The sequence below is a fragment of the Nuphar pumila genome, chromosome 6 (genome assembly GCF_984573655.1).
Source record: "Nuphar pumila chromosome 6, dmNupPumi1.hap1.1, whole genome shotgun sequence".
NCBI classification, from domain to species: domain Eukaryota; kingdom Viridiplantae; phylum Streptophyta; class Magnoliopsida; order Nymphaeales; family Nymphaeaceae; genus Nuphar; species Nuphar pumila.
Genome location: NC_143254.1, coordinates 36,472,917 through 36,545,005, shown reverse-complemented (window position 1 = coordinate 36,545,005; position 72,089 = coordinate 36,472,917). Strand labels below are relative to the sequence as shown.

The 72,089-nt window shown below is 38.6% G+C and overlaps 1 protein-coding gene and 1 pseudogene across 1 annotated transcript; both read left to right on the top strand.

Annotated features, from left to right (window-relative positions):
* Window positions 1–42,051: 42,051 nt before the first annotated feature.
* LOC149834640 (uncharacterized) lies at window positions 42,052–44,985 on the top strand. Its single transcript, XM_090010228.1, has one exon. The coding sequence runs from the start codon at window positions 43,858–43,860 to the stop codon at window positions 44,716–44,718; it is 861 nt and encodes a 286-aa protein (XP_089866354.1). The 5' UTR covers window positions 42,052–43,857; the 3' UTR covers window positions 44,719–44,985.
* Window positions 44,986–54,000: 9,015 nt separating this feature from the next.
* LOC149834639 (lipoyl synthase, mitochondrial-like) lies at window positions 54,001–62,475 on the top strand (annotated as a pseudogene).
* Window positions 62,476–72,089: the final 9,614 nt, after the last annotated feature.

Here is a 72,089-nt window from a genome sequence, read left to right as displayed (position 1 = left end):
GATTGTTATTAGTCTATTTATTGGAAACATGAACATTTTTCTTTGGAAACATTCTTATTAGGGAATATTCATCTTATCCTTGTAGGAAGATGGCAAAACTTGTAGTATGTTGCATTTATTTTTTAGTGTCTATTGTTGTAAACATGACCTTCTTCTTCGTGTCTTTCTTCTCTAGTGTTGATCCTCAGTCTAGATTTTTCCAGTGAAAAATGAGGGAAACTAAGAGAAAATTTCCACTATATGAGAGGTGATTGTTCAAAGACAAGGCTGTCTTCAAAAATTTTCTTGTTGAATTCTCAAAGGAAAAACTAGCTCTTCTTGATGGAATTTTGGTAAAATAAACACTATTAATTATATGAATTTTGGTAATGTCTACTAACTTTTAGTATCCTTGCATTCTCATTCCAGCACGTCCCCTTGTATAGCTTCAGATTATAAAAGGAGATAAAGGCAAATCAATTCAGTGTCACATTTTGACCTATATAGTTCTCTTGCAAATAGTGGACGTTATTAATCTGAACTAATATATCATATTCTCAATTTCATTGGTTGGCTAGAATTTCCTGATTGTATTTTATGCTTTATCTGTAGGTTCAACATTGTTGGACAAGTAATTCCTACTTTGCTCTCTCTCTCTCTCATTAATTGGTTCTCATGAGTAATGGCATTTCTAATTCATGTTTCTGGTTGTAGTGGGCAGTCACGGCCGGTGTTGATTTTTCACTTGCATAATTGGTTCAAGTGATCATCTTAAAAATATCTGTAATGGGTCAAATCAATTTAAGGCATGAACTAAAATCTTTGGAATAACAATTTTTTATAAACACAATTCAGAAATTTCCATTGAAATTTACAACAATCAAATAGTAGTTAGTTAACCAACTGAATTTTTAAATATATATATATATATATATATATATATATATATATATATATATATATATATATATATATATAATAAGACTCAATCAAAGTTGTGCCCATTAAGGGACACATGATGAGTTGTGGAGCCTGATTCAGAGTTTTTTTCGTTACAGGAGGGGGTCCGGGGGTTCTCCCCGGCGTGGGTCCCGCTGCGCGGTCAACGGGCGAGGGTCCAGGGGGGGCCGCCCCTGGCAAGGGGTTCGGGGGCCAGCGCCCCCCGGACCAAATTTTTTCTTGGGCTTATGTTTGAGATCCGATTTCTTATTGATCATACCCAATTTTCTGCTTAAAAAAACTCTAATTTTTTGTCAAATTAGGACTTTGACCCTCATTTGATTAAAAAATTTAAGGCGTGTATGCCTTGGCTTGAGGTGCGTCTCGCCTCGAGGCGTGCGCCTCAAGGCGTATAAGGCGCATGCCTCAGAGTTCTTTTTTTTATTTTAAATTTTGTGACAGATTAGCGACAGATATAATCTGTCGCTAATATTAATTTTGGATGGTTTGTGACGAATTATATTTCGTTGCTAAAATAATGACAGAATTAGCAACGAAATATAATCTGTTGCAAACCCAAATTAGTGCTTATTTAGCGATGGACTCGCGACAGATCATGTTCGTCACTAATTGCGACAAAAGTAGCGATAGATAAATTCTATCGCTAATTAGCGACCAGGATTATGCGACATATGCTATCCATCGCCAATCTGTCGCTAAAATGTTTAGCGATGAATTTTATGACAGATTAACGACGGATAGCGTCCATCGCTAATACGCATTTTTCTTGTAGTGTAATTTCAGAAAGTTAGTGCACATGATTATAAAAAAAATTATATATGAAACACATTAGCTATGAGAAACAATTGTATACCATGAATGAGGACCATAATCTTTCCAACACCTCCTTTGAGTACTCTTTTCATTGAGCGACCAATTTTGGTAGATGTTGAAGTAGTGACTTTCTAATTTCTCATATTACTTCTTATGGCTCGAACCTCACACTGTACATGAATTAGTACACGTTAACAATTGACTATCGATATGGACTATTTATAAGATAAGTGACAATGTAATACTTACGATCGACTATCGATATATACTATTTGAATGAGTCATTGTGTGTCAGATTAAGAAGACCCTGCATCCAGCGTTGTCTCGTGATGTGTATGAGTAGCTGGTGTAGGTGGGTCATGTGCAAGTGAAATATCATCTACAAAACAATGAGTTAGAAATTTACATAATGCACATATAAACTAATCAACTGTACATTTATTTAAATGATATACCTATTGAAGGATTACGTGAAGATAAAGGCTAATACTGACTATCACTGAGATAATATCCCATAAAGATAATTAACAAGTAACAATTTTTATATTAATATATAAGAAAAAATATAATGAATTCCTATATTTAAATATAACACAAAGACATCTACCTAATGATGTCCCACGACCTCCACTTGGTCCTCGACCACTGGGTGCTCCACCACTGTGTCCTCCACGAATCATATTCTAACAAATAAAAATGTTATTTGAATCGGTTACATAACTCTTGATCTTAGCATGGACATGACATATGCATGAAATGTAAAGATTTAAAGGTTCTACATGAATCAGTTTTATAACTATGCATGTATATGCTAAGTATGTATGGAATGTAACATGATATGCAATTCCATAAACATGGATACATAATCAAACAAAAATAACTTCATACAAGCATGAATACAGTCACGTCAAACATGTACCTGCAACAAATACACTCTAATATCCCGCTAACTACAACCATGACTAGCATGGACTCTGAACTAGCTAAGTATACATGTAATGTAACATGATATGCAATTCCATAAACATGGATACATAATCAAACGAAAATAACTTCATGCAAGTATGAATACAGTTATGTCAAACATGTACCTGCAACAAACACACTCCAATATCTCGCTAACCAGGGGCGTAGCTAGGATTCATGTGAGGGGGGGGGGCAAACAGGGGTGTAGCAAAAAAAAATGTTATTTGTGCGATAGTCGGGGGTTCGGGGGCAGCGCCGCCGATTTTTTTTTTTGAGATAAAATTCAAAATGGCTACAATTATTAATAAAAATCTATTTCATATGGACAAATCAAACTATTTGCTGCAGTCAGGGCTGAGCTAGGACTGGGCTGGGCTACAAAAATGGATAAAAAGCTATTTCATATGGAATCAGGGCTGGGCTAGGACTGGGCTTTAAAAAAAAATGTAACTGTTTTGGGAGGCAGGACTGAGCTACAGCCCAGTCCTGCCCCCCTAGCTACGCCTTTGCCGCTAACTACAACCATGACTAGCATGGACTCCGAACTACAAAAATAAGAGCATATGAGAAACTAATGTGATATGTATTACAAGATGAACTTCACTAGCTCGAGTATGCTTCCTCATCACTTGTTTGACTTTCATATTCTTCTTCTTCCTCCTCCTCCTCTTCGCTGTCTCATTGGGCATCCATCCACTTGGTATATCATTTGGATTACATTCTTCCATACGTGTGCCATCGGACAATGAAGATGTGACATGCAAACCATGTGTGACATCGTGACCATAAGAGAAGTCATACATATCATCTAATTGATAGTAATCACCCTCTTTAACAATATTGTCTTCCTGTAACTAATCATACTTGGGGTATAGTTTAGACTTCACCTTGCAAACCGCCCACCATTCATTTCTATCTGGCTTCCTTATATTCGGATATGAAGTATAGTAAACTTGTTGAGCTTGCTTTTGCATTTTTTTTTGTTTTTTTTGCATTGCATTTTTAGCCGCATGCGATGCTTAGCACTAAGCATCATGCAATTAGCTCAACTATATACCTGCAAAGCATAAATATACAAAACAATATAATACCAAACGATCTACTCATCCCTCTCACAAGGAGAGAACGCTATAGCTGCACACACACCCAACGACCAGCTTTTTGTCACCCTAAACAGACCTTCACGATTGGCGGATACATGTCAGAGGCTCGGCAAGATGGGTGGAGCTCGATTGATACACGATCGCTCGCCGCTATTCTCGCATGAACAAGGGCAAAAAAGAAAAAGAAGAAGAAAAAAAACACAAAGAAGGACTAATGGGGAATCTGATACCGATCGATGAGAACCACGATAGTGGAGGGCCTCCGAGTCGACACTTGTCAGGGAGACGAAGTGCGTCCTGACGACAGCAGTGGTGCAGGGTGGACAAAAGAAAATAGAGGAAGAAAAGTGGGGATGGGAGGTCGGCGATGGCGGCGGTGATGGTCGGCCTACGACGGCTTGGGCAGGACTCGAGGAGGGGGGAGGAAGAAGAGAAGGTCGACGATGGCGCCGCTCAGGCGGCCTACGGATGGGGAAGGAAGGAGGTGAGGAGAGGACTTAGGGAGGGGGAGGAAGAAGAGGAGGTCGTCCCACGACGGTGGTCGGGCGAGTTGCGATGGACGACGATGGCACATGGCGATGAGAGAAAAGGAGTGAGGGAAGAAGGAGGAGGTGACGAGCGACAGGCGGTGGGCTACGGGCGACAGGCCACGGGCAGCGATGGCACACGACGATGAGAGAGAAGAAGTGAGGGAAGAAGGAGGAGGCGATGGGCAACGAGCGACAGACGACGGGTGATGGGCGATGGGTGGCGGGTGACGTGCGAGGGATGAAACAGAAAGAGAAAGAAAGCAGCTCACATTAGGGTTTTATGGGTTAAATTAGTAATGGCTTAGCGACGGAAAAATTCTGTCTCAAAATTCATCGCCAATTAGAACAAAGTAGCGACATAAAAATTTTGTCGCTCATTCATCATGAATTTACAATGGAGTTTGAGCCAGATTGCATTCCGTTGCTAATTAGCGACGGATTTTGAGACATAAAATTTTCATCATAAATTCCGCAACTAATTCTAATTTTAGGGACAACTAATTTTCTCTCGCTAATCCATTGCAAAATTGCGATGAATTATTTTTGTCACAAATGTCTGTCGCTAATTAACGTTTTTCTTATAGTGAATGTTAAATATAAGAGTCCTACAATTATTATGCCCATCAAGCAACTTTTGACAAAATGTGGCTATCATGGTGTAGACACACCATTTTGAACCAAGATATTTTTTTACATCAATTCCTAAATTTTATTACCAAGGCTGACTACAATATGATTTTTTATGATAAAAATGACCTATTTAAGGTTTTGGATAAAAAGAAAAGTTAAAAATCAAGTCAATGAGCTTTTCATTGATGGGCTAAGGTCTTAGTCTTTCCAACAAGTTAAAAATCAAGTGAAACCGACATTAGAATAAAAGTTTTTGATCAAAACAAGTTCTTAGGTGATAGTAACACCTTGAATTGTTGTTGCCATACCTTGAATTGTCGTCACTATACCTTGAATTATCATCAACCCTTTAAAAGTGTCATCATCAGTTGCCTCCCGGGTCGTGACATGAACATCCTTTAATGATACATTAAATTATCATTACGAGTTCACTCCCCATAAATTGTCATTCACAGTTTCATTTACCCATGATTTGTCATCACAAGATGGGTTAACAACACATTTATTTGTCATTAATGCAAAACGTATTGTCATCCACCTTTGTAACAATAAAACAATTTATTGTTATCAGATTATGAGCATTTTTCTGAAAGTGCATCCAACCCTCATTCACACCTGTTCAAAATTAAATCGAAATATCCGTCTTTCTAAATCTCATTTATAAAAACAAAACCTTTATTCAAGCCAACATGCTTGCCTTCGATAAATAATATCCTTTTATTTGAATCAATCATATCCCTTCAACTATTTGGATTCCAAATATGCAGAAAAAATATCCGGATTCAATAGAAAAACTATAAAAATGAGGGCTACCCCCTAGATAGTGTAACACTTCAAATATTTAACTTAAAAAATTTGGAATAAATTTTTGTATGTACATGCTGTCGTTAAGAGAAATTCAAGCATCTCTCAACAGTCTTTGGAAATATGATTAATAACGTCAAAAATGCAGAACCAACACCATAAGTCTATATATTTATTTCTTTTTTTTCACCTTATGATACGTATCCATTGACCTAATCCAACTATCCGAGGTTTGCCTATGATCACTTCAATTAGGGCAGATTGACTCCCCATGACATTAGTTCTAATTGTCATATATGCAAATTTATTATTCGCATAATAAAGACCGACTAGATCTCACATCCGCCATGGCTAAAACATGTGATGAGATATATGTATTTTCGTACATATATACAGATAGCATGCCAGATACGTGTGCTCCATGTCAATGGGCATACATATAAAGATTGAATGCCCTTACCTCTTGATAAATAAAAAATTTGAATAAAACCGATAAGTTGGTCTTGACGTATCGTCTGTCACAATGCTTCTTTCAATTCCGGTTGAAGCCTCTCCTAACGTGAGATATACGAATGGAGGAAAAATGGAGGTTTTGAGAGGGACGAGTGAGATGAGAGAGAGGGAAAAAAATTGTGTATCACGATTTTTGCCACTTACGAGATCCTCTTCTTATCTCTTTCAATTACATGCTAAAAAAAAATTGAAATCCTAAACGGTCCCTTCTTAAACAAAATTTGGGCTTATCTTTTGGATAGGCTTATATAAAAACTATAGACCAATATGCCTTTCCTCGTTCACGCCTATTTGATTTCTCAAAACTATTTTTTTTTAACTTTTTTCCCTTCACTCATCATGTGCAGAAGCCTTCCCAACATTCGTGGCGAATAGGAGAAAAATTAGCTAACTTAATTTTTTTTTCACCTTTTGATTCTTTTCTAGCTATGCAAGTGAACCACCCCTCAAATCGGGGAGAATGGGAGTAAAAATAGTAACTTCAACCTCCCATTCACTTTTTACTTTTTTTTTCTTATCTTGAAGTGAATAAAGGAACTGTATGGCAGTTTTCTAAGTTACTACTTATCTCTAGAGTAAATAAAAACATGTAGTTCCAATAAATTTTCAACATTTTTTGTAAAAAGCGATAAAAACCCATGTGCACGGGGGGATTTGAACCTAAGTATTTCCCCAAAAAGGCAACGGACCTCTCTATTGCACTATGTTTTGTTTCATTGCAAATAGAGTCTCTTTTATTTCATTTATACACGTGTAAGTTTTTACGCATTTTTGTCAAAAAGCATAACACGTTTCTTCCTTATGAAAAATGCATGGACACGGTGGGATTTAAACTTTCGTTAAACCCCTTAGAAGCAACAAACCTTCCTTAATTTAAATAAATGCTTATTCAAATTTCAGCTAACGGGCTTCAATTTTACTTTTTGATTTTCTCAATTTTTTTTCTTCTCTCACATCTATGGAATCCGTTAATTGGTTTTCAGATCTCGATTGGGTTATACGATATTTAGATTCCAATAAGATCCAAATTGAATTTCAATTGGGTTTCAGATTTTGATTGGGTTATATGATATTTGGATTCTAGTAGGATCCAAATCAAATTCCAATTGGGTTTTAGTTCTTGATTGGGTCATACGATATTTGGATTCTAGTAGAATCCAAATTGAATTCCAATTGGGTTTAAGATCTTGATTGAATTATACAATATTTGGATTCCAGTAGGATCCAAATCGAATTCCAATTGGGTTTTAGATCTTGATTGAATTATACAATATTTGGATTCCTGTAGGATCCAACTTAAATTCCAATTGTGTTTCAGATCCATCTAGAATCTGAATCCATTTGGTATATCTGAATCCAAATACTGGATCTATATGATGTTCAGTTCTAAGATCCATTTGGACAAAATCCATTCAAATAACATCACATTATCGTATTTATTTTAGAGAAATTTCTCCTTTATTTATTTCGATAATTCTCAAAAATTTTTGAATTCTACATCCTTCCCCCCTAAAAATAGAATTTCATCCTCAAAATTTGTTACAAAAACTAAACAAATAGATTGGGGTATCTTTCCTGAATTCCAGATCTAGGATTTTCCTCGTATGTTCTTCAATGAAAATCTCCCAAGTAATTTCAAAGATGCAATCTATGTCCTTTATTCTATATTATTATTATTTGTTTTTCATCATTAGTTATAACACTATAAGAAGAAAAGCTTGTCCTTTTTTAATAAATAATGTTTTCATTTATACCTTATGCAAAATCTTATAATGCTCATCCATGTAGTATCATCCTCTCTATACAGAGGACCATAGCATGTGTGCTATTCCAAATGGAAACTTTAAAACAAATTAAAATTTAAATCTCATGTCTTGTTTAGAGTATGTGGAGTCCTATTCAGGATATCTAAAATCCCTTTTTGTATCCATAGTGCCATTGTCTTTATTTAATAGGAAGTGATATATGACCTAAAGATATCAATTTGATCAAATATTATTCAGTGTTCAACGCGTATCTAATCTCAATTCGTTAGATCCTATATTCCTGATAGGATGCAATTAAATTCTAGTGTTGGATTAAGGATCCATTTTTTTTAATGAGTGAAGTCTACATCCGACAAAACTTAGATATCAATGCATAAGACTATAAGAATTTAAATTAATCAGATCCAAGTACTAAGACTTATAACCATTCAATTGAAATTTAAATCCAAAATATTCATTTTTATTCCCAAAGAACATAAATAACAAAATCCTCAAGTTATATATTTATTCTAGTTCACTCTCTAAAGATTCTTCGACATTCATTCTGACTTAGCACTGTGGTTGCTGCTGCAACTACAAAGCTGACCTTTTGTGTTTGCCTGTTCTCTGCCATTTGTTTGACTTCTTCGTCTTCTAGTGCATTCATACATATTTCATTTGGGTAACCCATGAACTGCTTGAGGTACTCCCTCCTATTGCCCGTGCGCCTTGGCTTTGGCAGAGCATCCTTTACTTCCATTATTGTGTTACTTATAAGGAGTGGTTCGTCTCTCACTTGCACGTTTTATGAATCCATGGAGTTCGAGGCTTTAGTGGTAAGGTTATCCATCACGTCAACTTCTTCAGATCGGCCCACTTCTTGCGACACTCATGAATGAAGTGACCCATCTTGTTGTAGTAAAAACAAGCAATTCTGTCTCGAGAACACGCTTGTCCCCTATGGACACGATAGTACTTCGAACAAAGTTCATAATATGCCCCAGTTTCCCATATTTGAAATATTTGCTTGTATAAAGAGGAAAAACTCCAAAGAGATGATCTTTTTTGCAACATCGACACATTTGTTGAACGTTTGGGTGTTGCAATTTTCTTTGTTGCTGGCGGTTCTGGTAGCCTCCTTGACGTTGTTGCTTTTGAGCAGATTGTATGAACCCCTTCCCGTTGAAGGCCATCTCATACTTTCTCCTTGGATCACCAAACTTCATCGTGTGGACATCCCCCTGCAACAATTGTTGCACTTCGCTCCTTGAGTCTCGTATTGTAGTCACTTGTTGTGTCACAACCTTAATTAGGTTATTTAGTGAACTGAGGAGATCGTCACACCTAGCTTACCAAGGCATCTACTCAAACAAACAAAATAAAATAAGTCTCTTGCCTATCTTGATCACAACATATATCAAATGATGTTCCTAGCAATATATCTAGGTTCTCGATCTTCACACAATAAATTATTTTTTTCAAGCAATAAAAACTTAATTCAAATACTATATACTTACAGAGCTCTTGCAGGGTCGCTGGAAGGGCCATGAACCATATATTCTTGTCCTACTCTGATACTATAACGGTAATGCCCCAAATATTTAACTCAAAAATTTTGAAATATTTGTTTTTGTATGTACATGCTACCGTTGAGAAAAATCTAGGTATCTCTCAATGGTCTTTGGAAATATGATTAATAACAACAAAATGCAGAACCAGCATCATAAGTCTATATATTTATTTCTTTTTTTTTCACCTTATGATACATATCCATTAATATGATCCAGCTATTGAGGGTTTGCCTATGATCACTTCAATTAGGGCACATCGACTCCCCATGACATGAGTTCTAATGGTCATATATGCAAATTTATTATTCGCATACTAAAGACCGACTAGATCTCACATCCACCATGGCTAAAACATGCATTGGGATATATGTATTTTTGTATATATATATATATATATATATATATATATATATATATATATATATATATATATATATATATATATATATACAAATAGCATACCAGATACGTGTGCTCCATGTCACATGGCATACACACAAAAATAGAATGCCCTTACCTCTTGATAAACCAAAAATTTGAATAAAACCGATAGGCTGGTCTTGAGGTATCGTCCGTCCCGGTGCTTCTTTCAATCCCGATTGGAGCCTCTTCTAACGTGAGATATACAAATGGAGAAAAAATAGAGGTTTTGAGAGGGACGAGTGAGATGAGAGAGAACAAAAAAAATTATGTATCACAATTTTTGCCACTTACGAGATCCCCTTTTTATCTCTTTTGGTTACATGCTAAAAAAAATTTGAAATCCTAAATCATCCCTTCTTAAACAAAATATGGGCTTATCATTTTGATAGGCTTATATAAAAACTATAGACCAATATGCCCTTCCTCCTTCACGCCTATTTGATTTCTCAAAACTATTTTTTTTAACTTTTGCCCCTTCACTCATCATGCGCAGAAGCCTTCCTTACATTTATGGAGGATAAGAGAAAAATTAGCTAACTTAATTTTTTTTCTTTCACCTTTTGATTCTCTTCCAGCTATGCACGTGAACCATCCCTCAAATCATGAAGAATGGGAGGAAAAATAGCAACTTGAACCTCCCATTCACTTTATACTTTTTTTTCCTCTTATCTTGAAGTGAATAAAGGAAACGTATGGTAGTTTCCTAAGTTACTACTTATCTCTAGAGTAAATAAAAATGTGTAGTTCCAATAATTTTCCAACATTTTTTGTAAAAAGTGATAAAAATCCATGTGCGTGGGGGGATTTGAACCTGAGTCTTTCCCCAAAAAGGCAATGAACCTTTTCATTGCACTACACTTTGTTTCATTGCAAATAGAATATCTTTTAATTCATTTATACACGTGTAAGCTTTTAGGTATTTTTGTCAGAAAGCATAACATGTTTCTTCATTATGAAAAAGGCATGGGCATGGTGGGATTTGAACTAGCGTCAAACCCCTTAGAGGCAACAAACCTCCCCATAACACCACACTTCATTTCATTATATATTTTGTCCAATTTAATTTGAATAAACAATTATTCAAGTTTCAGCTAACGGGCTTCAATTTCACTTTTTGATTTTCTCAATTTTTTTCTTTTCTCTCACATCTATGGAATCCGTTAATTGGTTTTCGGATCTCGATTGGGTTATACGATATTTGGATTCTAATAGGATCCAAATTAAATTCCAATTGAGTTTCAGATCTTGATTGGGTTATACGATATTTGGATTTCAGTAGGATCAAAATTGAATTCTAATTGGGTTTCGGATATTGATTGGGTCATATGATATTTGGATTCCAGTAGGATCCAAATCGAATTTCAATTGGGTTTCGGATCTTGATTGAATTATACAATATTTGGATTTATCCATCTAAGATTTGAATCTATTTGCTATATCCGAATCCAAATACTAGATCTATATGATCTCGTTTAGTTCTAAGATCCATTTGGACCAAATCCATTCAAATAACATCACATTATCATATTTATTTTGAAGAAATTTCTTCTTTATTTATTTCGATAATTCTTGAAGATTTTTGGATTTTACAGAGAGGATCTAGTCTTTGTCTCTCCTAACGCCTTTACTTTGTCGATGTCTATGCAAAACCAAACCTTGTATAGGCAACCTAGCCTAGTTCTAGCCAATATCAAGCCCAGTATTGGGCCTAGATCCCCATCTCACCTTTATTTTGAGCTTGTGTCAAGCTGAAGTGTCGTCGGTGCTCTCGTGCTTGTCTATCCTAAAAAGAGCTACCTATGCTCGATATGAGAATTTGTGTAATTTAACTTGTATTTTTGTTTATTTTATGATAAGCTGAAATGATAAGTTAGGATGAGATTTATCTTTATCTCCTATGAGATCTAGACCAAATGGTAGCAAAACCCTGCTAACAATATTTTATTAACAACCATTCATGCTAACAACATGATGATAACGATGATTGAAATCTTAATGACAAGATGGAAATCTCTACCGATAAGTGAACATCTAGGGTTAATGATAATGATAATTAGATCCAAACAACAAGTGATTTGTTGAAAACAGACTCTAACTACACTGATATTTGTTATTGCCATATCTTCCTATTTGGATTCCAGTTAGGGGTGATTTTTGAAGCGTTGGAAAGATAATATCTTGGACAAAAAATATAATTAAACTAAGGCTTTCCCCAAAAAAGATTTGAAGTACCTTGCATTAAAAAAGAAACCTTTTTTTAAAGGCAAAATGAGGGTTAGGCAGACCCCACAGTTATTATTCAATGTACCACTAGGGTTTGAACCTACAATGTCCCACCGCAAGGAGACGTGCACTGGCATCTCCTACCAAGCATGTGGAGCCTCGTTGATTAAAAAAAAATTACAAAGAAACTTTTGCCAAAACTATTTTTGGTCAAAATTGTGGTGTCTACGGCCAATTGGGAATCAGGTGATGTTGGTTAAATGGATTAAAATTTAAATTTGGATGGTGAAAAGCTTATCTCAATCTCAAATCTGACTTTTTACGTATATTCCCATCCGGCTATATGTTAAATTTCAAATATCCATTGGATTCAATAGCAAAAAAATAAAATATTAAATAAAATAAATCTGCACCCGATTATAATCAGATATAATTTTAGCTTTTACCAAATCTGACTAGCACATTAGGATTTAGTTGGATGTCAGATAAAATTGGATACGTTGACATCCCTAATGAGATTTGTCCAGTTAAATAGAAAAATATCAATGTGGTTAATTGAATCAATTAGGTTAAGCTTCGAGATAGGCCACAGTTGGCATCAAACTAAATGTGATCAAGTTCATCAATTCTCGGCATTCCCAACATTACCAAAGTTGTTGAACTTCATTTGGTTTTATAGGTAGTTATATAGGAACTCCATGCTCTTGCTCATATCCAGCACCATGCCGAAGGCTGCTCAGAAAATCTGAGCATTCTATTTTCCAAGTTTGTATCTTATGTTTGAATCAATAATTAGATTTTTCAGATCATATCAAGTCAGAGGCAGTTCTAATGGTGATCCGTCAGAGCTTATCTTGTAGACAAACAACCTTCATAAAAAATTTCAGAGCAATTGATGCACTAGATGAAGGATATTTAGAGCATACCAAATGGATGGCTAAAAATAATCCCACAGCTTTGTAGTTGGGAGCAGTTTCTGATGGATTACCATACGAAAAGAGATAGGAAGTGTTCTTTAATGTACCAAAAGAGATGAAACACACTATAAATGTTCTTTTCTTTTTCTTTTTATAATAAAGCTATGGGAAGCCTCCAATGGGATTCAACCCCAAGATCCTCAGTTGACAGTGCCAATCAATCCAGTATACAGACTCTACACGTTGAAAGCTTGATAATGCAAAGCAAGCTGACGAAGGTGCGATCACTCATTTATTTAGGGAGCGAAGCGACCGAGCAACTATTGATCTTAAAGAACTGATAGTCTACAATCACTTGTATTGTTACCTGTTTGTCCTAAGAAATGTTTTCTACTGGTCAAGTTTGATGTTGCTATGAGATTCCAAGGAACACAAACATGAGTAACATGCAATAAATTGCCTTCATCACTAACATCTCTTGGTGGGATCTGGCCAATAAGTGTGTGTATAGTAACCCGCAACACAGTTGGCCAGCAAATTGTCCACTGTTGATAGCATGCTGACGAGCGGCGGACAATTTTTAAGTGAAAACGACAATTAGCAGTGGTTGTGACTGCGCTAATTGTCGCAGATCAACGCTAGATGTGTGTCTATTCTTACGGGCTTTCATATATATATATATATATATATATATATATATATACCTTTACTGGTGCACTAAAAGTGTCATCCTGTTTCCAACTACCAGCGTCAATTTTAAGAAAAAAAACTGTTCATGATCGATCATATAAAAATAGATTGCTTTCGTTTTCCAAAAGCTCTAAATGGGACTTGAAAACTTGAACGATCAAAGCAACCAACATTACAGAATGGCCGAATGGAAGTCCCTGTTAATGACTTTGGGGACTCTCTGCTTGGCTCTTGTATTAGCACTTGCATGCCTAACTGAACCAACCTATTGTGCCTCTCCTCCTGTGTCCTTGGACCCCTGTACCTGGCCCAGAGCTCGCCTTGTAAGCAACTTTTACAGGAATGTACCAGCAGTCGGACCTCCGGCGAACAGGTATGTCCGGGGTTGCTCAGAGATAACTTGCTGCACAAGATATAATGTTCTAGATTAAGACTTAATAACAGAGAGAAGACAATGTCAGTAGTACAGATTAGAAGAATAAACAGAAGCATTACATGGGGTTGAAGAACCTTGGTTTGTCAAGAACCATATGGATCACACCCATCTGTATTCTACTAGAACAGGTATGTCCGGGGTTGCTCAGAGATAACTCGCTGCACAAGATATAATGTTCGAGATTAAGACTTAATAGCAGAGAGAAGACAATGTAAGTAGTACAGATTAGAAGAATAAACAGAAGCATTACATGGGGTTGAAGAACCTTGGTTTGTCAAGAACCATATGGATCACACCCATCTGTATTCTACTAATGTATTCTTTGGTTGGTTTATCTGTTTTAGTAACAAAGCTAAGGCTTTGTCTTGATTGAAATAAAATGTTGGTTGTCTCTAAGTGCTGATAATTACATTCGGCGAGATATTAGCTGGATATATAATATATGCTTAGCTTGGCAATATCTAACCAACATCCAGATAATCTTGAATTTTTCCTGGTTTTATAGCATGTGCATTGGGTTGTCCAAGTCTCAGCCTAGTTCTGGCATAAGATTGGCCAGGCCCATTCTATCCATTACACAAAAAGAGCCAAAATATGGTTGTCTAGGCTCAGTTGCATAATCTATTTTAGTGGCTAACTCATGAACAATAGTAGCTAGATTAGAACTTGGAATATGCATGTTGCTCGGCAATGCAAACATTGTGTCACCTATGGTTTTTTTTGTTTTGTTTTTTATAGCCAAGCTAGGAGATAACCTTGGTGGGATTCAAACCCGAGACCCCTAGGTTATGATAGTGTGACCTAACGATCCAGCTATCCTGTTTGACCCATGTCGCCTATGGCCTTGTCACAAACACGCATAAGGACCCATTTTCTTCGACCAACTAGGGATGGCAGTGGATCAGGGGGAATGGGCCTCGCCCCATTTGAACCGGGGATGGAGGACATGAAACCGGGACGGAGGCGGGGAATGGATGTTAAAATCAAAACCCGTACGAGGATAGAGGCGGGGATGGAGGACAGAATTTTGAGACGGGGCAGGGGTGGAGACCTTGTCCCCCACCCCGGTCCACTGCCATCCCTAGGACCAAAGCAGGTTATATGTTCCCCCCCGAACAGGGCAGTTAGCTACATCTCATGCTCGGGGGTTCCAAAGAGCACCACGTATGTAAGCATGTGTCTCGTATCCCCATGTTTGTCAACATTAATTAGCGTTGGAGTTTGATGCGATTGCAAAGACTTAAGTACCCTCTCCTCCATTGGTGCAAAAAAAATGATGATTCTTGAAAAGGAGTGGTTGTAAAGACTTAAGTGCCCCGAAGATGATTATTTAAGACCCAATCTCTGCACTGCAGGATTATCTGAGAAAGAAATCTCCCCTGGAGGAGGCCATGAACATCAACCCTCTCACACTCTCTCTCCCTTCTATTTCTGCTTCTATGCACATCCAACAGAAGATCTTACATTGCTCCATCAAGCACCGGCTGACCTGCACATTGACTGTTATGGAGCCTGATTCAGAGTTTTTACCCTTACAGGAGGAGGGTTTGGGGGTTCATCCCAGCGTGGGTAGCATCATTCAACTAAATGAGTTGTAGATCCTGATTCAGAGTTTTTACCCTTATAGGAGAGGGGTCTGGGGGCTCCTCCCAACGTGGGTAGCATCATTCAACTTGAAGAGTTGTGGAGTCTGATTCAAAGTTTTTACCCTTACAGAAAAGGGGGGTCTGAGGGCTCCTCCTAGCGTGGGTAGCATCATTTAACTTGATGAGTTGCTTTCATCATGTTCAGTTGCTTTCTAGATTATACTTTAAATTCTAGTGCATTTTAGATCTATCGATTTGTATGTAACCAGAGCTCATTTTAATCTGAAATTTTTATTGCAACTTCATGCATATGTCTTCATGCTCTCCACCAAAAATCAGATCATTTTGAGTTTGTTTGACCTACTTTAAAAATCGAGATTCAAAACCTGTTATTTTGCACCGTCAGGATTTTAGCAGAATCAGGACCAACTTGCGGGAGTGATTTCTCCCTAACCAGAGATGCTCTTTCCGATCCGTAAAAAGGGTTGTTTTCTAAATTGAATCTAGTTTGTTCATACCAAATTTCAGCGATTTCTATGGTGTTTTCATACCGGTTTTGGGTCGAAAATCATAACCCTGTCACCCTGTGTCATTTTAACGACTCAGATTTTGATCCATTTTGTTTGAATTTTATTTCCCTAATGGAAGATCATTTTTCAATTCTGTAAAACGGGTTCTCTTTGTTTATGTGTCTAATTCATCCCTGTAAATTTTCAGAATTTTTCATGGTCAATTACTATTTTATTTTGATTAAATACCAGAACCTTATATCCAAATTTTATAAATGTTCTGATTTTGGCCTCCATATCATGACTGTTGTAGCACTTCTTCAACAAATCGTTATTTGATTGACAATATTATTCAGCAAATTGTTGTTATGATTTTTTTGGGTCTCTAATGAGTCCCTACTATGATTTGTAGTATTTTTGGGTCTCCAACGAGCCTTACAATGATTTATAGTGTTGTTCGGTCTTTTAAGTATGATTTATAGTGCTTTGGGGTCTTCAACGAGCCCCACAGCGATTTGTAGTGTTTTTCGATCTTTTAACTATGATTTATAGTGTTTTCGGGTCTCTAACGAGACCCACAATGATTTATAGTATTGCTGGACCTCGCTATAGCGATTTGTAGTGTTTCTCGCTAAACACTACAGCGATTTGTGATACAAATCGCTATCCGAATCAGGACCAACTTGTCAGGACCATATCTCCATAACTAAAGATCAGATTTCAAATCCGTAAAAAGTGGTGTCTTCGTTATAAAGTCTAGTTTATTCTTGTAAATTTTCAGCGATTTCTATGGTCATTTGATACCCAGTTTAGATCTAAAACCAGACCCCTATCAGTCTGCCTTATTTGAGTGACATAGGTTTTTATTTCATTTTGTAAGAGTTATATCTCCCCAACGGAAGATCATTTTCCAAATCCGTAAAAAGCGTTTTCTTACTCTATGTGTCTAGTTTATATCTGAAAAGTTTTATAACTTTTTATGCTCATTTGATATTTCAAACCTATTAAAAACCGAGAAGAGTTATAATTAACTTTCATCCACTCACTTAAAATGAAATAATAACATGTCTCGGTTTTTAACAGGTTTGAAATATCAAATGAGCATAAAAAGTTATAAAACTTTCCAGATATAAACTAGACACATAGAGTAAGAAAACCTTTTTTACGGATTTGGAAAATGATCTTCCGTTGGGGAGATATGACTCTTACAAAATAAAATAAAAACCTATGTCACTCAAATAAGGCAGACTGATAGGGGTCTGGTTTTAGATACAAATGGGGTATCAAATGACCTTAGAAATTGCTGAAAATTTGCAGGAATAAACTAGACTCTATAACAAAGACACCACTTTTTACGGATTTTAAATCTGAACTCTGGTTAGAGAGATATGACCCTGACAAGTTGGTCCTGATTCGGATAACGATTTGTATCACAAATCGCTGTAGTGTTTAGCGAGAAACACTACAAATCGCTATAGCGAGGTCCAGCAATACTATAAATCGCTGTGGGTCTCGTTAGAGACCCGAAAACACTATAAATCATAGTTAAAAGACCGAAAAACACTACAAATCGCTGTGGGGCTCGTTGGAGACCCCAAAGCACTATAAATCATACTTAAAAGACCGAACAACACTATAAATCATTGTAAGGCTCGTTGGAGACCCAAAAATACTACAAATCATAGTAGGGACTCATTAGAGACCCAAAAAAATCATAACAACAATTTGCTGAATAATATTGTCAATCAAATAACGATTTGTTGAAGAAGTGCTACAACAGTCATGATATGGAGGCCAAAATCAGAACATTTATAAAATCTGGATACAAGGTTCTGGTATTTAATCAAAATAAAATAGTAATTGACCATGAAAAATTCTGAAACTTTACAGAGATGAACTAGACACATAAACAAAGAGAACTCGTTTTACAGAATTGAAAAATGATCTCTCATTAGGGAAATAAAATTCAAACAAAATGGATCAAAATCTTAGCCATTAAAATGACACAGGGTGACAAGGTTATGGTTTTTTATCCAAAACTGGTATGAAAATACCATAGAAATCGCTGAAATTTGGTATGAACAAACTAGATTCAATTTAAAAAACAACCATTTTTACGGATCGAAAAGATCATCTCTGGTTAGGGAGAAAGCACTCCCGCAAGTTGGTCCTGATTCTGCTAAAATCCTGACGGTGCAAAATAACAGGTTTTGAATCTCGATTTTTAAAGTGGGTCAAACGAACTCAGAATGATCTGATTTTTGGTGGAGAGCATGAAGACATATGCATGAAGTTGCAGTAAAAAATTCAGATTAAAATGAGCTCTGGTTACATACAAATTGATAGATCTAAAATGCACCAGAATTCAAAGTATAATCTAGAATGCAACTGAACATGATGAAAGCAAACTGCACATCCGTGGATGTTCAAACATGAGATCTAATGCCTTAAAATATGAATGGGTAAAAACTTTGAATCAGACTCCACAACTCTTCAAGTTGAATGATGCTACCCACGCTGGGATGTGCCCCCAAACCCCCCTCCTGTAAGGGCAAAAACTCTAAATCAGGCTCCACAACTCATCAAGTTGAATGATGCTACAGTTAGTGTGCAGGTCAGTCGGTGTTTGATGGAGAAATGTTGGATCATTTGTTGGATGTGCATAGAAGTAGAGAGAGAAGGGAGAGAGAGTGAGATGAGGTTTTACCCCTCTCTTGTAAGGGTAAAAACTCTGAATCAGGATCTACAACTCATTTAGTTGAATGATGATACCCACACTGGGAGGAGCCCCCAAACCCTCCTCCTGTAAGGCTAAAAACTCTGAATCAGGCTCCACATGAGTCAATGTGCAAGTCAGTGTTTGATGGAGCAATGTAGAATCTTCTGTTGGATGTGCACAGAAGCAGAAAGAGAAGGGAGCCAGAGGATTGATGTTCATGGCCTCCTCCAGGAGAGATTTCTTTCTCGGATAATCCTGCAGTGCAAAGACTGAGTCTTAAATAATCATCTTTGGGGCACTTAAGTCTTTTCAAGAATCCTCCCTTGATTTCTTCTCTAGAGAAAGAGAGGGTTTTACAATGTTTTACGGAGAAAGAAGAAGAAGTCTTTGAAGAGTCAACATCATCTTCGACTTTCTGGATGGAGGACATGTTTGTCCTTTTTTTGAACTGTTTGTTTTTTCTTTTTTGAATGAAAGACATTTTTGTCATTTTCTCAAACCATCACTTTATGAGAAGAATAGCAAGAAAGGGTACTTAAGTCTTTGCAACAACACCAGAGTCCGATGCAAAGTTATGTCAACATACACGGGAATACGAGCCCCATGTGCTTGTATACGTGATGCTCATTCAAAGCCCCGAACACAGACGTGGGATTCAGTGAATCATCGGGGGAGAACATACACCACCCTCTCCCCTAGGACCAACTTTGAATTCATTACGCTCCTATAATGGTCAGAAAATAAGGCAGACATCAAGCTGTAAAACCCGGCCTGTTTTGCCCGAGCTTAGGTCTCCTTTTGGAGACCCAGCCTGATCTGAACTGGGTTTAGGCATGCCCTATTATGAGCGATGTCAAACAGCCTATCACCCTCCAACGGCTGACTGACCCCATCAAAAATAGTCATGGGCCGAGTTGGGCCAGCTTGGCTTGTCTCTTTTTCTTCTAAAAAGCAAAAAGGCCTACGAGTGACCTGTGAAGGTTTGGCCCTTGGCTTGGCTTGGACTAGGCTTAGGCCCGATCCGACCTGTTGATGGGCTAGCCGGCATATCCACAAAACTGGATAGGGCCAGCCTGATGTCCAGCCCATGACAATGACGAGGAGGTCTAGTACATGATGAACAAATCAATACAAGCTTAATTTTTAATATTGATTTAGGAATATTTCATATTATGATCCATTAAAATCAATGAGCAAGAAGAATGTAAGCAGCAGTCTTAACTCAAAATGAAAACGGATCTGATGATATGCCAAATCACCAGTCATAGGTGATATAGCATCATGGCCTATGTTGTCAGTATTCTTGTGAATCGTCCGATTCACATCGAATCGACCTAAAATCGATTCCGATTCAGTCCCCTTATAGAGTTGGAAGATTAAACCCTCATTCACCTCGAATTGGGCAAAATCAGCCCGATTCGGCATTTATGTTAATATTTAATATTTGAATTATTTTTTAAATTAAAAAGTAAAATGGACAGATTTAGATGCATTTTGTACCTGGAAAACACTTTTTTTCAATCTTTTTTAACTGGATGTGCTATTATCACATGTATTACACATCCGAATCCAACCATGACTAATCGGATTTGATATGAATTTGGCTCTACTGTTTGTATTTCTAGTTCGGATTTAAGTATGACATAATCCAGCTCGTACCAGCTGATCCGTTTGCATCTCCTGTCTAAGGCTGGTAAGCAGCTGAAGGAACCAAACTGAGAGGGTATTCAAGCTCAGTTCATTCTTGTATCAATCTGAGCTAGGTTATAGTAGGCTGCTCAAATACATTTTTTAAAAATTAAAATAACAGAAACTGGACTCTAAACCAAGTGACTCAAACTTAGAAGGGGTCATTTACAAAAATAAATTGTTTGAAAGCTACAAGTGAGGATTTTTGAACTCTGAACTTATTGCTTGCAAGCCAAATACTTCAACCATCTCACTCAGAGAATCACTAGATTATGAGAACTAATATGTGAACCCCGATTTTTGTGGATTTTTTTGTTCTTTTCTCTTGAATCTAACGGTATAGATGTGACCTGCATGCTTGGTTTTATAAGAACCCACTCTTGAATCATCCTATTTTGATGCATAAATGAGATCTTTTTAAGGCTTTAAAATCAATGGCTCATAATCTTCATAAATATTCAAGCATTCAAAAATTGCATACACCGATCCAATCCTTGATTCTTAGCAAATTCACAATGCCAAGCACATCTACATGGCTGGATTTGCAAAAAAAGTTTTGGAAATGCCCATATTTCTAGTTGTCATATTCCAGTGACTCCTCATTCCGATATAAACTCTATGCAAAATGTGGCATTGATGAAGAAGTTGCCAAAAACATTCTTTTGTAGCTGGCATTGAAATGTGGTGTTGGCATAGTGACAAACGTTACAAATGGCAAAATCATGTTTTTCAAAAAATCATAAAAAAATGAATTTTTTTCATAAATCTTGCATTTTTGGCAATAATAAATAAATTATAAATTATAAAAATTGTTTTTATAAAAAATATTAATAAAAATTATTTAAAAATAAAATTACATGTTTTTTTTTATGATAAATAGCCATTTAAAACATAAATAACGCATTTAAATCACGATATTTACGTTTTTTCATAAATCTCACAATATTTTGAAAATCTCGCGAGAAATTATCATTTTAAACTTTCAAGCAATTTCTCACGATATTATCATGAGATTTTCATAAATCTCGCGATATTTGTCACTATGGGTGTTAGGGATGCCAACTCCATTCCCGCTGCATTGTTTTGGCAAAGCCATTTTCCCCAAACAGTCAGAGTATGAGGGAAGCAGATCAGGTCATGCTGAACATGAGCGTTTTTGCTCATGCCGACATCGTGGCCATCTAATTTGCATTTTAAAAAGCTCAAAAGTCAACAAAACCATGTGGCATTCATCCAAAATGCAAACGGACTACCACGATGTCGGCACGAGCAAAAACACTCATGTTCACCATGACCTGATTTGATTTTGAGTATGAGAGCACCGGATAAATGGGGAGGGTGGTGTGTGTTCTCCTCCAAAGACGATTGTTAGCCACAGTGCATGTTCAGGGGTCCCAATGAGCGCCACATATATAAGCACATGGGGATCGTATTCTCGTGTGTGTTGGTATCACTTAACATCAGAGTTCGGTGTGGTTGCAAAGACTTAAGTACCCTTTCTTGCTATTCTCGCCATGAAACGATGGTTTGAGAAAATGATAAAAATGTCCTTTATTGAAAAAAAGAAAACGATGGTTTGAGAAAAGGACAAAAATGACCTCCATCCAAAAAGTCGAGGATGATGTTAACTCTTCAAAGTCCAAACGTTCCATTTTCTCCCTAAGCAGTAAACTTTTGCACCATCTGCTGTAATAGTAGCTTCCTTTGACGGCGCAAACTTTGCCATCGGAGTAGCAGCCTTTGCCATCGTCTCGAGTCAAGGTTCCCGCCTTGGTTTTTAGCTTGTGTTACAATACATTTCCATTGGGTTCGCGATCGACTGGTTCGATCATTGGTGGGCATCATAGGGCATTTGTCAACCATCTCTTTTTACAGTCTTCTCTTCTTTTTCGTTGTCATTAGGCATTATGGAAGAAAGCAATGATGCACAAACATTCCAACAAGTTCCATTAAGGCATCGTGAGTACCTTTCCATGTCATCATGCTATCGTTGAAGAACGTATGTCGTCGTGAGTGTCATTAAAGCATTGTTTTGTTATTGCAGGTGGATCTTGTCCTTTCGTTGGTTGGAAACTTAACAATATTTATAAGACGCTGGGACCTGTTGACAAGAATGCTTGTTTACAAATGTGAGGAAGGGCCTCTACCCCATCCGGTATCCTTCATTCACTTAGTATATGCAATGTATCCCAAATCACGGTTGTAGTAACATACTATCGATTTGTGAGATATTGTTTTGTTTGTTAATATCGATTTGTAAGATATTATGCTGAATTTATGTATTGATTTGTAATATATTTTGTGATATGTATATCAATTTGTAAGCTGTTATGTTAAATTGTTGTATCGATTTATAATATATTATGCGATATGTATATCGATTTGTAAGATATTATGTGTTTTCTAGTATCGATTTGTAAGATATTTGAAGAAAGACTTTTAAAACGTGTGCGTACAGAAATACATTGTTGCGCGCTTGCGGTGGCAATTTTCGTATTGAAATCGCTGCTCATTTAACGATTTTTATTAAAATTGCTTCACAGCATCGTAAATATAATTAAATCGCTATCATCAACACATATATACGACAAATGATTTTTTTTATTGGCATTGTAAGTAACAACTTGATGCATAGTATAAGCAAATAACAAATCACCGTTGCTTTTATACTGTGATTCATTCAATCATTTTTTGACTTGTTTAACCTTATCGGTATCCGTTGTTATATGCATCTTGAATAAATTGTAGTAAACGTATGCGCTTGCTAACACAAATTGATATCTTGCTTATAATAGTGGTGAGCTTATCATCTGGTTGTAATGAAGATGATCTATCTCAATCATTTGAAAGATATGGAGAAGTGAATATATGTACTAATGGCGTACCTCAAGAAGTGAACATGTGCACTAATAATGCACATCACTCTTGACTTGAATGTTCCAGCAGAGGAAATGCAATTCGATAATGAGGTAGACGATCGTGACAGTACACTTGATAAAGGTGCAGGCACTGGAAATGTATATGATAGTACACCTGACTCTGTTCCCGTAGAAGGAATGCAGTTTAATAATGAGGATGCTGCATATAAATTTTATCATGCGATGCAAAAATATCTGTATAGTCTTTGATGATGATTATAGTGGTTATCTTCTGTGGATACATCGATATATTTATGACACATACGACTGTGGTGTATTTGTCATGAAGTATATCGAAGCTTACGCAGAATAAAATGACAATAATCATCCACAATCTTTGCCGCCATACTGAAGCAAGCACAAATATTCTGCATGATAGATAGGTGGGTGCTGATGACAATCTATTTGATCTATTCCTATTATCGGACTCTCAATCGTTCATAAATCATACTTTTCAGTTGAAAAAATATCTGTCTAATCTTTGATATACTTCATGACAAATATGCTAATCATGCAGGATGCATCTTCTCTACCTGTTAGGATCCTGAACTTTATCTACTACCAATATATATCGTGACAAAAAACTTACAAATAGATAAGGACCTCTATTGGTAGATAGATTTGCCTTTAATTGTTTCCAGTGACTAGCGAAGGCCACTGAGTAAACTGAAAGTGCTGATGTTGTTGATGATATTGATGATGTTTGTTTCGAAGCACATCACTATTTGAACGTGGGTTGATGCTGATGATGATGTTTGTTTTCTTTGATGCTGATGATGGTCATGTATTGTATCTAAGTCAAATAATTGGTCATGATGTATTGTAACTAAATACTCATGTAAATGAATGTGGTTGTAATGTATCGTTAAAATTATTTATAATAACGAGTGTTAAATATCTTATGATTGTTACTAAGAATGCTAACGATTATAACAATGTACATTAATGAAAGTTAAATGCTAAAGCGATAACGATTTGTACTAAGGAATACAAATTTCTGCAATGATCATTACTTATGAATGCAAACGATTATAATGATTTACAACACTGAAAGTTGAATGCTAAAGCCATAACGATATGTACTAATGAATACAAAATCCTGCAAAGATCATTACTTAAGAAGGCAAATGACTATTACGATTTACAGTACTGAAAGTTAAATGCGTAAGCGATAACGATTTGTACTAAGGAATACAAAATCCTGCAACGATTATTACTTAAGAATGAAAACGATTACAACGATTTACAGTATTGAAAGATAAATGCTAAAGAGATAACGATTTGTACTAACGAAGACAAAATCTTGCGGCGATGATTACTTAAGAATGCTAAACATTTTAACGATTTATACTACTGAATGATAAATGTTGAAACGATTGTAAACAATTTTAAACTATTTACCTTATTTAATTGTAGACCATCTAAAATGAACTTAGCATTATCTTGCTTTACATTAACTCTAAACCACCAGTCGATCTTTAGGAAAACCATAAATTGTAGGGCAACACTAAGGCCGCAACGCCATAATATGCTCTCACGCCCAGGTCTACAACATAAATATATTAGTAAGACTATAACCTTCAACAATTTTTTCTTTCTACTTTCTGATTTTTATCAGTCATTGTGTAATTCGTGATAAGACAAATTGTTGTACATGTATTGTATCTGAATCATTATACCAGATATTATCCCAGATCGATATACATAATGGCATCTGTATCGGTCAAGTTAACTTAATTTGTTCTTTACTAAGTCTAAACATCATGTTGATTTGTTTATTGTTTATTGTCTGTCATTTTTTAATGTCATTGTGTAAATCACGATGGAATGTATCGTTCCCTAAGACAAAGCTCATGAAGGAAAATCGCAATAGAATATTCAAACAGATTTGGATCAATTATTTGATGGGTTTAGGTGGGATTGCTTTACAGATCGTTATAGAACACCTTCTATAAAAAACAAATTGCCATCTCTTATATACAACTGATTGCAAGCCAATTGTGATCTCTTATGAAAAACAAATGCGATCACTTTTATTTATGAAGGCCAAACATTATAATGATTTGTTCAGTGGCACTTGTGTGTTATAATTATTAAAAAAAAAATAAACAATTAAAGAATGTTACATTACAAAAAATAATTATAGAATTACAATAAAGAATTATAGAATTACAATAAATAATTATCAGGATAAAAAGAATCACTATCGTTTATTCAGTGGCACTTGATGACTCATATGGACTATGACATACAAATCATCTCTTTCTTTTTCTTGGTGGACTCTCTATCCTCGGTGGCCTCTTTGTTCCTTCGATCTTATTATAAACACTGATCATCATCTTTACCAGTGACCACATTTGTCTCCCTAAATTGCTCACCTCTTTCCGTAAGTCCTTATTCTCTCTCTCTAACATCTTGAACCTTGTGCTAGAGACTACATTCTCTTTTGTGAGCTGTATCCACTCCTCATCATGTACTGTTATTGAGATAATCGTTGTTGTAGTCGGAGGGAGACGATTGACGTTATTTCTATACTGGGATGCGACATGATGGGGGACAGGAGAGAGGCATGGGTTTCCAATATTTTCAATCTCCAGATTTCGATGTATGGGTTTCCAATATTTTCGGAAATAGTTGGGATCATACTGTCGTTCTTTATAATTATACGCTATGGCACAAACACATCCTTTGTTTCAGCTATCAAATTGTTCCCGATAGCATTTGTGACAACACGTTTCTAGCCCCACCACTATTCATCTTCCTTCTGATATCCACAGGCTTCTTTGGGATAGACTGTCCCAAGCCAGATTGTAGGAGAACTCGACTACCATGCTGCAACTTGGCTTCATAATTGCTAAACAACCAAATATCGCGGTCAGGCACTCTCTCACCCTCAACAACAAGCTCTTGGTCCTCATCATCTCCATTGCCATACGGTCTCCACACAACCTGTACATTGGAGATTATGGTTTAGGTATAGACGATTATTCATGCTAATGAATGCTAAATATTAAAATTATTTATAATAACGAGTGCTAAATATATTACAACGACTGTTACTAAGAATACAAACGATTACTACGATTTATAGTACTAAAAGATAAATGCTAAAGCGATAACGATTTGTACTAACAAAGACAAATTCTTGCATCGATGATTACTTAAGAATGCTAAACATTTCAACGATTTATACTATTGAATGATAAATGCTGAGCCGATTGTAAATGATTTTAAACCATTTACCTCATTTAGTTGCAGACCATCTAAAATAAACTTAGCATTATCCTCCTTGACATTTATTCTAGCCTACCGACCGATCTTTGGAAAATCACAAATTGCATGGTCACACTAAAGACGCAATGCGACAATATGCTCCCACGCTTAGGCCTAAAAAAATAATATATTAGTAAGAATATAACCTTCAACGAGCTTATTGCACAAGTACTAAATATATAATAAACAAATACCTGAACAAATGGCCAAAACCCTCCAAATGATTTTTGTACCCTTACTCATACGGTAAAGTTGAGTGTACAAGTGTGCGAGTATAGCAGCACCCCATGCATAGTTGTTGATTTCATCTAAGTCTTCCAAGAACTGCAGCCACAAGTAACTTATTCTCGAACCAGAACAATAAAAAAATAAAGTAAGACCAAAAAAATAAAGAAGAAAGCCGCACAACTCTTGGTCAGCTCTTTCAAATGCACATGTAGCAGACCGGCCTTCCCATTTATTACAGAAAGAAGAAACTTTCATCGATGTGGAATTGCTTCTATCAGAAATATATTGACTCCAATCATTTATCAACATTCCTAGAAGAGTTGTGCACTTTTCCCTTGCGTTATAGTTTGAATCCAGTAATAGGACAGCACTGCCATGGTACTTAAGGCCAGTAATTCGCGCCATATCTTCTAGGGTCATGGTGATCTCAAAAGCATCAAACTGGAATGTGTTTGTCTGATGATTCCACTTATTTACTAGGTGGATCATGGTGTTCTAGTACGTTTCAAAATAATGTTGGTTCAGAAGGCTGCCGAGGTGCATATTTCATAATTGATCCTTCTGATATTCACTCAACTGTCCATACTACGACAGAACTATAGACCACTGACATCGCCCTCCGAGCTTTTCACCTGGTGCTCTATTTTTCTTCTGACCTTCCTGTAATACAAAATAGCATATTATTCGTATCAATTATAAATTAGTCTAATTTATACTTCTACACCTCACTGTAGACAATAATAATCACTATAAATAATCATCGTTGCACACACACTATCATAGTAATCACTATAAATAATAATCGTTGCACACACACTATCACAGTAATTGCTATACATAGTAATCGATATCACAGTAATCACTATACATAGTAATACCTATCACAGTAAATCGTTCACAGTAATCGCTATCACAGTAATCACTATACATTAATCGCTATACATGGTAATCGCTATCACAGTAATACCTATCACAGTAAATCGTGATAGACATGATCGATTTACATACCTTTGTCACAATTTTCTCCTCTTCATCCCCATCTTTCCTTCCTCTGCCTTTCTTGTTGCTCTGCCACCTCCCACTGCTTTTCTACTTCTTCCATCCTTCGCTCCATCTTCTCCCTCCTCTGCTTTTCAATTTCTTTCTTCCTTTCCCTTTCATTCTTTTCCTTCTCCTGCTTTTTTCTTTTCCTTTCCTTCTCTTCCTCCTCCTGCTTCTTCCTTTCTCTTTCCTTATCTTCCTCGTCCTCATTCTCTTTCCTTTGCCTTTCATTCTCTTCCTCATCCTCCTTCTCCTTCCTTTGCCTTTCCTTATCTTCCTCGTCCTTCTTCTTCCTTTGTCTCTTCTTCATCCTAATGCTTCTTTATTTGCCTTTCCTCTTTTATCTTCATCATTTTCCTTTTCTTCTCTTCCTCTTCCTTCTTCAATTGTCTTTCCCTCTCCTTTTCCTCCTCCTTATTCTTTTTTTGACTTTCTCTCTCCTCCTCCTCCGCCTCCTTCATTTGCCTTATCTGCCTTTGCTTTACAAAATATTCCTGCTTCATCAGTTGCCTTTCCTTCTCTTCCTCCTCCTTCCTCTTCTTCAATTGCCTTTTCCCTCTCCTCCTCATCCTCCTTATTTTTTTTTTTGCCTTTCCCTCTCCTCCTCCTCCTCATTCTTTTTTTGCCTTTCATTCTCCTTCTCCTTCTTCTTCCTTTGCCTTTCCCTCTCCTCTGACTTCTTCCTTTGCCTTTGCTTTTCGTTCTCCTCCTCCTTCTTCCTTTGCTTTTCCTTCTCTTCGCCATCCTTCTTCTTCTTCTTTATCTTTAGTTCTTCCTCAATCTTCCTTTGGTCTTCAACCTCAATATCTGATGGATAATCCTCCGCATAATACAATTTCAACGCTTTGTCTATGTCTTTATCATTCTCAATCTTCATTATATTTTGGTACCTTTCATAACGCTCATATAGATAGGACTGACGAATAACTTCTCTAATATTCATCCCATAGAACGCTGGGGGATTTCTTGTCTGATGAGCTTTAGACATTGCTAACCTGCACAACACATAAATTTAACCGCATCATTATATGTTACAACTGCCTCCCCAAGTATATAATAATACAAATTATCTCATTCGTTACACAATCACTAACATTACAAATCATCATAATATTTGGCTTCATAAGTAAACATCGTTGTAAGATTTAACAAACTTAAGTACAAATCAAGGTAACTTCATAAATACACATCTTTAGTGCTTTAAATGTATAAATCATTGCTGCTTCAAACTTACAAATCGTTGTATAAATCAAAACCTTCATAAGTACATATCATTGTAACGTTTGGCTTCATACATATACATTGTTGTATGATTTATCAAACTTAAATACAAATCATGGTAGTTTCATTAAATCGTTAATGTTTCAAACATATAAATCGTTCCTGCATCGAACGTACAAATTATTGTAGAAATATATCCTTTATAAGTACACATCGTTGAAATGTTTAGCCTTCATAAGAACAAATCATGCTAACTAACTATTTTTTGACGCCTAGAAGGTGGATAGGTACAAATCGATTTGCTTCAGTATAAAAATAGGTGTTATTTATCATGAATAGTAAAACCAGTTGTAAGATTTAGCATTCATATTTATAAATCGATTTGTTTGGATAATGAAACCTTGGTAATCCGACATTGGAGGAGAAACACCCAGAAGGTAGACGCAGCCGATGGTGGCAACGATGTTGCCACTGCATAGACGACGACAAAGGATGCTCCGACGGTAGCAGACGATAGAAAAGGGTGCTCTAGCGGCAGTAGACGACAGAAAAGGGTGCTTCGATGACAGCAGATGATGGCAAAGGGTGCTCCGGCAGTAGTAGAACATAGTACAACTGCTACTCCGGTGGCAGGAGACGACGACAAAGTTTGCATCGTCAAAGAGAGCTCCTGTTACAGCAGATGGTGCAAAAGTTTACTGCTTAGGGCAAAATGGAACATTTGGACTATAAAGAGTTAACATCATTCTCGAACTAGCATTTCACTTTTCTAGATGGAGGATCTCGAACCATCGTTTTCCTTTTTTTGAATAGAGGATATTTTTGTCATCTTCCCGAGCTGTTGTTTCATGACAAGAATGGCGAGAAAGGGTACTTATGTCTTTGCAATCGCACTAGATTACGATGCTAAGTGATGCAGACACACACAAGGATATGAGCCCCACGAGCTTATATACGTGGCACTCATTGGGACCCCCGAACACGCACTGTGGCTAACAACCGTCTTCAGGGGGGCGGCATATAACCTGCTTTGAGGTAAATGACATAAACCTGTGGTCAGATTTATGTGTGAATCTGCCATTTAAGACTACCAACTACGGATAACAGAAAATAACTGGAATTGAAACTGAATTTAATTGGAATTTCAATGAAATAATTCAAAGAAAATAATAAGAAAATAAATAAAAGAGTTCCACTAGAATTAAAGCTTTCTCTCTCAGGTCTTTCTCATCCATGATTGTATTAGATCTGTAAACAGATCCTTAAATAAACTCACCTCTTCGATATGATCAAACCTCAGATTTGGATCCTTGTGAGGCATGATCAAAAGTGATGGACTGTAGGCACGCCTCCCTTGTCCTCTTCTACCCCTCGTGGACATACAAACAGTGCACCTGTCTTGTCTAGGTTCTGGATCTACCAATATTGTTAAAATTAGTTCAATCGGTGAATCAATTTCTTAAAACACCCTATAAATCAAATCAAATCATTTGTTAATTGATACTTTTTACCATAGGATGACATGGCATTAAAAACAAAAAAATCTTTAAACATATTAAAAAATTAACCCTCTTAAAAAATATTAAAAATACTAGTTGAACTGATCCTAAATTGGCCCATTTTGAATCGCTTTTGTTGTTGAGCAGCAACCTTTTGAACTACCGATGGATCAAAGAAAGAAGCACAAAAAAAAGCAAAAGAAAAAACAGCCACACACGAAGAACAAAGATTTTATGTGGTTAAAAAAGAATTGCTTACGTCTACGATCGCGTCGAGCCTTCTTCTTTATTGATTGAGATACATAATACAAAGGAGGATGTCTCTTTAAATAGAAAGAGTACAAAATTTATATGGTGTCTACCAGTGTTGCTGGATACGACAAGGAAACTACAAGAGTTGTAGTTTGATCCTACAAGGCATCTAGGGTAAAATTATAAAAATACCCTCCAAGCTTATCAAAAAAATTCATCTCAGAGCTAACGCCCCTGAACCCCCACCTTAAGGGTAGGGGACACGACCCCCTTGCAACCCCTTATGGATACTTACTCAGGTTTTGAAATGCAAAAAAATAAAGGTTTTTAAATAAAAGATATTTTGTTTTTAAAAATGGATCCGAACTTCGAGAGGGTGTGTGAATCGTTATTTAAGATAAAGAGCCTTTCCTCCTCTGTTGATCAAGGACTAGTCGAACTAGGAATCCTTAATCTTCGTTTAGGAGCAGTAGCATTGTGGAGTTTTGTACTTTCATATAGGAGACCTAAAAGAAATCGAGTTTGAAGGTAGGAGCCACTAAAACTAGAGAAAAAGACATCCACAAAAGACTTACGAACATTTGACAAATCAAAACTTTGTGAAATACGTAAAATAAACAAAATGTGAATAAAAACAAGAGCCAAGTCTCACATGGGGCTTAGATAGTCCTTTTTATGTTGTTGACAAGCGCGAGGGAGTATGGACGACACTTCAGCTTGGTGCGACCTTCAAAAGGGATGATACTAAGCTGATCTGAACCATAGACTAAGTGGGTAAGCTAGGCCGACTAGGCTAAATGAGCTAGGCTAAGCCTTGTAGGGACTTGTGAAAAGTGACAGTGCCAATTTCATATCTTGGAATAGGAAAAGGTCTCTCTATTTATAAATTTTTAGGTGGATCCAAATACATTTTTTATGTATCCGAGATCCATTTAGATGAACGATTGTTAGATAAGTTGTTTTGAATGAACAATTGAGATTTTGATAACAAATTAATGCCTTGGATGGGTTTTTGGTTTAAAGAAAGAAAATTTTGGATGGTATGACTTTCTATTTTTGAATTTTGAAGGCTAAGAAGGCAAATCATGTTCTAAAGGTGTGCAAAATGGTGGCTGACAATGAGTTAGTATCGAGGTATGCTAACGGCAAGTTAGATTGTCGTTACAGCTAGCCAGTGATGACAACTGATGACTCAATTCTACCATGGTGATAATCAGCAAGCTTCTACAACTCAGGGTGCATGTCATCTGTGGAGGGGGCCATCTTTCCATAATAAAAGGTCCCTTGATGACAACTCAAGGATGATAACGATAAGCCTAAGACTGTGATGACAATAAGGTGACTGACGACAATTCAAGAGGATCTATGATAACAACAAGGTGACTGGTGATGACAATTCAAGAGGCTCTAATGATAATTCAACGAGAGCTAATGACACTATAACTTGTAGTTAGAGGTTGAAAGATTGTTTGGGTCATAACTTTCTATTCTAATGTCAGCTTGAGGTAATTTTTGGTTTGCTTAAAAGCTGATAATCTCTTCTTTGATTGTTATCTTAATCAAAAGTCTAAAAGAGATTGCTTTGGAGGCCAAAAATCGGATTGAAGACAACCTTTACTTGAGAGTAGATAAAATTTTAGACAAAAAATATCTCAATAAAAATTGGGTGTTTTTACCTACCGCTAATTTATCACAAAGTTGTATCCGTAGAAATTAAGAATTTATATCTAGGTAGGAAACATGCTCCACACACCTCCAATAGGATTATGACAACATTGGGATCTATAGCTTGATCCACCTAGGAATTTGTCCCACCATCTCCAACTCCATCTGATTCAAGAATACCTAGATCGAGGTCAACTTGATAATCCTTCACCAGTCCAAGCCCTACATTATGAAACCAAAACCCACCTCTGATTCAAGGCTCATAAACAAAGCCTAATGTGCAACAAAGCCATTAAAAGTTCAGAACTTATATGAGAGAGCCTAAGCATAGTGCTTAATTGTTGAGATGGTAACTGAAACTGTAAAACCCATAAAAAATTTGATTTTGGGTCAGGTCCAGACCCCACCCGGATCCAAACTCTGGTACACCCCCCCCCCCCCTCCGACATTTATTTAAAGAGGTCGATGGTCAGGGTTTCTCGCTCTCTCCCTCTCTGCTGTGATTCCGGCAGGCCACCAACGATCACCGCCGCTGGTGACCATCCGCCACCATCCTAGGTGGCCCTCTCTCTCTCTCTCTCTCTCTGTTGTGCTTCCCGACAGCCACTGTCGGGCACCCGACCTTCCCCTCTCATTCTGCATTTTTAGCTACTGCAGCCCCGACGCTGGCTACCCATTGTCGGTCCTTAGGTAACCCTTTCCCCTCTCAGTGTCTTTTTTCTCTTCTTCCATCAGTCTTCCTTCTTCCCCATCACTGGCAGAGGGGAGGGAGCCATGGCCTTTGCCCTCTCTCGCTCAGAGTGCTGGTGGCAGTGGAGGGGCTCAGCCCCTCCTTACGCCCTTTCACTCATAGAGGAGGGGCTTGGCCCCTCTCTGCACCACTGATTTGCAGAGGAGGGGCTCAGTCCCTCCTCGTCCCTTTTCTGTCAGGCAGGGGGGGTTGGGCCTGGCCTGTTAGTCGAGCCCACACCCCCTCTCGCCTTCTTCTTCGTCGGCAGGCAGGGCCTGCTGACCCTCTTTTCAGGTTAGGTAGAGGCAAAGCCCTTGCCACCTCTACCTTCCAACAGGGGCTTCGCCCCCTGCCTTTGGCATCCTCCCCCGGCAAGCAGGGGCCATGCCCCTGCCGCTGTTAACTTTTTAGGCAGGGGTAAAACCCATGCCCCTCTCTGTTTTTTCCGGTAGGCAGGGGCAGATCCCCTACCACTGTTAAGCTTTTTGGCAGGAGCCCTGTCTCTTTTGTTTTCCTCGATAGATGGGGGTTCACCCTCCCTATCTCTGCCTCAGTTTTCGGCAGGGACTTCGCTTCTGCCCTTTTTCGTTGCTTGGACTGGCAGATGCATACCTCCCTTCTCCTTTTTCTTTTCCTTTTGTTGTTTCCATGTTGCCTTTTCACATATTGCACCTCGTGGCATTAGCCCGTCCTCGCTTATGCTTGGAGGCATATACAGAATCACAACTCTCCAAGGTTGGGAAAAGTGGCACAAAGAATGATAAAAGATTAAAATAACATAATATAAATTAAAAATCTAAAAATGAAAAGGAACAAATATATATGTATACATATATCTATATATGTATGCTTTTAACTCAAGGATGTTGTTTCACGATTTTTGTCCTTTTACTTTTTTTGTCTTTACATTTTTTTATTGACGTTGTGCTTTTACGTGCACAGGCTCTTTTCTGCATTTAAATTCTTGTCTTTACTTTTTCTGTAGTTAAATTCTTGTATTTTACCTTTCTGCACTTAAATTCATGTCTGTACATTCCTGTCGTTACCATCCTGTTTTTAAGCTTTCTATTGCCGCCACGCTTGATGTGAATAGGTTTTACTTTCACACTCCTGCTTTTTGTTGTTTTCCCATTCCTTGCTGCAGCACGCAATACGTGGTCATGCCTTTGTGGCTCCTTTCGTGCATTGCCTCGTAGGGCGCATAGGAGCACCTATCAACTTTGTTCTTTTCAAGAAAGATGCAAAGTTGGGTATAGGTGCTTTAGTCTCGAGAAAAGGGTTCTCGTGCGGGGCTTCAGCTTCTTGAGAGCACAGATGTGCAAAGCAAAGCTGGAACACCCTAGCTCCTTGCTCCACTCTGAGTCGATGCACTCGGGAGTGTTTTGTTGGATCCAAAGCGATCCTAAGACTTGTATGATACTTTTTGTTTCACAATATGTTAAGCATGCTAAAAATTACTTGTTGTATATTATGCTCTTATGAAACACTATGTTGGGTTCTCCTTGAGAAACCCATACCCCTATCATTGTTATCGTCCACTTAAATGGATGATTCTACGATGAGTAGGATGAGAGGTCGTAGGGAACCTCGAACGTGTGAGAAGCACTTGATAAAACACATACAGTATGGTTACAATTTGCTTTTATAAGCAAGATGCTCGAGTGGGTCTAACAGACTAGATCATGTAGAATGAGGCGGCGGTTAAGAAATCCCTGTCGTGCCCATTCGCCTCCTATGATTCATCAAGAGAGAGGATCGATGATACAAAAACTCTGATGGACAAGTCATTAATGACCACCCCATGGGAAAATGATTGGGCTTCCCCAGTTATCAGAGTTAGGGAAAATGGACTATCGTAATTATCCTAGGTGATAGCCCCCAGGTACTTCTGCAGAAGTAGGATGCATTCGTGGCCACGAATGCCCTTGAGGAATTCTCTCTTAGTCATTGATCGTCCTCTTGGGGAGTGGACTCAGTCAGCAATTTGGGTTATCTAAAACACATGACATAATAAACCCTTAGATCAATCTCAGTTGTTTCTATGTTTCATGTCTATGCGTACTCATATTCTAGCTAATATCGAAACAATAAATATCATGTTTACACTTTTGATCACTTATGAGATGTACGGTTTGTTTATGCTTAACTGTGGTAGTTAGTTATTCTCTGCATGCAGAATCAATTATCTATGTTAGTTCATATCTGCTAATGATATAAATTGATTGTGCTAATATAGCTTATTTTCTGCATAGCTAGTTGTTCTTGCTTTCATAGTTGTAAATTGTCTTAAACTATTTATCAAATGGTTACTTCAGTTCCTTATTGTCTTACTTACGTGCCTACCAGTTTTTGTCGACTGACCCATTTTATGGGTAGGTGACGATTAGGCAGTCTATTTGACAGCGATGATGCGATGCGAGATGACTCGAGACCTCACTCTTCTGTTCGTAGTTTTTGAGTTTGGGTTCCTTGTTGGAGTTTTAGAGTTTTGTCTCAGGGAGAATCCCCAAACTTTTGTATAAATGATAGTTACTAATGAATATATTTTGATCTCACTATTTGTCTTGTAAAAATGCTTTAATAGTGGTTTTGAGCAAGCTTTTTATGCTAACGTGCCCAAAGTTGTCAACTTGTTTGATTTTCAAAATAAATCATTTTTGTTGATTCTTTAAAAATAAAAACTCTAAAAACCTTTTTTATTTTCTATGTATTTTTAAAGATTTACAAGTTTAAAATTTCGAGGTGTTACAACTTGGTATCAGAGTAGTTGAAAACAGTGAGTCTCGATCATCCGGCATCCACATCGCGCTGTAAGTAGACCTTCTTATTTCAAGCTTTCATTTTATTCTTAAACTGAAATTTTTGCGTAAGTTTGTTTTCAGTTCTTGTTTTAGGGTGATGGACTCTCCGGCTAGTACTGGTAGTGGCTCGAGTCGAAGCGTGTGTCAGACACGTGGTCGATCCGTGAGGGGGAGGGGCCCCTTCATGGGAAGGGGTGGATCTGGGGCGTCTCAATCAAATTATTGGGCTAACCGACCACCCCCACCCACCTTTACGGATAGTTTTGGCTCCCCACTATCGCCTGCTTACTAAGTACCCTTGACAACGACTAGGTCGGTAGTGTATGTTCCAGAGCACGAGAGTGTGCGTAGCATGTTCGGGTTGACCGGCCTTTATCACCCACCAGGTTCTTCTGAGGAGGACATCCCCTTTGAAGAGGGTCGGTGTCTGTTGAGTTTTGTATTGGGGTCTGCGAACTCTTGTTTGGATGATTTTTCCTTTTCGGCTTGTATACCAGCACAACTGAAATTTTATACGAACCACTCAAGTAATGTGTATTATTCTATCAAGTAATATGCTTTTTGTTATAATTGATTGAATATTGATGTTTGCGCTCTTTTATCTTCAAGGATGGTAAGGAGCTCAAATGAGGACTCCACCGATGAGTTGTTTGAGCAAAGAGGATTTGGAATGGATTCCCTCAACACGTTGGTAGAGGCGATTAGGAGTCAGGTCCACTCATAACGGGATCAAGCTCCCTCTTCAGAGGTGACTCAGAGCATGACGTACGAGAAATTTCTAAAGCTCGACCCGCTGATCTTCACTGGCCAGGTAGATCAAGACATGGCTGAGAGCTGGATCAAGGAGGTGGAATGTGTGTTCTAGGTCTTGTCGATTCCAAATAACAAGAAGATGCCCGTGATTGGTGGGATACGACCCAGAAAGTGCAGTTTCCTGAAGCAACGATAATCTCCTGGGAGGCCTTTAAAAAGCCTTTCTTGGGAAACTAATTTCCCCCTACATGCGAGAGAAAAGAAGAAGATCGAGTTTGTGGAGTTGTGTTAGGGCAACTTGAGTTTGAACGATTACATCACCAAGTTTCAGCGGTTGGAGTGCTACTGCCCTAACTTGTTCTAGGATGATCGTGAGCATGCCGAAAAGTTCATCCGGGGACTGAAGGAGGGACTCCGACATAGAGTCCTCACTAGTATGCCCTCAACCTTCTCCGCAGCCATAGCAGCAGCCACCCTCTTGAGCGAGGATTGGGAGCGTTCTAAAAACATGCAAGGCAAGAAGCTACCTGCGGCTGGTGGTGACTAGAGAAAGACCTCTCTCGGTGGCCAGGTCAAACGACCGCCCTTTCCAGTGAAGACCGAGGGAGGGAGGAAGCAAGGCCCTCCAGCAAAAACGCATCGCCCGCAGGGCAACTCGCCACCCAGGGAGCCCTCTAGCGAGGTTTGTCTAAAATGCAAGAGATCGCATGCTGGGTAGGCTTGCCCTCACAAGATAGGCAACTACCTGTATTGTGGCAAGATGGGCCACTTTATTCAGGATTGTCACAAGAAGATAGCTGACGATCTTCGGTGGACTGGTGGCATTCCTCAACCACCTCAGCAACAGTGTTATCAGCAACTACGGATGAGCGGTATGAAAAAAGTTTTGGGACGTGTCTACACCACCACCGTCAAGCAATTGACCAAGGGAGAGCTTGTGCAAGGTACTATTTTGGTGGATAACCAGGCGACCCTTGTGTTTTTTTATTGTGGTGCCACACATTCTTTTATTTTTGAGAAATTTGTTGAGCAATTGCATATACCTGTAAAATATTTGAGTGATGCCCTTGACGTATGCTCGAGTGGGTCTAACAGACCAGAGCATGTAGAATGGGGCACGATTATGAAACCTCAGTCGTTCCCATTTGCCTTCTACGGTTCATCGAGAGAGAGGATGAATGGTATAAAAACTATGATGGACAGGTCATTAATGATCACCCCACAGGCAAATGACTCAGCTTTTCCAGTCATCGGAGTTAGGGGAAAGGGACTACCATAATTATCCTAGGTGGTAGCTCCTAGGTGATTCTGCAGAAATAGGATGCATCCTGGCCACGAATGCCATCAAGGAATTTTCTCTTGGTCACTGATCGTCCTCTTGGGGAGCGAACTCAGTCAACCATCTGGGTTATCTAAAATACATGGCATAATAAACCCACAAATCTGTCTCGGCTGTTTCTATGTTTCACGTTTGTGCATACCTACAGGGTATTTAATATCGAAATAATAAATATCATGTTCACACTTTTGATCACTTATGAAATGTATGATTTGTTTATGCTTAACTGTGGTAGTTAATTACTCTTTGCATGCAAAATTAATTATCCATGTTAGTTCATCTCTACTTATGATATAAATTGATTGTGCTAATATAGCTCATTTCATGCATAGCTAGTTGTTCTTGCTTTCATAGTTGTAAATTGTCTTAAACTGCTTATCAAATAGTTATTTCAGTTCCATATTATCTTACTTGCGTACCTAATAGTTTTTGTCGACTGACCCAATTTATGGGCAGGTGACGATTAGGCAGTCTATTTGACGAGCGATGATGCAATACGAGATGACTCGAGGCCTCACTCTCCTGCTCGCAGTTTTTGAGTATGGGTTCCTTGTTAGAGTTTTAGAGTTTTGTCTCATGGGAAATCTTAAAACTTTTGTATAAATGATAGTTAGTAATGAATATATTTTGATCTCACTATTTGTCTTCTAAAAATGCTTTGATAGTAGTTTTGAGCAAGGTTTTTGTGCTAACGTGCCCAAAGTTGTCAACTTGTTTCATTTTCAAAATAAATCATTTTCGTTGATTCTTTAAAAATAAAAACTCTGAAAAACTTTTTTAATTTTTTTACGTATTTTCAAAGATTTACAAGTTTGAAATTTTGGGGCATTACAAAAAGTGGCAATGAAGCACTTAAATCTCTCTCTCTCTCTCAAAGAGAGAGAGATCAGGGAACTGCTATAGGTAACAGTTTAGATGAATCTGGTTAATTGACTTGTATAATCATCAGTTTATTGTACTAAGAAACTAGAGTGGCATGGGGCTTCTTGATTTCTTCGGTGATACAAATCGGTTGCCCAATTGGCAAAGATCTATGCTACGATCTACAAACTACTTCTATGCCACCTTAGAAAAAACTAGAGATCTAATGAAAATATAAAAAAATTATAAAAAAAAAACTCAATTCATTCATTTATTTATGAAAATAAAAACATCTCTAAGAATAATATATAGAAAAGCATAAAATCCTACGATCTACAAGGTTTGTTTAGTAGAAAATGAGTTTTGAATCATGTGATTGGGAGGTCTCTTGAAGACTTCAAAAATCAACGGCTCACAATGCACTAAAATTTTACTACTCAAAAAATCATATTTCTTGATCAAAATAAGTAGATGCAATGTTTGATCTTTAGCAAACAAACCATGTTAAATACAACTATATAGTTAAATTGAGTCGATAAAGCTTGAACCTACGTCAATAGTTTTGTGCCTTCAATAACATCAAATATTAACCCTACACACACAATACACATATAAAACTTATATAATATATATTATATGAAACTATATAATATATTTATGTGTAATATATGAAACAAACTTATACTAAATCAAACCAAGCTGAGCTTTCCATGTTTGTACTGGGTTCTGATACCTAAAGAAGTGTGTTCGTTGAGCCCAATCTTTTAGGTGAGCAAAAAGCTCAGCCCTACTGTTTTACCTCCCGCTTTGTTTTCCTCAATGGACACACTTTGGGATTCAGCGACGAATAAACACATGGAAGTCAGAAAACCAAAGGAGAAAAAAACTAGCACTTTGAGCACTTCAAGAAGAAAATTTTGAACTTCGGAACGCAATAAAGGTTTTAGGAAAAAATGGCCTATCAACTGACATCTTTAGCACATGATCTGACAAATACTTGGTTGTGACCGCCGCTAAAAGTCGTTTTGTGTATTCTATCCGCACCGTCCGGCTATTAGATCGGACGGCATGCATCCGGGCGTACGGACCACCTGCCAACCCTTTTAATATTCTCATGGGTTTGACTCTGTCTATACTCAATACATGGTGGCACCTAGGATAACTTAGAGACTACGGGTGCAAAATGACATGGTTTTGGCACAATGTGGGGTAGCCAGTGGGCTCAAGCCTCTTGGTGTAGGCCTATTGTTTTGACGGTTTTGGTATTGTTGGCCTTCCCCCACAGTCAGAATGTGCAAACCGGAGTCACGTGCTACACCAACCAAGCTAGTTTGGAACTAATTATTTAGTATTATCTTTGGAATTGCAGCAATTGACAAAAAAAAGTTAAAAGTGAATATCTTTGAACTACCTCATATATACAATAGTTGGTTCGTCTAAACGGTTGATGGGACATAAAAATTAGTTTAACTAAACCGAATAGCATATTTGCAAAGTGGGTTTGGCTAAATCACATTATCAAATTGGTTAATTGAATAAGGTTGTTTGAATGTTTAAGTTGAGGATGTTTGCCTCCAAGATGTTGGTCATTGACATAGACTGCTTCATTGGTTACATATCACTATTATTGAATTGGAATAGACTAGCTAGTAGAATTGCTCTAGCAGGCTTACCGAATCCGCTGATGTATATTTGGATATGACATATATGCAACTGAATTGAATACCAAATTGATGTAAATCGGAGGTTCGGTTTAAGAGGAAAATCTATTCAACTATAAATTATCTAAGAAAAACAGAAAATAAATATGAAAATATAAAAAAAAAATTACTGAAAATAACTTGAATAAAATGAAAAAAAAAATGAGTTTGGATTGAGTCGAGTACCCGATACAAACCAGACCCTTTGACAGCCCTAATTGATCATGTGAGACACATATGTGAGACTTAGTAATTCCCAAATCTGATGAACATTTGCCCAATTCAACTTGAATGGGAAGCAGAGCCTTTCAAACTAGGGGTGTCAACCGGTCGGATTTGGTTAGGATCAAGTGGAATCAGGTTTTTTAGTATGATATTGAGTCCAGACCGGAGTCTAATCGGGTCTACTATAAGAGAAACTATGTCCGAACCCCATAGGAACTACATGAATCAGTCCTGATAAAATAATATTTTTTTATCATTTGACATTGAAAAATTGTGGGCCTTAATCGGAACTCGGGTTGTGCCCGGGTCTGTTAAAAATTTCACAAACTATACCCGGGTCCAGTTCTGGACCCTCCGACAAATCTCTGTGGGCCCAGGCATGGCGAACCCCTGCGTTAACGACACCGTGGCATAGTGACGATATTACCTTAAGTGTTTACCTAAAATGACTTCGGTGAACATCTAAGCTGCATCTTGTAGGTCAACATCATGACTGATGATTGAGGGCTAACATAGTAATTTCGTATGTGGAACAATCCACGAGGTCATTTATATCAACCACGCTGAGAGGGTAACATAGTCATTTCATTTTCTGTAATTTTCCCAATACCCCCGCACTGTAAAGTTTTTACCTCCGGCTGTAATTCTCAGAAATACCCTGTCCGCGACGCCACGGAAGGAGTGGGACCCACCTCCTGCCCACAAGTTTTCTTTTAATTTTTTTATACACGGCCTCCTTTCGCTCACTCACTGGGCCAGTGAAGACTCCTCTTGCTCTCCCTTCGATTGATCTCGACGCGTTCAGTCGTCTCGGTAAAAGGTAAACCTTTTTAAAAAAAATTCCTTTCTTTCCTTTCTTTTCTTCTTTCTTGAGTCTTTAGTGCCGATTAGGCAGCGGAAGCCGCGTTTTCCGAACTTTTTTTTTTCACCTTCATACGTGGGAGAGATCATCAAACTGCAGCGGAAGACCCCGAAAATCGCGATCTCGGAGGCGTTTATCCGCTCTCTTTCGCCTCCGATTTCTTGTTCTTTTCCCGAATTTGAATCCCATGCACTAGTGCCGTCCGCTTGTGTTTGTTTGGACTCCGAGTAGAAAAAATTGCGAAATCGAGTGGTTCTTTCCTTGCTTTCGTCTCCGATTTCTCGTTTTTCCTTCTGTTCTTTCTTCTTTGTCGTCGCTTTCGTTTGGCTTTATTTTTGGGTGCGATTTGGGTTACAAGTAGCTCCAAGGGTTGCTATGGAGTGCCAGTGCTTCTCCGCTTCTCTTTCCGAGCTCGGAGCTCTCAAATGGTGGCCCGATCGATACATCTCAGAATCCGGAGAGGAATTCGCTCGTTCCGAAGATCTAGACGGTGAGAGTTCTTGATTTCGATCACACTTGCTTTTGTGCTTGGAGCTCCTTTTATCTGCCTTTGGAGATCTAGAGTGCGAAAGCTCTCGATTTTCCGCAAATCTCGAAACTTCTCTGATTTTGAGATCTTGATCGTGAGAATTCTTGATATCAGCATCTCTCAGTACTCCCCGTGGCTCGAACTTCTCTGCTTTAGAGTGTGAAATCTCGATTTTCGCAGTTTTCACTAGAACGCAGAGGATCGAAGAGTTCTCTGCCTTTAGAGTGCACTCTTCTACTTGCTGTTATACTCCAATTCTGAAGATCGAAGAGTTCTCGACTCCCTCGTTCATTTTCGTAGCTCCGACACTGCAGACTGAGGACTTCTCTGCTTTTGGAGACCTCGTCGGTGAAATTTCTCGATTTCCGTAGCTGTTCTGCTCGTCTTCGTCCTCGAACACTGTAGATCAGAACGATTGAGGCCAGTAAATATCACCATTGGTTTTCTTTTTCTTCGCTTTCACCTTTGGCGTCATTTGTAGAAACAGTGTCCTTCGCCTGAAATGTTGTAGCTTTTCGTCGATCGCGATGGCTTCTGGTTCCATGTACTCGTTGGGGATCGATCTCTGAACCGTCGATTTCCTCCTCTCTTGCTCGATAAGCTCCCCTGTCCATCTTCTGCAGAAGAAAATTGCATATTTTCGCATATCCGATCGCAAAGGCAGAGTCAGACTTACGCTTAATCGTCTCTCTCTCTCTCTCTCTCTCTCTCTCTCTCTCTCTCTCTCTCTCTCTCTCCTACGGAAGAAAACGACGGTTTTGCCACCGTGGTCTCATTCTTTTCTCATGAGGGAGGTGAAGTTGTTTTATGGTGCAGTTACAGGGAGGCTTCTCCTAGATGATCTCGTTTTTCTCGCTAAATGTTCATGCCGCCCTCATGACCCTCTGTTCAAGGGTGCTTCTTTTCCATTTATGCTCTCCCTTTAACGTTTTGTCTTTTGAAAGAGTCGAGAGACTCTTGAGCAAGAATCCGTTTCTTCTTTTCGGTCACCGAAAATTGTATAAATATCAGAGGGCGTTTCTCCTAATTCCGTCCAATAGCAACAGCATCTGTGAATTCATTCAGTAGTGTTTGGGGACGAAGAAAGAGGAAATACAGATTTAGGCCTATCTGTAGGCTCATCTGTGTAGTTTAAGGAGAAGGAAAGGAAAGAGATGGGGAAGACAGCCGCGGGTAGGGATTGGATGCACGTGTACGCCATCTACGGGGTGGAGGAATGGCAATCTCTCATCTTCCTCTTCCTCCAAGCCTCCTTCTTCACCATCCTGGCCATCCTCCTCCTCGCCTACTTCGACACACTCTGCTTCTCCCTTCACCACTGGTTCCCTTTCCTCCCGGCCGGCGCGCCGCGGTTCATCGCCGGCTTCTCCGGCTGCCTGACGTCTCTCCTTGCCGTCTGCCTCTTTGTCGCCTCAGCCAACATCTGGTACTCCGGCGTGGCATTCCACTGGGAGATGGCGCAGCGGATGGTGGCGATGGTGGGCGACTGGTCCGGCGTCAGGTGCGCCCTCGACGTCGGGTGCGGTCGGGGGATCCTCCTCAACGCGGTGGCGCTCCAGCTAAAGAAAGAAGGGAGCTCGGGGCGGGTGGTGGGGCTCGACCGGCGGAAGACGGTCTCGGCGACGCTGCGCACGGCGGCGATGGAGGGAGTGCAGGAGTACGTGACGTGCAAGAGCGGGGACGCGCGGTGCCTCCCCTTCGCGGACAACTACTTCGACGTCGTCGTGTCGGCGGTGTTCCTGCACACGGTGGGGAAGGAGCACGGGCACAGGTCGGCTGCCGCCGCAGCGGAGCGGAACAAGACCATACAGGAGGTGGTGAGGGTGCTGAAGCCCGGCGGGACGGCCGTGCTGTGGGACCTCGCCTACGTGCCCGAGTACACTCAGCGGCTGTACGACCTGCGGATGGAGGACGTGAGGCTGTCTGAGTGCATCACAGCCTTCATGATGAACAGCCACATCGTCTCCTTCCGGAAGCCCAGCCAGCACCCTGGATGCCCGGTCGATCAGGCGTAAGCTACAGCTGCCTGCTTAGCATACATTGCCCACATAGGCAAGTTTCTTCTTCCTTTCTTATTCTCGTCTCTTCGTTTTTTTCTTCTCCCTTTTTCGTTTCTTTCATTTTTTACTCTTTTTAGTTCAAAATATGTAGTAAAAAGAAAAGAAATGAGATTCTCTCCGGAGAGAGGAACGCTTTCCGGGCATTGAGATGTTTTCGAGTATCAAAATGCAATGTACTTGTATAGAAAAGAATATGAAGATTTAGGTGGTGTTTATGCATGCTTTTTTTATGTGTCGGAACCTGGATGGTTCGAGGCAATTTACAGGCAATGAAAGGGTGGCCGTTCAGGGAATGAGAGGTGGATGGATAGATCGCAGCGGCATGTTCAGAATTATTTCTTGCTAACTGTTATTGTGAAACTTCATCGAAAACAAATTTCTTCGTTGAAAAAAAAACTATAATTGGAAAAGTTAATGATTTGTGTAAAGGAATATTACATTTTAGTTGGGTTTTGATGCGATATATAGATTTAAAAGGCTGTTTATTTGTTGAGTTGTCCTTGGAAGGGATTCAGATTTAGCGAAAATGTTTACGCAAGGATTGAAATAGGGGGAACGGGGTGTTTAGATGCACCCCTCCTGTCTAGAGAAAATGGGACAAGTGGTGCATCCACAATCCACATGCACCCTAAATAGTAAATACAAACCATGGCTGACAATGAGAAATAAGTTTTTTTTTTCCTTTTCTGCTAGGCCAAAGTAAAAGCCCGATCAGCTACTGCACGTTGACTGGCCTCTCATTGGTAAAACCCTTGAAGTTCCCCCTGCTCAACAGAAATTTCACCCAGTTTTGACCTTGCAGCTAGGAACGCTCTTCGTGAGTTTCGTCCCCTCAACGTGACATTGACCATTAGCCCTACCAGATGAACCGACCCCTTGTGGGCAACAATAATCCGTTTGTTCAAATAGTAATAATTACAAAAGTAAAAAGAACTTGGACGTGTGCAAGTAGTTCCACAAGGGTATGTTTGATCGTTTGGACAAAATGAACAAAAAGAACATAACATTGGTTATGTTCATTCTGTAACAACTGTTCTAAGTCCAACGCTTGTTTGGACTGTACTCAAATGCTATGTTCCAAATGTCCGTTGTTTGATGATAATGTGCAGACAACTTGGACATTCATAGATAATGGGTCGAAGTACTTCATTTTGGATCGGATGGCCCAATCCATCTACCATCTTACATGTTTTAACAAGTTTATTATGATTTTTTGCCTCGATATGGATTCAATTATGAAATTATATCCAAAATCATGAATTTTTACCCTGGATATGGATTTGGAATTGGATTTTTACACTAAATATGAATTTTTGCCTCGAATATGGATCTCAAATGAGATTTTTGCTCTAAATATGGATCTCAAATTGGATTTTTGCCCTAAATATGGATCTTGAATTGAATTTTTGTCCCAAATATAGTTTTTTGTCTTGAATATGGATCTCAAATTGGATATTTGCCTTGAATATGGATCTCAAATTGGATTTTAGCACCGAATATGAATTTTGAATTGGATTTTTGCCCTGAATATGGATCTTAAATTGGATATTTGCCTTGAATATGGATCTTGAATTGGATATTTGCTCTGAATATGAATTTTGCCTCGAATATGGATCTCAAATTGGATTTTAACCTCGAATATGATTTTCAAATTGGTTTATAGTAGCACAAGATTGTCATCAACAACATTTAGTCTTCACCGGAACCCCATTTCATGATCAATTTCATTAACATAATCATCATAAATTCAACAAATTCAGTTCATATCACTTCAATCCTCTTCTCAAGCAAACTGAAAAATCAAGTGCTCGTAACCAGCATCAAACCAACATCCGTCAAAGGAGCAACTTGATGCATGATGATAGTTCTAGGGATGTAATAAACCTGAGAATATGCGGATAGGGTAATATTACAAAAAAATGGGCATTGAGAAGCATCCTTGATGATTACAAGGATCCAGTTTCCTTCTTAAAACATGCATAAATTAAAAGACCAAGTAATATTACAGCTGTTGTTGATGTTTGGGTTCCCAATTGTTGTAATAAGGTCGATCATGGCCATTTCAAGTATGATTAGTCTTCTCAATTTCCTTAAACATGTTCTGCCATTTCTAATATGATGAGTCTTCTCAATTTCCTTAAACATGTTTTGCACAAAGATCGGTTCAAGTGATTTTTTAGAGAATAACCAAAAGTTATGCACATAAACAACTCTCGGTGATTACATATAGGGAGGTTCTTGGATGTATACCAGTGAATTTTCTTAGACACTAGGATCGGTCTGGTGCCAATGGAGCATGGTACTCACATTCTGTAGTGAAACTATGGTTCCAACTCTTCTTTATAGCAGAGCCAGCATGTAACCAAAAAAATCCAGCTCTGAGAAGCACAACAATCCCTGCAACAACAATTCACAACTTCCATTGTATTCAAGCTCCACCAAGAATCAACTAACAGAAAAGAATCTAAACTATAAACATGAGAAAAACAAAAGGTGCTGCAATTTAATCGAATTACAATCATCAAAGTGAAGTTGGATATCTCTAATTGCCTGTTTGCCACGGTCTACAACAAGCAAAGAACAACTACTTCCAATATATATTACTTCAAAATCATTTGAAAACTTTGCATCTTCACTTGGCCCATCAACATGGTCACCTATGATCCATTTCCTCTAGCTAGGGGTGGCAATCGGGTCAGGTCGATGGGTTGGCGGGTCGAGTTGGCGGGTCAAAATACCTCAACACGAACACGATCCATTTATTAAACGGGTCGGATGTGGCAAACACAAACACAACCTATTTATTAAACGGGTAACCCGACACGACACAGTTAACCCGTTTAATAAACGGGTTGGGTTGACACGACATGGCGACCCGTTTATTAAACGGGTCGACCCGATAACATAGACCCGATAACCGCATAGGCGCACACCATCACTGGAGAGGAGAGGTCTCGGGCTCTCGGTTGCGGCTGGGTAGGAAGGAGTTAGGTGGGTGACTTAAGTGTAAAGTTATGAGTTAGGGTTAGAATCGTTAGATAAGTTTATATATATATATATATATATATATATATATATATATATATATATATATATATATATATATATATATATATAAACGGGTTGCGGGTTGATGGGTTCATGTAAACGGGTTGACCCACCCGCCTAACCCGTTTATTAAACGGGTCAAACGGGTTGGTGGGTTGGCATACCCCTAACACAAATACGACCCGTTTAATAAACGGGTTAGGCGGGTCGACCCGTTTATGACATAAACCCATTTAAGCCAAACTCTAACCCGGCTAAGAAGCGAGTCGGGTTGGTGGGTCGGGTCAGATTTTGCCACCCCTACCTCTAGCTATAGTTGTAACTTCTATAACAATTATGAGTAACCACATTGTAACTTGTCTTACACTTAGATTGAAACAAACATCATAAACTACCCAACAAGGATTGACATCACTTATCTTAATACACTTGCATGATTATTCAAAAATTCAGAAACATTGTTCTACTAACAGAACATACATGGGAAGAAAACTAGAGAATTCAGTAACACCAATAATCTTTTCTTCTGTTCTTAGCAAAATGCTGTGAAAGCCATAAGATGATACAAAACAATTATTTTATTTCTTTCTATCAAAATTTAACCAAAATCTAATGTGTGCTACAACAAAAGAATTTTAGTCATTGTTCCTCTCATGCATTAGTGGCTATAACAAAAGAATAAGGATGGCACTTCACCCACTTCCAAAAGCTCAAAACTGCTAGCCATTTGACTCAGAACAGCCCTTCAAAAAACCACAATAGACCAGCCACCCCATATCCGATAACTAAGAAGAGTCCGGCTGCATCCGACCAAGAGGGTGGCTGGAAAATAAGGTGGGAAGGTGGAATCTGACATGCGTGGCACTTAACCCACCATCGTAAAACCAACAGAGGGTCTTAGAAAATAAAAAAGCTTTTTCTGGCCAGACCAAACACGACCGCAACCATTCCGGCCATGTGGGTGGCCAGAAAAAGGTGGTGTTCAAGTGTCGTCTGTTCAACGACGGCACCTCAAGAACATTTTTCACTCTATGTGGCTGATAGTGGTCGGGTAGGGTCATGGTGTTGCTTTGGTCCTCTCACGTTTTCCTCCACCCAACATGTAGTGATTTATGCATTGACCCATGTAGCAATTTACATGGTGTGGACGTTGATATTGTTGTGATTTACAGACAGGTAGTGATTTGCAAGTATCATTATGTAGAGATTTACACAGTGTGGTCGTGGATCACGATGACGATTTGTCACAACAAAGAATTAACGTGGTTCAGCTATACAACCTACAACCACGGTGGAAGGCAGCACAAAGGCTCTCTCTTTTCTATATCTCTTTCACTGTTTACATGAGATATTTATATAAAAGAAAAAGATAAAAGATAAGGAAAGGAGGAGAAAAAATAGTAATTGCCTTAACAAGAAACGCTAAGGATCAATCACTAACAAATCTGTAGGATTCTCTCCTAATCTTCGAAAGACAAGCTTATCGAGAAAACACTAGCTGCCTTATAGGAATATTTCCATCACTTTCCCTCAAGTGGGGCGTATATGTTAAAGCATCCCCACTTGCTTACAAGATCATGGAAAAGTTTCTATGAGACTCCTTTTGCGAAGCCATCGGCCAATTGATCTATACTCTGAATGTATGGTGTACAGGGTACTCCATTTTGAACCTTTTCTCTAACATAGTGGCATTCAATTTCGATATGCTTGGTTCTCTCATGAAAGACCGAGTTAGCTGCAATATGAATAGCTACTTGATTGTCACAATACATTGGTATGGGTTTCTCAACCTTGAGACCAATGTCGTCTAGTAGAGATTTCACCCATGTTAATTCGCTAGTCGTTGTTGCCATAGCCCGATATTCTACTTTTGCACTAGATCTAGCAACAAGACTTTGCTTCTTACTTCTCCACGAAACCAAATTTCCTTCGATGAACATACAATATCCAATAGTGGATTTTTGGTCCAAACTCCTTGCCTAGTCTGCATCCGAGTAGCCTTTGATGTCAGTATTTACATTCTGTTTATACCACATGCCTTATCTAGGAGATTCTTTCAGACATCTAAGGATCTGGTCAACAACTCTCATATGAACTAGTTTAGGAGCATGCATGTGTTGACTAACCAAACTTACAGCATAAGTGAGATCAGGTCGAGTAACAGTTAAATAAATAAGCTTTTCTGCCAGTCTTTGATACCCTTCAACATCAGCAATAACTTCCTCTGTAGAACCATCAAGTTTTTCATGGAGTTCAATGGGAGTAGCTGCAGGCTTGGATCCTATCTTCCCAGTTTCAGTAAGAAGACCAATGACATATTTCCGCTGGCAAAGAAATAGGCCTTTGTTTGAATGAGCTATTTCTATGCTTAGGAAATATCGTAATCGCTCAAGATCTTTGACATCAAACGAATTCTGTAATAACCTTTTTTGAGTGTCAATGCTTCTTTGATCATTTCCAGTGATAATTATGTCGTCGACATAAATGAGTATGATAACAAATTTTTCACCATCTCTTTTTATAAACAGAGAGCTATCAACATAGCTTCTAGCAAAACCTTCTTTCTCAAGTGCTTGACTAAGCTTGTAATGCCAAGCTCGAGGAGATTGTTTTAACCCATAAATCGGTTTTTTAAGCTTGCAAACGATATTTGAATCACCTTCTTAAAGATGTCCAGGAGGTAATTTCATATAGACTTCCTCATTAAGATCACCTTGAAAAAAAACATTTTTGACATCTAACTGAAATAGAGGCCATTCAAAATTGCAAGCAATACTTAGAAGAATTTTGACAATATTCATCTTCGCCACAGGAGCAAAGGGTTCTTTGTACTCAAGCCCTTGAGTTTGGGTATAACCCTTAGCTACTAATCGGACCTTATGTCTCTCTATAGCTCTGTCACTTCTGTACTTGATTTTGTATACCCATCGACATCCCACCACACGCTTTCCCTTAGGGAGAGAGACGATTTCTCAGGTTCTATTTTTATGTAATGCATCAAGTTCCTCTTGCATGGCTAAAGTCCACTATGGTTGAGTTTTAGCCTCTTGATATGAGGTAGGCTCTCTTTGGGCTTCAATGTGGCTAAGGAAGGCAACTAATTCTTTAGAAACATGACTATATGACAAACATTTTTCAGTAGGGTGAGCAGTGACAACATATATAACAAAATCGTTGAGCCGACTTGGAGGGAAATGGTTCCTTTGAGATCTTCTCAATGTAGTAGGATTTTGTAGGCTAACATCACTAGCACCTTCGGTTTGGTTCAGGCTTTCAAAGGTATTTTCAAAAATATGGGGTATGACAAGGTCAACATACCAAGATATGTTGGGAAGCACTATCTCCCCCTCACAAGTATTCTCTTTATATTGATCATCAAAGAAGGCTTTGCTTTCATTGAATACTACATCCTGAGAGACATAAAGTTTATTATCTTTTGAATCATAGCACCGATATCCTTTCTTGGATGAAGAATATCCGAGGAAAGCACACTTGATAGCTTTGTGGCTAAGTTTATCATTCTCTTTAATTCTGACATACACAGTACAACCAAACACCTTAAAATGCTCAATGCTGATTTTTTTTCCTCTAAGAATTTCAAGAGGAGATTTTCCTCCAAGTTGTTTACTGGAAATACGATTAATAATGTAACATACAGTCATAATAGCATCACTCCAAAAAAAAATTGGAACTTTCATTTGGAAAAGAAGAGACCTTGTAACTTTAATGAGGTGTCGGTTCTTGCGCTCAGCAACTCCATTTTGCTGAAGAGTACCTACGCAAGTGAATTGGTGATCCATCCCTGCTTCCTTTTCAAAGGTTTTAAATAGAAGATTCTTATATTCAGTCCCATTATCAGATCAAAGCACTTTGATTCTTTTATCGAAATGTGTTTCAATAAATTTGTAAAATTCACAAAACTTGGTAAACACCTCATCCTTTGATCTAAGCAAATAAATCCAGCAGGTTTTAGAAAATTCATCAATGAAAGATAAATAGTATTTAAATCCGCTATAGGAGTCCACTGGGGCCGAACCCCACAGATCTGTGTGAACAAGATCAAATATGCTAGTAGCACGAGTCTCAGAGATAGGGAATGACAGTCTAGTTAATTTAGCATATTGACAAATTTCACAATCATGTGAATCAAAATATAAACTAGGCATAAGAGTTCTTAATGTGAGACTGGAAGGATGACCAAGTCTCATATGCCAAAGCTGACTTTTATTTTTGTGTTGAGCTATCAATGTCGTCTCCTTCTTATCAAGGATGTATAGCCCTTTAGACATCCTTCCTTCACCAATCATCTTCTGAGTCACCAGGTCCTAAAAAATTACATTAGTTGGAGTAAAGATGGCTCTGCAATTTAGTTTTTGAGTAATCCTGGATATTGACAGAAAGTTAGTGGCAAGTTGCGGCATATACAAAATGTTTGAATTTGTTGGATTTTCTACGAATCGGGTTTCACCAATTCCATTTACCCTTATGGATGACCCATTAGCAGAGGTGACATCCTTTTTATAGTCCAAGTCTTTGAAATTAATCAAATCATCTCTGGTATTTGTCATATGCTCATTGGCCCCTGAATCGATAACCCAAAAATCAGATTTTGAGTAAGGTAGAGTCTTACCTGAAATACTTGAAGTGTTGGTTGATGCGGCAACTCTGGTATCCTTGCAATTGTAGTGTTGGATTAACTCGGTAGGTTTGTCAATGAGAGTGTGTGTCTCAGACGAACTGGTCTAAGCGATTTTAGCAAAGACTTCTTCTTTTGATTTTTTATACTTTGGGGTGCTTGGTTTTTTGTGCAGAAACCAACATCATTCCTTGGTGTGTCTTTTGCAGTGTGTGCAAAATCTTTTGATCCTGTTTTTCCTAAGATTTTTCTCATTGCCTTTTGACATGAAGTTTGGTGCAACAAAAAAAGCAACTTTATCATTCTGTTCAGAGTCTTTCATAGGGTTCATCACCCACTTTTGAGTTTATTCTCTCATGATAATGGAGCAAATCTTATTCAGAGGAGAGAGTTCGGTAGCCATCAAAATTTGACTACGCAAATTTTCATATTCAGAATCAAGGCCAACAAGGAGTTGGAAGATTTTCTCTTGCTCTTTTACCTTTTGAAAAGTTATAGAGTCCATCACAGTACGGGTGTAAGAGTCCAATTCGTCTCACATCCCTCGCATTTTACCAAGATACTCACAGAAGGGCTGATTCTTCGTCTTTTTATTTCCTTGAATGTTTTGCGAGAGTTGATACATATGATCTATATCATAGTGCTCGCTATATAACTCTCACACACTTTTCCACATTTTCTCAGCGGTTTCAAAGAAAAGAAAGCCCTTAGCAATTTTTTTGGCTCCATTGAATTGAGCAGCCAAGACATGACCAAGTCATTGTTAGACTTTCACCCCTTGTACTTAGGATCACCAGGATTTGGTTTAGATTGATCACCTGTAACGTATTCGAGTTTTGATTTTTCGCTTAGATACAACATGGCTGCCTTTGACCATGAAGCATAATTTGTTCCATTCAGCAACAACGATGTTATCTTGTGTGAAGGACTTGTAGATTCTTGAATGACAATGGAGGCGTTGCCACTGCCAATTGATGTTGTCGCAGTTCCACCATTGTTACCCGATTTATTGTCCATGACCGTAGAAAAAAGAAATCAGAAGAACACCGCAAGATCAAATATTAAGGAACGCATGCTCTGATACCATGTAGCGATTTATGCGTTGACCCATGTAGCGATTTACATAGTGTGGGCATTGATATTGTTGTGATTTACAGACAGGTAGCGATTTGCAAGTATCATTGTGTAGCGATTTACACAGTATGGTCATGGATCACGATAACGATTTGTCACAACAAAGAATTAACGTGGTTCGGCTATACAACCTACATCCATGGCGGAAGGCAGCGCAAAGGTTTTCTCTTTTCTATATTTCTTTCACTGTTTACATGAGATATTTATACAAAAGAAAAGGATAAAAGATAAGGAAATGAGGAGAAAAAATAGTAACTGCCTTAACAAGAAACGTTAAGGATCAATCACTAACAATTCTGCAGGATTCTCTCCTAATCTTCGGAAGACAAGCTTATCGAGAAAACATTGGCTGCCTTATAGGAATATTTTCATCACAAATGGGGCGTGGAAAAAACAAAAAAACAAAGGAAGAGAAAAAGATGACTGGAAGTTTGCCTACCTTGGTACGGTGGAAGCCGGGGATGGTGGCCGGAGACATGGTCGGTCCTCCCCCTCCGCTAACTCTACCAAAGGCGATCCTACTGCACATGAAAGAGAGAGTCGGGCGAGAAAGAGGGGGGCAGATGAGGTATTGTTTTTTTTACTTTGTTCCTCCTGTCTCCATTCTTTTTGTAACGGGGTGGAGGTGGAACGAAAATATCACAGAAATATGAATGCTGCCGACAATGCGAGTTTGCCGCGTCCCATGTTTGTTAAAGAACATGTAATTTTGAGGCTTTTGGTCCCGAAGGATGAGCGGAACCAGCCATCAAACATACCCCAAAGGGAACACAAGGAACAGATCGAGTTCCTTTTGTCTCGAGTTTAGCAGATGAGAGACGTTCTGACCAATCAATTCTGTTACCAACTTTCCCGTGTTCGCACCAAGTTGAAGTGGGGGGAGGAAGGGTGGGTGGGTGTTGATGCTCTAACTAACTGGATCATGAGTAGCTTTAACACAAGCTGAGACATTTGAACAGTAACCGGTGGGTATGCCTAAACCCAGCTTGTCTTAAAAAAAAAAATTAACTTGATGGTTATATATATATATATATATATATATATATATATATATATATATATAGAGAGAGAGAGAGAGAGAGAGAGAGAGAGTAACGAGTATGTACTATATGTACCGCAACTGTAGACAAACGGAACCCAAATGTAAAGGCGTATCCCGTTGGGGCCAAGTACATATATTTAATTTCTTGTTTTTGTTTTCTTTTTTCTCCATATTTACTCTCTCTATTTTCTGGTGCGGGGCAAACAATAATTGCATTGGTACTGGATACACCCTAGCGTACCGCATATCAGGTGTGTCCATATTATTGGTACAAAACTTGTCTTTGAACTAAAGTATCAAATGTTGAAGAAATTAGTGTCAATTACTTGAGAAACACGTTTTTATTGTATTATAAATGAGTATCAAGTTCATCTTTAGGATTTTTGCATACAAACAACAATGTCATTTTATAAAGACATTATTTTTATTAAGAGCTATAAATATTAAAAATTGTGAAAATTTATTCTATAACAATGATTTATTTACATATTATGTTTAGTCATTATAAATACATTGTTTTTATTAAGAACAATAAATATTATAATTTGTGAAAATTATTCTACAACAATGATTTATTTTAGTCATTTTAATTTATAAAAATATATACTTCACATCAACTTTTGAGAAACTAGTACCAATTCTTGTAGAAACTATATCAATGTATATTAAAAACTTGTATCCATATTTTTTGAAACCGTTTCAATAAGTGTTTCAAATAAAAATGTACCAGAAACCTTTTAAGCCCTTATGTATCTGTATCAGTACCAGGTACCAGTACCCGTACCCATTTTTGGCAAGGGGCAAACCAATGTTTAAAAATCATGAGTCAACTCAGTGACTTGACTCACCCATTCCCTGGTCAAAAACCTTGTTTGATCAGGTTTTCCACAGGACTCGTCCGAGTCACAAGCTGACTCATCCGAGTCTACCAATTTTCATATGACTCGGTTGGGTCAATGGCTGAACCGAGTCATATGTGCATGTGCATTATTTATATATTGTACCCCTATTTTCCATAACGTATTTGTAACTATACCTGTTGTCTTGGCTTACCAAATGCAACTAAAGCATCGAATTCTGTTGGATATGGGATAAAATCCGGTGCACTGACATCCCCAAATATCAGGCCCTATTACTAATCCATCGAATTTCAAACCCATACCTAATCCGGATCCTTTTTTTTTAACCCGACCCATTTACGAATATCCCGGGCCCCACTATATAAACCAACCTTCTAGACCACAGAAAGTCTGAAACAGCCAATTCCTCTCCAAACTGAGAATCCAGCGGTGCTTGGTGGTAGTGGTGGTGGTGGAGTGGAAGAAGAAGGCGACGACGGACGATGGCATCGATTCTGGTCTCCGTCGACCGGAGGAGATCCCACTCTTCCCTCATCCTCCCCGCCCTCTCCCTCTTCCCCTTCGCTTCTCCTTCTCCGCAGAGCCCTCCCCGCCTTCAAAACCCTCTCTCCCCGCCCTCAGGGAGCGCCTCACCGTCAAGTCGCCGGCGCTCTACGACTTCATCGGGATGCAGCGGGGCGACGCCTACTCCGTCGAGGTCGGCACCAAGAAGAACCCGCTGCCGAAGCCCAAGTGGATGAAGGAGGCCATCCTTGGCGGCGCCAAGTACACCACCATCAAGAGAAAGCTCAGGCAGCTCAAGCTGCACACCGTCTGCGAGGAGGCGCGGTGCCCCAACCTCGCCGAGTGCTGGTCCGGCAGCGAGATGGGGACGGCGACCGCCACGATCATGATCCTCGGAGACACCTGCACCCGCTGATGCAGGTAATTTCTGGTTTCCCATCTCTTGCATCGATTGGGTTGTCTGTTTTGAATCGAAAATTTGATCGGGTTCTCTTTTTGGATTCCTTTTCAATTTCATCAGCGGAATTGGTTTGCGAGAGCACACTGTTTGTGCGATCTTTTGATAGTTATTTTGTCATTCTGGAATTCATCCTTTTTCAAAGATTTGAATTCAGTTTGTCCTTTGATTGAATCGTAGTTAATTCTGTTAGTGGAATGAGGCTGATCGTTAATTTGGGTAGAAATTGTGGATTCAGTTTGATTTTATGAACGCAATTAGATTTGCAAGAGTGCGCAAAAAATGTGCTATCTTTCTATGGTTATTTGTCATTGTGGAGTTTTTTTTCTTTCTTTTTTCAAAATTTTGATTTTGTGTGTCCTGTTGGATCGTGGCTGCTTATAATAGTGTAACAATTTGTTATGTGCATTGGCTCTGTAGACTTTGTGTTGTTAGAATTTGTTGGTCAGGCTTTGCAAGTTAATTGATGGAGATCACTACCACAACGGTTTGATAGTATTGATGAGCTTGTGCAAATATGTTTTTTGGTTTCTAGGTGTGCCCATATCAATCTTCAGTTGTTCTTGGATCCTAATTGGTAGGTCAGATACCATGTGCGAGCTGCATTAAAATGGTGGAGCTGGAGAGCTTGTATAAAAATCACATTGTAGTTAAAGTAGTTTTTGTGTTTTTCATTTTTTCTCTCAAGATATCCATGTTGCCTTGATTTCCTCCAGTTGATGTCTCTCTCATTGTTGTTTTGCTTCAGTTTTTTCTCTCGACATTGCAAATGTTCTGTGAAGTATGATTAGTTATTGTTGATATGAAATTCTGTGCAGAATTCTGTCTCCTAGTTCTGTTTCCCATGGATTAATGTACCCCATAAAAGATACTAATATAAGCTAAGGTTTTGTCTAAATTTTTCTTTCTAGAAAAAAAACTCCTATGGATTGATATATTAAAAACAAGATACTAATTTGAGCTAAGTTTTGTCCATTTTTTTCTTTCTAGGAAAATGATTGTGCCACCATTTTTTTCTTTCTAGGAAAATGATTGTGCCAGATCGCAGACATGCTTATTTGGTCTTTTTGGTTGTGGTTCCCCTTGTCTATTTTGCATCTGTTTTCATGTAATGTGGTCAGCAGAATGCATGATGTTGATTTCGTTCCCCAAATTTTAATTCATTAATGACAAATATTTTCCATTAGAATTCAGAAAATTTTTGTGCCGGTGTCAAACGCCTCAACCCCAAGCATTATTTTTGTGCTTGGAGAGCACCTGATCTGCTCTCATTTTTCATCTGAGGCATATGCCTTGGAACAGTTCATCTTTAGGATACATAAAGGTTTATGCCTCGATACACAGAGTTTTATGGCTACTTGTCCATGGGGCTCTTCTTGTACTTGTTTAGTCATAACTAAAAGTTTTGTATTGCTTGATGAGGGTGAAAAGAAAATGGAATGAGCTATGCTGCGATTGACTAAACCTACTTTGGATAGGAGAGTAATGCTGGTTTAATATTTCTCTTTCTAGCTCGCTGGCAAACCATCCCTATGTATTGATATGGCATTGTGCTCTTTACTTTCTCCCCAAATGGATCATGTGATCACTTCTTAATTGGCTTTCATGTCTTGCTTTTCATAGTTATTATGATCATTTTCTCATGCTGAGAAAACTGAAAGGTTGAAAACATGGTATATTGTGTTTCTCTATATTGCCATTGGAAATTTGAAGGAAATTCACATTGTTATACTAATATCATAAATCCTGTACTTTAGATACGAAACTATTAATAAGACAATTCCCAATAATTTTGTAATTCATTCCTTCTGATCATGGAAATGACTTAGTTTATGAACTTTTGTTCTGCTTCACAAATTGTGCAAACCGCCCCCACCCCCTTTGCTTTTCTCATCCTGTTTTCCCTGGTTGGAGATCCTTATATCTTAGTTTTCCATCAAATATGAAACTATAATAACAAAAAAATTTATGCAGAGTTCATCTCTTATGTTAATCTAAACCTTTGAGAATGCTTTGCCATATCAATTTAGTAATTCCTTTGTGTATGAGCCAATCAGAGGCTTTCTTGAGAATTGCTATCACAAGTGCTTAACTTTTATGTGATACTGGTGAAACCATTAAGGTTGTACTTATGTATTTTTTTTGTAGCTTAGCTTGGTTCAACCACTTTAGGCGGTACTGAGCATCTAAGAGTGCAATCAACCTGAGTTCCAACATCTTATCTTTTTAGATTTTGTAATGTAAAGACATCAAGGACACCACCTCCTCCCGATCCTGATGAGCCTGCCAATGTTGCTGAAGCATTAGCATCATGGGGATTGGACTATGTGGTGATAACTAGTGTTGACAGAGATGATTTGCCCGATCAAGATAGTGGCCATTTTGCAGAGACAGTGCAGAGGCTGAAAACGCTTAAGCCAAAGATGCTTATAGAGGCACTTGGTAAAAATTTTAGCTTAAATCTTTCCTTTATTCTAACGCTACTTCATATTCATAAAATTATTTCACATTCTTGTTCCATTTTGCCAAGTAACCATGTATGGATAACGAAGTGGATGCTTTTGTTGCAGTAGAAATTTCCTTTCCTAGTCTAGTATAGTATTTTAGGATGCTGTTAGATTTCCTAAGGTTGCTAAGAACATAAATGTGTGTCTACATAATGTCTGTCGATTATCTCACAATTTATATATGTCATCAATCTCATAAAACCATAATTATGAAAGTACATCAGCATTCTATGCCTAACATTAACAAGTAATGACTATGCTATGTCTTATCTTGCTGATTATCTTATAACTTGTAAATGTGACATCTGCCAGGGATCTCACGAAACCATAAGCATGAGACTGCATCATCATATTCTGTGCATAACATTAACAAGTAAAGAGAGGTGGTGTTTTGTTTGTTGCCCTTTATTGTGTTGTATTAGCAAGATGGGGTTAGGCAGACATGTAACGACCAACAGAGAAACAGAACAGGTTACAATGTGTGATCTGGAAACCAATCAGGAGGTTTTATCTTTCCAGATACTACCAATGTTCCAACCAACATCATTTCTCCCCTTTGTTTTAAAATGTTCATAGCGAAGCTGAGAATGGTCCCAGCAGTCTTTGTAGTTTTCTAAGGCTAAAATTGATGTTTGTTGCTTCATTATATAGGTGATAGTCTTATAGGCGATGGTTTGAGAAGAGGCAACACATCATTTCCCCCCTTTGTTTTAAAATGTTTATAGCAAAGCTGAGAATGGTTCCAGCAGTCTTTGCAGTGTTCCGATACTAAAAATTTTTTGTTGCTTCAGTATATAGGTGAGAGACTTATAGGTGATGGTTTGAGAAGAGATCTAACCTCAAAAAATTACTCATGGCAGGGTTTCCGGTATGTGGCTTCTGGGTCAATGGTGAGGTCATCTTATAAAGCTGGTGAGTTCTATATCAAATCGATGATTGAAGCTGATCGGGCAAAATCTGCAGTCCTGCCTCCTTGATCGAAAGTGCATCATGGAAATAACCGACTCCACCCTTGATGACTGGTTCGGTGTTGTGCCAGATACTCTCTCTTTCCAAGGAATGCTTAAGATGTGCATCTGATTTTCTTCTCAAATAAATAAAGTTTTTTGTTTGTATTCATGAAAGAAGAAACAAAAAGTTTGGAGTTCGTATCAGGTCAGAGGAAGCACTGACGGTAATGCACTCAAAAAACTTGAGCTGTTCTCTATTCAAAGATGATTGTAAATACCAAATCTGTTGTACCGCTTGGTACTTCATTTAATCATCAAGCTGGTCATTTAATGTATGAAAATAAAATAGGAAAAAAAAACGGAAATGGGTTGTCTTATGGCTTACTGGGTTCATGCCTTTGTATCCAATTCTGTAAGCAGATATTCATGGATTGAAATTCTATTATCTTGCAAAAGGACATAAAATGGGAATTGTCCCCACTGCAGAAATGCCGTGACTGTGAGTGTGAACAGATAATTTATACAGTATACGGGCTTTAAAGTCATCATGGTTGTAGTGTTGGACATTTGGGTTTGGGTCCAACCCATAGTGTGACCCGATTTAACACTAATGAGGTTTAGTGGGGCTGTTAGTGGGTGTTTAATGAGGGTTAATGGGGGTGGAGGTTACGTGAATGTGAAGAGTTCTGGGAAGAGTTCATATTCTGTAACCACCTCTTATCTTTCATTATAAATAGAAGGCTTGACTGGAAGATGAGTGCAGCCAGAAACTATAGCCTCTAGCCTATTGCCCGTAATTGTCATGGAGTTTAGGGTCCTGCTCATCGTCTACTTGAAGGCTTGGACTCATCGTGGGTGTTGATAGGTGGGTGTTGATAGGTCGAGGAGAATGTTGAGCACCCACACCTTGTATTGGCCATGGCGTTTATTGTTACATGCTTATTTTGTATTCTGGTTTCAATTTATGCGAATACGTCAACATTGGGTTATGAGCCACTCTCATGCATTCTGTTGCACGTGTCGGTGCAGAGCGTTCATTCGACGTTCGTCGACGACATCATATTTGATTTATGTTGCTGATGCAGGCTTGGGCTTGTTGTCACATTCCCGATGCTGGAGTTGGTGGGTAGTAGAATCGGGGTCGGCATGTGAGTATGCCCGTTCTGCTATCGATGATCGATGGCATTTAGGATGCAGTTTGTCGGTGATAAGCGTACTGTTACACCCTTGCTAAGGTTCTAAAAAAAAACAGGGTGATCCGACCTACCCCTTTGCAGAAACGACTTTCGTCAGGCAGGAAGGGCGAGACAATTAATGTTGTCATCGTCGGCGGGACCACTGTCGTCGGTGGCTGCCTGGTGTCCGGAGAGCCTCTAAATTTTTGAGTGAAATAGAAAGAACCGAAAGGGTTCTTTTTATTTTTTTGGACGATCATCATCGTTGGTGAGGCAAGGATCGGATCCCCGTCGTCAGCAACCTTGTCGGTTGGTCGTCGGTGGTGACAGCCAGCCCAGCGGCAGGTGTTGCTACCAACAACATATCTGGAAAAAAAATGGAACCCTTTACCTTCGTGGCATTTGTCAGGGAGGTGAGGGGATGACGATCGTCGGAGGCCTCGCCGACGCTGCTGACTGCTGAGAAGGTTCACCGGAGTGTCACCGTCGTCGGACCGTCGTGCTAGCCAAAACCCCAAACCCCTTCGTGGGATGTTTTTTTTTATGGGGTTTTTGCCATGGGTCATCGCCGAAATAGGGAGGCTACCATTCGCCGATGGTCGAAGATTCACCATTGGCCATACCGGCGGCCTCACCGGCCGACCACTATATGGGGGCAACCCTTTTTAGTGGTCGATCGTGACTTTCAGTTTTTGAGAAAATTGAAATCTCTTTCTATTGGATTAACCACCATGATTTACGTGGTGGTTATCCACGATGTGGATTCATCCCCACATCAAGGATGATCTCTTCCGATAAACCTGCATAGGATCAAGGGGGAACAGTTACGCAAACTGTTCCCCACCCTATGCCCTGTATAAGAGGGTATCATGAGCAACCCTCATCAAGTAGAAGCATCTAATATCTGCTAAGAAGGGGAAAAGGTCGACTCACCGGTTGCATTTCGGAAGCCTGCGCTTGTGGTGGATGCAGCCCGGCTGAGCAGAGATAACCCCTTTGTCCTGAACGACCATCACCTTCCGGTAGCGTTCCTTCTCTGCTCTAGTCGACCCCCACCTCCGTCAATAGCAGTCGACAATGACTGCCTCAGGTACACAACACCTCTCCTCAGTTATATTCTTTAACACAGTTCATCTGTGTTTTTTGATGTGCCTTTCTGTTGCAGTATAAGATCAAGGACAACAGGGGAGGTGATCCCGAACGACCCAACAATTAGGTTGTGGGCCCACACCACGCCTCCGCTGCGAGGGCTCGATGGTGTTTTTTCAGCAACTGTCTTCATTGGGTGACAATGTTTTTTGGCAGAGCGGAGTCGCCGTGGGGTGACGTTGCAGGCAGTCGACAACAGGTCGCCGTGGGGAGACATGGTGTCATCGACAGCCGGCGACTGTCGCCGTAGGGTGATAGAGTAAAAAATAAAATTTAATTTGGACTGGCTTACCTCCAGATTTGGGGGTTTCAGTCGGGAAGGGCGCGCCGGCTGCTCCCATTGCCTTTTCTCCTCCATCAGGGTTCTGCAGAGCCGATGAAGCTGTCGTCGACGACTGTTGAGTCGCCAGAGCACGACAGTGGGCCTGTTATGGCAGGTGTCGCCCCACCGTTGAAAGCAAGTGACCGTTGGGTCACTGACGGTGGTGGCAACCCCGACTTTGCCATCGGATCATCGGCAATCGTTAGATTGCCGGATCGCCGCAGCCGATGACAGCAATCTTCATCTGCATTCGGAGGAGAAAGAGCGAAATAGAGTTTCAGAAAACCCTATTTCGTGTTTCAGGTTCTTTTAAAACCAGTTTCGGGTCTCGGTTTGGATTCGGACCTGCCCCACCCAAATCCGATCCATAAGGTTATTTGGATCGGATCCGGGATTCAGGTGGGGGGCCATTCTGATTCGATCCATGACCCACATATTTTTGGATCCGGATCGGATCCATAACTGGACCTGATCCATATTACCGACCCGATCCATAAAAGTCTTTTTTGGATCGGATCAGATTCTCGGGTAATGGATCCAAAATCCACATGACCCTAACCTGTTATGTTTTTGGATTTGGGTCGGGTCTGTGAGATCTACTTTGGATCTCTGGAACCACATCCGGTTCATTAAGTTCATTTGGATCGGGTAGAAGTTCAGACCCAGATCTGATGACCCGTACGGGCCCATAATATCGATTCAGTTTGGATCCAGATTTAGATCTTTGGGTCTCAAATCCCGAATCCAAAATACATTCTCTGGATCGGATCTGGGTAGGTCGGACCCGGTTGTTTCAGTGACTGATCCAAAATCCGGATTATATGGTTCTGGATCTGTCAGTCTGACAGAACCGGATCTGAATGATCTGTAATAGGGTCTGAACCGGTTTGGCCTATTTCTGAGCCGATCTGGATCTCTCTAGAACCAGTTCTCAGACAACTGAGACCGATTCACTGATGCAGAGACCGATTTAGAGCATTACAGACCCGATTCAGTATATTTTGAACTGATTCAAAGCTTCATATGGTCGGTTCATCCAGTTTTCAGACTGGTTCATGGGTCATATGGCCGATTCATCCAGTTTTTAAACCAATTCATAGGTCATTTGACTGGTTTATCCAGTTTTCGGACCGATTCATGGGTCATATGGCCGGTTTATCCAGTTTTCAGACCAGTTCGTGGGTCATTTGACCGGTTCGTGGGTCATTTGACCGGTTCATGGGTCATATGACCGGTTCATCCAGTTTTCAGACTGGTTCATGGTTCATATGATCGGCTCATCTAGTCTTGAACCATTTCAAGGCGTTGTTTCATATTGACATTAAGGATAGTTAGATGACTTAATGTATTCACGTCACCAAAGTGACTGAATACACGTATGTCATCAAAGAATTTCAATACTATCATTCAGTTTAAGTCGATATCAACATTGTACTTAGATTCGTGAAACGATAAATGACCCAAAGGAAGTTTTATCATGTTTGAAATTTAAGTAGGGTAAAATAAGGTAAATGTGTCGAGATACATCACACATGTGTATCCAAAGGTACCTTGTGTCGATGGTCTAACTTCACAAGAACCTTAGTTTTACCGAATATGGTCAGTAGGCGAAGTGGTTTCGCGTGTTGGAGTTCTTACCAAAGTAGGACTTCGATGACCCCCTTCACTCGCCTGGAAATAAGCATATTAAGGGCCTTTATTCTTTTGCTTTTTTCATTAAAGTTTTAGTCTCATACGAATGCCTTTTTGATACATGTCTTTTGTCGTGCAATTTCTAGACCTGTGATTTTAGATGACTCTAGTTGTATACCTTTTCTCGATGAATCAAATTTTAGTGATTGGAAAGCGACTGTACTTTTTACATTAGGGTATATAGATCTGGATCTGGATCTAGCCCTAAGGATAGAAGAACATGTTGCTCTAACTGATCAAAGCACTATTGATCAAAAGACTGCTTTTGAGAAGTGAGAGCGCTCAAATAGACTTAGCATGTTGCTTTTGCAATCTAAAGTAGCTAAAAATATTCGTAGTGCCATACCACAATGCAGGACATTTAAAAAGTTTTTAAGTGCTATTGAAGCAAAATTTGTGAGTTCAAACAAGGTCAGAGCCAGTACCCTGATGTCTAAACTCATATCTATGAAATATACTGGAGGGAGAAACATTCGCCAACATATTTTGGAAATGAGAAACATAACGTCTCAGCTAAATGACATGAAGCTCACCATCTCTGATTCTTTCCTAGTGCATTTAGTTCTAGCGTCCTTACCCATGGAGTACGAACCTTTTAAAATCTCTTACAACACACATAATGATGAATGGATGTTCAATGAACTTATATCTAAGTGTTTTGAAGAAGAAGAGAGGTTGAAAAGATAGGGTGCAGAGTGCACATATGACTTCTCATGCATCCAAGGTAGAACCAATGAAGAATGTATTTAAAAGAAATGCTAGGAAGAAGCCAACAGAGGATAAGACATCCCAAGGCAAGCAATCCGACTATGATCCCATAAAGTGCTTCTTTTGAAAGAAGAAGGGACACAGGAAGATAAATTGCATAAAGTACAAAAAGTGGTTGGAAAAAAGAGGTAATTTGTCATTTGTTTCTCATGAATGTAATTTATTATAAATTTCTTAAAATAGCTGGTTGATTAATTATGATACTACTGTTCATATTTTCAACGGTCTATAGTTGTTCCTGAGCAGAAGGGAACCAACAATGCATGAGAAGAGCATCTATTTGGGAAACATGATGCGTTCACATGTGAAGGGTGTTGGGACCTGCAGGATTACTTTAGATATTGGGGTAGTTCTAGATCTTCATGATGTCTTTTATATTTCATCATATAGTAGAAGCTTAATTTCAATTTCGAAATTAGATAAATTTAGATATCGTTTTAAGTTTGAAAATTCCAAATTGTTCATTTATAGAAATTCAATTGAAATTGGTTCTGCATCAGTTTATAATGGTTTGTATAGATTGAACGTGAAGATTCAAACTTAGGAGTCTCTAACTTTTGAATACGCATTGGTTGAAAATAAACGTATCTTGATAAATGATAAATCTTACATGTTTTGGCATCGAAGGTTGGGCCATATCTCTGCAAAGGGAATAAAGAGTCTCGTAAATGAAGAAATCTTGAAATCTCTAGATTTTACCAACAATGACTCATGTGTTGATTGCATAAAGGCTAAACATACAAACACATATAAAGAAGGTGTCAAACACAGTAGTGAGATATTAGAGATAGTTCACACAGATGTATATGGACCTTTTTCCCCCTGTTATACAAGCGAGAAATATTTTATCACCTTTATTGATGACTATTCTCGATATATGTATCTCTACTTGATCTTTGGAAAATATGATGTTTTTCAAATGTTTAAGGAATTTAAGAAAGAAGTAGAGAAACAAACTGATAAAGTTATTAAAATAGTCAGGTTTGATAGAGGTATCGAATATTATGGTAGGTTTACTAAGATGGGGCAAAAAGAAGGACCGTTAACGTGATTTATCATAGAGAAAGGCATTGTGCCTCAATATACCATGCTTGGTAGTGCCTATCAGAATGATGTAGCTGAAAGAAGAAATCATACGCTTAAAGAAATGGTCAGAGCTATGTTGAATTATTCAACACTTCCCATGAAGTTGTGGGGTGAAGCCTTAAGGACTGTTGTGCATATTTTGAATAAGGTACCTACAAAATCTATGCCTAAAACTCCTTACGAGTTGTGGACAAGTAGAAAACCATCTTTGTCTTATATGCACATATGGGGATGTCCCGCAGAGGCTAAGTTGTATAACCCTCACATTAAAGCCTTTAATCCAAAAATAATCAGTGGATATTTCATTGGTTATCCAGAAAGATCAAATGGGTACATGTTTTATTGCCCATCTCATTCACCACAGATTGTTGAAACGGATAAGACAAAATTCCTAGAAGATCGTTTAGTAGGATTAAATTAACTTCAAAACCTTGGTTTTAAGAAAGTACAAGATCCAATTTCGTCACCTGTTAAGGAAAGCACCGAAAGATACCGCATTATTATTCCTAATGATGATGTGGTTGATCATTCGATTGTTGATGCACAAATCCAAAGTGAACCTATCGTGGACAATGCAGGATAGCACAAACAGGATGATCATGTTCGATTTGAACCTAAAGAACGACCTGTTTGGAGATCCACAAGAATTAGGAGATTTGTCATACATCATGATTATGTGGTGTACCTTTAGGAGCCTGGTGATTTCATATATATGGATAATGACTCGTTGACTTTTATAGAAGCTGTGAAAAACAAACAATCTACACACTGGATAGAAGCCATGAAAGAAGAGTTAAACTCTATGGCTAAAAATCAAGTGTGAGGTCTTGTCGAGTTACCTAAGAGAGTAAAGCTCATAGGGTGTAAATGGGTCTTTAAAACCAAGAAGGACTCCAAAGGTAACATAGAGAGACATAAAGCAAGATTAATTGCTAAAGGATTCACCTAGATGGAGGGCATTGACTATTATGAGACATTTTTTTCTGTCTCAACTAAGGAGTCAACGAGGATAATTTTGGCCCTCGTAGCTCATTATGACTTAGAGCTACACCAGATGGATGTGAAAACAACGTTTCTCAACAGGAATCTGAATGAAGAGGTATATATGGATCAACCTCTTGGTTTCTCTGAAAATGATCATCTGGTTTGCAAGCTCAACAAATCAATATATGAACTTAAACAGGCCTCCCGACAGTGGTATATTAAATTTTCCCAAGTCATTGTGACTTTCGGGTTTATAGAAAATATTATTTATCAATGTATATACCTTAAGAAAAATGAGAGTAAGTTAATTATATTGATGTTATATGTGGATGATATTTTATTTGCAACCAACGATATAAAGTTGCTTTCAGAGACAAAACAATTTCTTGCATCACATTTTGATATGAAAGATATAGGTGAGGCTGCTTATGTTCTTGGCATTAAGATCTGTCGAGACAAAGCAAAAGGTTTTCTAGGTCTCTCCTAGAGATCCTATATAGATAAGGTGTTAAAGCGATATGGGATGGAGAATTGTTCTCCTAGTTTAACACCCATATCAAAAGTTGACAAGCTGAGCCTAAAAGATTGTCCACAGGACGAAATTGACAAAGCACAGATGAGTGCATATCCATATGCATCAGTTGTTGGCAGCTTGCAATACGTGCAGACATGTTCTCGACCAGATATTTTTTTTGTAGTAGGGGTGCTTGGCAAATTTCAGTCTAACCCAGGTATACCCCATTGAAAGACTGTCAAGAAAGTCTTATGGTACTTGCAAGAGACAAAAGACTATATGTTGACGTATCATAAAGTTGATCACCTCGAGGTCATTGGCTACTTAGATGTGGACTTAGGAGGAGGATTTGATAGTAGAAAGTCTACTACTGGGTACGTCTTCTTACTTGCTAGGGGCGTGATCTCTTGGAGGAGTGGAAAGCAGATGATCACTGATGCCCACACCATGAAAGCAGAATTCATAGCATTGTACTAGACTACCTCGCAGGCTATATGGTTAAAGAACTTCATATCACAGTTAAAGGTGGTTGATTCCATTGGAAAGCCACTGAAGGTCTACTGTGATAATGAAGTTGCAGTGTCCTTTTCGAACAACAACAAAAATACTATGTCATGTAAGCATATGGAATTGAAGTATTTTGTTGTTAAAGAAAGGACGAAGAATCATTTAGTGCATATTGTTAATATTGGTACCAAAAAGATGATCGTTGATCGATGATCCTCTTACTAAAGGGCTAGCACCAGAATTATATTCTGAACATGTAATGGGGATGGGCTTGTTAAACTCTTTTTGATATATGCATATAAATAAAGTGATCACTTTCAGTTCTTGATTCTCATTATTTTTTTTTTTGTTAATCTCATAAGGATTAGAGATTCAACTAAGGACCTATAAAATAAAATAAAAAGGCTATTCTATTCATCAAGTTATTCCCATAAGGTTTTCTGGTTAAAAGGTTTATCGTCGGATCAAGTGGGAGAATGTTGGATTAACCACCACAATTTACGTGGTGGTTATCCACGATGTTGATTCATTCCCACATCAAGGGTGATCTTTTTCGATAAACCTGCATAGGATCAAAGGGGAACGGTTACGCAAACTGTTCCCCACCCTATGCCCTATATAAGAGGGTATCATGAGTGGCCCTCATCAAGTAGAAGCATCTAATATCTGCTAAGAAGGGGAAAAGGTCGACTCACCGGTTGTGTTTCAGAAGCCTGCGCTTGTGGTGGTTGCAGCCCGACTGAACAGAGATAACCCCTTTTTCCTAAATGACCATCACCCTCTGGCAGCGTTCCTTCTCTGCTCCAGTCGATCCCCACCTCCGTCAATAGCAGCCGACAATGGCTGCCTCATGTACGCAACACCTCCTCTCAGTTATATTCTTTAACACAGTTCATCTATGTTTTCTGTTGTGCCTTTCTGTTGCAGCGTAAGATCAAGGACAACAAAAAAGGTGATCCTGAATGACCCAACACTTTCAGTTTCTCAGAAAATCATTGTCGCCGGGGAGCGGGGGTCTTGTTTTGTCGGGTGTCGTTGTTTCACCCACAGCTTCATCGATAATTTTTTTAGTATCTGAGAGGGCGAAGGGCTTTTACCCTTTCGATTTCTAAGAAACCGACGTTCAATTTCTTAGAAACTGAATACTCTCATTTACCATCCTAGGTTCGGGCAGATCGGGCCTAGATCTGACCCAGTGTATGGACCCAAACCAAGAGTATGGACCTAACCTAACTTGAGGGTTCAAACCAGACCTGGATCCTTTTGAGATTTTGGGTCTGGGTTAGGCTCGAACCCCTGGATCGACCCCAGACCCATTTCGGTTTTAGGTCTAGATCTGATCTTAATAGGTCGATGACCCGATCCGACCTGATTAGATCAAAATCAAACCCATTTGGGTTTCAGGTCTAGTCTGATCCGGATGTACCAGGTGATGATCCGAAGTCAATCGAATTCGGGTTTGCACTAGGTCTATTCTGATCCGGTTAGACCAGGTCTAGATCCAGATCAAAGTGGATCTGGGCCTGGACCAGATATAGTTTCTAGACTCAACCTGGATCCTGTAATGGATCAAATCTGGGTCTGGATCGATTTTGGATTATTGGATTCAATCTGAGACCCAGACATTATGAGTTTGGATCTAAATTTGATCTAAACCAAGGGTATCCGACTCGAGATCCATTCTAACTAGATCTGGATCCGGATTATAACGGATCATATCCGTAATAGGTCCATGCACTATTTGCACCTAAATCGGTAATGTGATCGATACAACTCTTTTCAGGACCGGTTTAGAAACATTTTGACCAGTTCTTATTCGTTTTTCACTGGTTCTGAGATATAGAGACCTTGTTTTCAAGAATCTATGAAAGTATATGAATTTTCTCATTCAGTTATAGGGTTTTGTGAGCTTTTGTTTATATTTTTTATCGCTTCATTAGGTCCTGAATTGGTTCAGCCCCTTAGATGATCGATTCAGACCCATTTTAAACTAGTTCAGTGTGTTTTTAGACCGGTTCAAGATTGAGGACCTTGGGTTTTACCCATATGAGTATGTTTTTGTCATTTTTCATGTTTTATAAATGTTTATGCTTATGGAAGCATGACTTATGTATATTTAATACATGTGTTTTATATTATTTAAGTTATGTATAATGTTTTTTAAGTAAGATTATAACTAAATCCATGACATTTTTTAATGTATTATCATCAAAATTAGTTTATGCATATACGTTAAAGCATGAACTTGTATTTTAATGACATAATGCATATTTTGTCATGAATATGTATGCATTAATATGTGTGCATGGGCATGCTCTATAATACGAATATGATTTCTGTAAAAGATCTTGATTGACTGACTCATGTAATCACTAAAGTGATCTGAGTTACGTTGATTGAGGATTCTTTAGACCATATTAAGATTTGATATTATAATTGTGTGTGACTTTATGAAACAATGATTCTACCTAAAAGTAGGTCGTTGTGTTTCAAATTCACACATGGTGTAATAGTAGATATGTATTCCAGCCCATAAAGTATGTTCGTACCCAAAGGTATAGTACTAAATTGCCTTTGTTTACATGATCAGCGAGTTTCACCAACTGAAGTCAATTCCTTGTGATTTGAGAAAACAAACAACTATGAGTATTGTTGTTTCCACTAAAGTGAAACGATAATAGCTCAATTATGCTTGTCTTAGAAAAGGTAAATAATAAAGGGTCTCAATATTTACTTTTTCATCACAAGTCTCGTCTGAGGAATAATAAAGTTTTCTCTTTCGTTCCTTGTTGTATCAAGTTCTTTCTTTATTGACGGTTCTAGTCATATTCTCCTATTAGATGGATTTAATTTCTCGGATTGAAAAAAATAATATTGTTCACTCTCGATTATATGGACCTAGATTTGGCCCTTAGGACTAACGAACCTTCCGGTCTTACAAAGCAAAGTACAACCGAATAGAAGACTATATCTGAGATGTGAGAGCGCTAGAACAAACTTAGCATGTTGCTTTTGCAATCTTGAGTGACTAAGAGCATCCGAGGCGATACTTCTCACTGTAGAACAATGAAAAAATTTTTGGGAGCTATTGAGGCTCAATTTGTCAGTTCTAAAAAGGCAAGGGCCAATACACTGATGTCCAAACTAGTATCTATAAAATATACTGGTGATAGTCATATCCAACCGCATATTTTAGAAATAAGGAACATTGCATCTCAGCTGAATGATATGAAGTTTGTCATTTATGATTCTTTCTTGGTCCATCTGATTTTGACCTCATTGCCTACTGAATATGGACCCTTCAAAATCTCTTACAATACATATAACGAGGAGCGATCGTTTAATAACCTCTTGACCAAGTGTGTTGAAAAAGAAGAAATACTGAAGGGTGAGAGGGTGCCAAGTGTACATATGATCTCTCATAAGAAAAAACATACGCTAGGGCTAAAGAAAGGTTCCTTAAAAAAGAAGAACAAGAAGAAAATCTCTTGGAAGAGTTCAAACTCTTAGGCAAAAGCCAGATCCCAAGTAGGAGGATCTTGTATAAAGTATTTCTTCTACAAGAAGAAGGGACATAAGAAGGTGGACTGCTTGAAGCATAAAAAATGGCTTAAAATAAAGGTAATAAGTCATTTGTTTCTCATGAGTGCAATTTTATTCATGTTTCATTGCATAGTTGGTGGATTGATTCTGGTAATATGGTGCACATTGTCAACTCCTTACAGGCATTTCTGAACAAAAGGAAACCAATAGAGCATGAAATAAATATCTTCTCAAGAAATAAGATGTATTCGCATGTCAAAAATATTGTGAACTGCAGAGTTGTGTTGGAATCATAATTCATTTTGGATTTGGTTAATACATTTTATGTTTCATCCTATAGTCGGAACCTGATTTCAATTTTGAAACTTAATAAGTTTAGTTTTACACTACAAGAAAATTGCCAATTAGCGACAAATATTTGTGACGAATTTTTTTCGTCACCAAGTTG

Excerpts from the sequence above, each read along its gene's own strand:
- LOC149834640 (XM_090010228.1), top strand. The coding sequence starts at position 43,858 with ATGGGGAAGACAGCCGCGGGTAGGGATTGGATGCACGTGTACGCCATC.